At 37.7% G+C, this 54895-nt stretch overlaps 1 protein-coding gene and 1 pseudogene across 6 annotated transcripts; both read left to right on the forward strand.

Annotated features, from left to right (window-relative positions):
- Positions 1-4677: 4677 nt before the first annotated feature.
- Positions 4678-11357, forward strand: LOC117434537 (GDP-fucose transporter 1-like; annotated as a pseudogene).
- A 3598-nt stretch (positions 11358-14955) lies between these two features.
- Positions 14956-53200, forward strand: LOC117434568 (C-Jun-amino-terminal kinase-interacting protein 1-like). Of its 6 annotated transcripts, none has more exons than XM_059003173.1 (14): positions 15054-15166; positions 23257-23394; positions 32449-32563; positions 40822-41064; positions 45148-45229; positions 46008-46865; positions 48444-48519; positions 49207-49379; positions 49660-49769; positions 50154-50273; positions 50947-51000; positions 51237-51307; positions 51880-51978; positions 52402-53200. In XM_059003173.1, exons 3-14 carry the CDS (start codon positions 32528-32530, stop codon positions 52472-52474), a joined length of 1995 nt encoding a protein of 664 aa, XP_058859156.1. In that variant the 5' UTR covers positions 15054-15166; positions 23257-23394; positions 32449-32527; the 3' UTR covers positions 52475-53200. The 6 variants fall into 6 exon arrangements, with proteins under 6 accessions (XP_033913025.3, XP_033913028.3, XP_058859156.1 ...); XM_034057136.3 differs by lacking the exon at positions 15054-15166 and adding an exon at positions 21756-21919; XM_034057134.3 differs by lacking the exon at positions 23257-23394 and having other exon boundaries at positions 14956-15166.
- The last annotated feature ends 1695 nt before the right edge of the window (positions 53201-54895 follow it).

The raw sequence follows: 54895 nt of genomic DNA on the forward strand, positions 1-54895 counted from the left end.
TATTCTAAAATTTGTTAAAACAGAAATTCCTTTAAAGTGAAATGAGCCATACTGTTTATAGTCAGCCTTTTTCTGAGACAAGGTTCTGCTCCTGTTATATAGCTTCGTTGTGCGAAAATATAAAATTGGATTGTAAAACTCACTAAAGCGAGGACCGATAGCATAGGGTAATGCATTTTCCTTCACAGTTTGGAGCAATAGTATTTTCTTTTTTTTTTTGCTGGAGAGGTAAGCCTTATGCCTCATTAAACAGCAACCCAGCAAATGTAATCTCTGGGGAGAGGGTTTATAATTAGGCCCTAACCACCTAAAAAGTTAAGGTAAGCAGTGTTACATGTTATGTGTTGCTGAAATAATTCTTCATTTTTCATTTTTCCCCCGACACATGCATAGAAACCTTAGAAAAATGAGAAACTGTACTGTTTCATGTCCCAAATGGCAATTACTGTGCCGAATGAGAGCACAGGTGTGGCTGTCATAGCCTGGGTTTTGCTAAACTTTGGAAACTCTGTATTAATCCCAGTGTTTTTACTGCATTGCTGGTTCTCAGTTTGCTCCTGTTCTTTGGTTGGGGGAGTTGAGTGGTATTCACAGCTTATGTGACTTGAAGAATCACAAAACACAACAGAGGCACTGCCTTCATCGTCATGTGTGATGTTCAGTTATCAACACTTTTCTTAAACTGTATTATGCTTTAGGCTGAGCATGTAAGCAATTGACCCTTAAAACAAGGAAAACAGCAAATATCTTGTATTGTATTGTCACCAGGATCTAGATCAATTGAAGATAGAAGTTAGGGATCTGAATTGGTTTGTTCATAGCAACCATATATATATATATATATATATATATATATATATATATATATATATATATATATATATATATATATATATATATTTCATGCATCTGTCCTCAAATATTTAGTCATCACCTAAATCAGGGACAGGCAACTCCGGGAACCTGTTTTAACAGGTATAATTGAATAATTAACTGCTTTGGGACCTGGGTGTATCTTGTAAGAGGTTTAATTAAACAATTAAGAAAGTGGTTGGTACACATACCTTGTGTCCAGAAGGGTAAGAGTTGCTCACCCCTGATAAACAAACCAGTCTGCAAGTCTGCATCAGTATAGAGTGACATGCTAAGCCTTTATTGAAGGTCTTTTTGATAACCCATAGCCCTTAATTATCCAAGACCTCGTTTTCTGGGATAATACATATTTGTCTATGCAATCTGATCAGATTTATGTTGAACAAATTGCTTTGCTTTTGTGTTTATTTTGTACCTGGAAATCAAACTGTCCTTCTTTTGTGAGGCAACACTGCCGCCTATTGGACAATGAATGTGTGGCACTCAGATAAGCAGTGCAAGGTACAGTAACTGGAGATAGGTGTAGTTTACTGTACTGCACTGTAATAAATATACTGTTTTACACCATTCTAAATTCACTGTTTTCGTTACCACAATAATAATACTGCACTTAAATGTGACTTTCCTCATAATTTACAATTATAAAAAAGAAAACTCAATTAATAATAAAGTCCAGAGCTATTTTAAACGAACTTCAGAACACTGTAAAATAAAAGACATCATTACAATTCTCATTGTATACTCCGCTCACTTCAATTACTGATTTGATTGCAGGATGCCAAGGACTTCAACTTACAAGCATGACAATATGCAAAAAGGTTGTCTACCAAACTCAGGTGTACAAAAGGAACACGTCGCCTGCATTTCTAATACTTCTTTGTTTGGTTCCATTAGGAAATATTATTATTGTTATTATTATTTGTTTATTTAGCAGATGCCTTTATCCAAGGCGACTTACAGAGACTAGGTTGTGTGAACTATGCATCAGCTGCAGAGTCATTTACAATTACGTCTCACCCGAAAGACGGAGCACAAGGAGGTTAAGTGACTTGCTCAGGGTCACACAATGAGTCAGTGGCAGAGGTGGGATTTGAACCGGGGACCTCCTGGTTACAAGCCCTTTTCTTTAACCACTGGACCACACAGATATACAGTCTAATATCTGATTGACTGGATCTTCAGAAAAGATTTTCAAGGTAATGGAGTATACAGTATATGCTGGTAGTTTATAACCATATATATGTCCACGCATATTTTTAGTCCATTTCCAAGGTTGCCTCATTGGGTTAAACTCTACGTTGTTAGAAGACATGAAATGTAAGTCATTCTCTATGTGTCCTGTAACATTCTTCTTGCTATCCAGCTTGGGGAACCTGGGAATTGGAACACATTGGTACAAAATAGAATGGATTTTCTAAAGGCTTTTTAAATGGAAGTCTAAGTGACTGTCAGACACTGACAGCTAAGAGACAACCACCCTAACACTTTTATAAATAAGGTCAGTGGGCTCAGATACAGAAACAACAACACAATGCAAAACGTCTGTGCTCCTGAATGAGAAAAGGCTTTTATTTAGGGTTTTGTATGTCTGTTCGAAACTTCTACTGCATGTACTGCACATTTACATCTTTACCTTGTTCTGTGAAGCAGTTAATTATCTGACTGATTGTGCAGCTGTTCCAGTGGCTGCTCTGTACATTGCTGCCTGCTAGCCGTGTATCTCCTGACATTATCCACGTCTCTCGGGAAGACACTGGGTTACCACTCGACCGCCCTCAATCCGCCTCTGGACATGCGACTGAACGCGGTGCTAATGGGGTGAACTCAAATTCAAGGAATGTTTTTCTAGCTAGACAGAAATGTCGAGATGCAAAGAGCCTGGTGTCAGGAAAGAGGATTTAAAAAAATAAAGTACTATATGAAGGCCATTTAACCCTTCCATATCACATTGAAAAGAAAACATTGCAGCCCAAAATGATTGAGGCCTACTAAAACTGAACTAAAGTTAATAAAATAGAGTGCAATGGAACATTTTTCTTCAAGGCTAAAATATAAAAGTAGTTTTATAGATAGCTGGATAGCTGGGCTTTCACTTAAGTACGTTTATCTGTTTATTCATGGACTTAGATAACTTATTATGAGGGTAAAAACAATAAACTTACCATGGTAACCAAAACTGAATATATTGATAATAGTCTTGCAACCAAACTATTATATATTAAACCTTTATTCAATTTCTGAACACAATTATGTTCCACCAAAACTGCTACAAAAAGTATTTTAATAGACTACACATTATTAACTGCATATTCAGTATTTCCCAAGTACTGTACTTATATATACATGTATATAAAATCCCTGTAGATTGTCTTCACCGTTATTCTAATTTAGCTGGAGTCACTACCATGAATCTAGATCATATAAATAAGAATAGTGAAACTCTTTCTATGTATCTAACCACATGGCATATTCAGGTCTTGATTACCTGTGTACATGAAATCCCTGTGTGAGACTGGCTGTAGTGCAGTCCATAGAAGCTGGATCAGGGCAAACAGACTGCGGATCAGCAACTGTTCCATCTCCATCAGCCAAAAGCATGCATGAAATACATAGGAATGTCTGCGGTAGAAAACATCTGAAAGCAGTTTGCCAAGCACAACCCATTGGCCTTGTGTTTTACTTACAGTCTTATGAGGACATGTTCCAGTACAACCTATCACTGTGTTCAGTTGCTGTCAAACAAAGTATTTCAACAGCATCATTTCTTCTGTTAAGAGAGACATTTTCTGGACCTTCTCCTTAGATCCTGATACTGTATGAATCGTCTAGAGCCCACACCATCATAAGAAATCATAAGAAGTGGTGTTTTACAAAGCAGTAAACCCCAGCACAGTTATGACTTGGCACTTCAGCCAACTGTGTTAAGCAGCTATGTTCAGTCCAGAGGCTCTGATTGTATGATTGGTCGCCTGGAGACCAGTGGACGAGTTTATCTGATTAAGTGCTCTGTCTGCCTACATGATCCTGTCTCAGGTGGGTGCGTGGGTCACAGATTTTATTAACATTTAGTCGAAGTGTATGACTTCCTTGAGCTAGGCTAGTAGAGATATGGCGATGTAGTTGGAAACATTATTTCCATTGTTTACAAATAGTTATAATGCACATAGAGAAATAATCACGTCAAATGTATTACAGTATTTAATCGCAGTATATTACCTGGAAAACGATTAAACGTGTTTTAAATATGGTATATGATCGCGGATAGGTATTTTGTTTTATTTTTGCAAAATAACTTTATTATATCAGAAAAGTAATTATATTAACATTATCACAGCTTAGTAAATTGCACAAATGCAAACGTATAGCCATTATACAAACATCTCTGTACTGTACTTCAGTGCAATAACAAGAACATGTAATTATTATTATTATTATTATTATTATTATTATTATTATTATTATTATTATTATTATATTTAAGAATTAGGACTACAAATGAAATCAGTGACATATTTTCCTTTTATGTTTTGATACGGGTATTTCTGTAATAGTTGTGACCTTGAGCAGCATCCTGATCCTCATTTTGTGTTTGGCCCATTAATTACAAAAGGACACTGTCGCTTTAAGAAAACACGTCTTTCTCTCGCAGGAAGAGGATCCAGGGCATGCATCACTCATTTGTTTACGTACGATACGCAAGGACGTGTGATTGAAGGAACTCTTTCAAAACTGATAACCAGAAACCTTCTTATTTCAAGTCTATTCACATTTTTCTTTTCTTTCAAACGTTCCAGAATTTTGAAAATGGCCCTTACGCGTTCGGATTCCATGGACCAGGAGGGAACGTTTGAGTCTTTATATGTGTGGCAGTTTATGAAATGCAAGCGCTTTCTCTTAACCGGTATCAATGTAGTGGATGCGGCGATACTTATGGTAGTAGAGATAGCGACTACTAGGTGAAACCGCTGTTTAAAAAATAAAAATAAAAAATGCCAGCTGTGCTTTGAATCCGGTTTTAAGAGCTAAAGTTTGTGAGTTTTCAATCATTTAGTTGGAAAAAACATCAATTCTTTAAACTGGAATGCGTGGGGGCCACCTGATTCTTTTCCACAGATACATTTTGCATTGGCGCATACCTGTGGAAGTTAGACCCCCTACCATAGGCTCCCAGCGAGTGTACTGCGCAAGCAGCTGTACATTGTTTTACATACATCCAGAGAATCACTTCACCAACTTCAATGAAACTTGCTAACTACACTAATAAAAGTTCCCCCTTTTTTTAAAGTATCATTGTTTTGTTTTGTTTTTAGTTTGAGGAAAACATGAAGTAAATGTTACAGCAATAATAGTTTGTGAAGTTTTGTTTGGGTTACACAAACAAGCAATGGCTCCTGTTTCACTTTCATAAACTTTAATTTTTCCTGGAAGTAGTCGAACCCCTGTACCGCCCCCCTCAGCTAAAAAAAAACAAACAATACATGCCTGCAGTGGATTGGTGTTCCGGCACTTTATTGTTAATATTTATTTTGTTATTTTCCTGCAGGAGGCTTCTGGCTGGGAGTGGATCAAGAAGGGGCTGAGGGATCGCTGTCTTGGTCTGGGATACTATTTGGTGTTCTAGCTAGTCTGTGTGTGTCACTCAACGCTATCTTTACCAAGAAAGTAATACCTGTTGGATGGCAGTCTATGGAGGCTAACCTACTATAACAACATCAATGCTTGTATCCTCTTTATCCCTCTCATCGCCATCCTGGGGGAATTCCAAACACTCTTCTATTTCGACAAGCTGGACAGCTTGCACTTCTGGGGTATGATGACATTGGGAGGGGTCTTTGGGTTCGCTATAGGATATGTCACTGGTCTTCAGATCAAGTTCACAAGTCCTCTGACCCATAACGTTTCAGACACAGCCAAAGCCTGTGTTCAGACAGTCATTGCTGTGGCCTACTATGACAGTATCAAGAGCTTTTTGTGGTGGACCAGTAACTTGATGGTGTTGGGAGGCTGTTCCGCGTACACCTGGGTTAAAGGAATGGAAATGAAGAAGTCCCAGGAAGAACCACAGACCAAAACTGCTAAAAACAACTCTGGTGTATACAGGAACCCTAGTTAAATATTGGGGTCCACTGATCATGCCATGAGCCTGTCAGCCCCCTCCATTGTCTTTTCCGTGAGGGTTAGTAATGGCATAGTGTACTGCAAAGAGACATGACAGGATATGTCTGTCATTCTTATGAGTGGATGCTTTTTCTCTTTTCTGAAGTCAATCGTGGATAGAGAGGGTTTGGCTGTTTTTTCAAAAAGGACATTGTGCAATATGTGACACAGCCTTTTACTTAGCCACTGCAATCTATTTCGATTGAACACAGCCGGAGATATGAAGAAGGTTTCTAGTGTTTGTGTGTTATATATAGCATTTGTGTTTAAAGCCCATGTTTCACTAGTTAAACTGGAGAAGTACGCAAGGTAGTGATAATCTATTATAAAAAGAAAACAGATAGATAAAGTAGTGCACCTCAAGATTGTAATTTTCTTTTATTTGTACTGATAAAATAAGGAAGCCATTACTTGGATCATGGTAACATTATAGCTAGCTGCTTGCTCCTGTTTTTTTTTTTTTTTTTTTTTTTTTTAAGTAGTCAGAATTTTGATAAAGTAATAATTATCTACCTATTATGTGTTCATTTTTAGTGTGGGTGAAACCAGGGTTGACATTATAACAAAACCAGAGCCACCTCAGTCATCTACCAATCAGGAAGCTCTATTAGCAATGGTTTCCTGCTTTATGAATAATACTAATAATGTACATGTTTAAATAAACTAATAACTGTAATTATGTATGTGTTCACTCAGGGTCGGTCATATAAACTGCACCGTAAGGTATCAGGAAAATGCTACTGCATAAATAACTAGCAGCAAATTAAGAGTTTTGAGTAGCAAAATGCTACCAAACACACATTAACTTCAAGCCTTTTGTGTGTGTGTGTGTGTGTGTGTGTGTGTGTGTGTGTGTATATATATTATATTCATTTCAAAGTTCCCGCACAAATGAGAGAGATGTTCCAATGTTTTGAAGTCTGTAGTTGTATTATTATTTTTTATTTAGTTTGAAGGATTTATTTATTAATGGAAGATACATGTAGGATTGATGGTTTTGTTTATATTCTGGTTTTCAGTATGCTCCTGAAAAAACACGTAGTTGTGTTGAAATTTTACAATTAAATCCTAAGGCTTGGGGAAGGAATAAAGATTCCTGTTTGCTGTACTAACAGAGCTGGAGTAGCTGCTGTTGCACTGCAGTGATGCCCAGCTGCTCTCATTTTCAGGTCATTGTTTGCAGTATATCTTGCTGTGTGGTCCAGTGGTTAAAGAAATGGGCTTGTAACCAGGAGGTCCCTTATTCAAATCCCACCTCAGCCACTGACTCATTGTGTGACCCTGAGCAAGTCACTTAACCTCCTTGTGCTCCGTTTTTCGGGTGGGACGTAATTGTAAGTGACTCTGCAGCTGATGCATAGTTCACACACCCTAGTCTCTGTAAGCACCTAAACAAATAATAATAATAATAATAATAATAATAATAATAATAATAATAATAGGGCTTGGACTCCATTGAGACTGCAATACTTCTTTCTAATCAAAATGTGAATGAAGTAAACCCTGAAACAAAGCAAAGCAACTTTGCCTTTGAGTAAATACCATTATGCAAAAGCTAGCATATTCTTGGTTGTTCTTAATGTCTTAACTAAAATACATTCCAGGATTTTAATTTACTGATTCATTTATCTGTTTAAATTTACTTTACAGAAACGTGGCTAGGGTTTAATATACTTTTTGGTTTGAAGTATATTGTACTACCAGTAATAGGTTTCTGCCATCCAATGCTTGTCTTTAGTTACATTTTTCTGTATAGAATCCGGGTCTGGTCTATATGAATACAGTTATAATGGGAACTTTTCTGTGTACTGAAAATGCTTGGGTTACAAGATAGTCAAGTGTTAAGGGACATCTGTTGGTAACATTAATTAGACTGGGTCAGATTCCGTTTTTCTTCTTTGGATCAGCTATTCAGCTTTGATGGGTTACACCCTCCAGATTTTGTTTATTGCTATATTTCACAGATATACTTGCATGCGTGATCATCATAAAGTATTTTTAAAATCTGTTTAGGGTTGTGTTTGGAGGTGAAGGGGTGCATGCAGTAACCCAATTCAACACCTGCTTAGTTGGAGAGAATCGTGATGGCGTGTCATTTCCCTCATTGCTTCCGTCCAGCTAAAAATGTCATTCAGTTTGACCATTAAAAAGTCCACATAAATAGAGTGGTCCAAAGTTGACTACAGAATTGACTGATGTATATTCAAAAAAGAAAAAAATAAATAATTGAAACTGCTTTGAAGAAATAATATATTTACTTCTAAATAATAAAAACAAATACACATTATATTTTAGTAACTGTGAGTTCTGTAATTACTTAGTAAGTTTTAATAATTAAGTACTGGTCGTTTATGAGAATTAAGACATCAGGCTTGTTTAAGTAACCTATTATTCCTATTTGATTTTTTAAAGTCATTTGTAAATAACACTAGTATATGTAAAATACTATTAGTTAGCAGCACACAGTCACACTGCCAGTTCAGTTGGGAGACATTTCTTCACAATGCATACGCAATCCTGGTTTGTATTGCACACAGCTAATTGGTGCTGCCCAAGTGATACGTTGTTTTAATGTAGTATTGTAATTTTGTTGAAGTAAAAATGATATTCTATTAAATGTAAAAAAAAAGGGTAAAATAAAGGTAACATCTTTTATTTTAATATGAAGACATGTATTTCTTTACCAGTTAAAACAATGAATGTACTCTTGTATATTTTAAACGCGGTTGTTTGAAAACTGTAAAATAATTCAAACTGAATGAAATGATGTTTTGCTATGAAATGCTGTGATCAAGATTGGTGCAGTGCTGTACACTTTAATGTTTAAATGCAGAGGAGGGGGGTCTTAATTAAGCGACAGTAAAACAAGGAGAGCTGTCTGCAGAGCTTGCTTTAAAAGTGTGGGTGCATTGATTCACCAATCCTGACATCATTCCACATTCTCTCCCATTCTGGTTTTCCACCTTTCTTCGTATTCTAATTGCTTCCCATTCTATCTCCTTCTGTAAACTACACACATATAATGTCATACATTATAGCCATTTCAAATCATCTCAAACAACGTAATAACACACTGATCACAGAACTGCTTTTTCTGTCGATTCCATCCCCGTGCGAGTCTGAGACCACATTTAGCATGCCAGGGTCACGTGATGGGGCGTGGCCTACACGTGACAGCCATCCAATCATGGTGGAGGTTGAGCAGCTGCTCATTTTAATACTCCTTACACACAGTGCCCTGCAGCCAACAGTGTGGATGGTATAACTCGGCGGTAGTCTTGAGGTGTGTGCTGTACATCTGTGCAGCTGATGCACAGTTCACACACCCTAGTCTCAGTAAGTCGCTTTAGATAAAGGCGTTTGCTGAATAAACAAATAATAATAACTATACCGACTGATGGCTGTGCATGTTACCTACTCGTCATTTGTAAAATGAAATTGGTCGTGGATGGCTTTTGATAGTTTCTGGCTAGCCATAACCCCATAAGTAATACAAATGTTTTGTTGTTGAACTGCAATGAAGAGTGGGAAGGCTTGTGACAATGTCATGGCAACACTTTTCATGTTTCGAATGCATGTTCTGCTGACCCTGCCTGAAAATGCACGTTTCACATTGATTGCACTATGGCTCCCAGAACATTTCCCCAAACGCTGATATTTTACTCCAATCGCTGAACTTTATAGAGATGTGGTAACAATGTGACAGTGTACTATACTTCTCATTCATTTAATTTCCTAGAGCGACTACATGTCTTGTACATTAATATCTCGTTTCTAGGTTTCTACTGGAGTCATTACAAGATCTGGATACCAGTCTTAGAAAACTTAACTCGAGGCTCTTTGTGGTCCGTGGGCAACTGGCTAATGTCTTTCCAAGGCTCTTTAAGGTTAGTAAGATACCTTAATATATTTAGGTTCATTTCACTGTTAAATAACAGTATTTATATGATTAATTATAATGAAACCTTTGTGGTGGAGGTATGCTTGAAAGCCCACCTTAACCATAATGCAAGCACATTTGAATTTACAAACATGCCTACTGTATGTACTGCATGTGTCCAGTGAACCACTATACAACAGTGAGGAAATGTACGTAGCACATTCCTAAGCTAGCTACTGAGAGTTATCAGAATCTGTGTCACAATTACTTTTTTTTCTTATAAGTATAACCAAAGACATGCTTGGATGTAGGTCATTGTGTTCTACTATTATGGTACTGACATCCTTTTTTATATATATATATATATATAGTATACACAGCTTACAAATGATTCTGAAGAAGTACATTGGCTTCAATATTGAAAACACATGTTCCTAATGTAGAATGTAGTGGGACAGCAGAATAACTGACTTTGCTCTTCTGAGTTCATTTGTAACTTTATAGCCTCATCTTCTGTTTATTTAAATAAGCCAGAGCTGGCCGCCTAAATATTTGTATTTATTTGTTTTATGTATTTGTCTTGTAGGAGTGGAATGTGACACGCCTGACCTTTGAGTATGATTTGGAACCCTTTGGAAAAGAAAGGGATGCAGCCATCATTAAGATGGCACAAGAGTTAGGGGTGGAAGTCGCTGTAAAGAAGTTTGAAGATAGAAGTTGGGGATCTGAATTGGTTTGTTCATAGCAGCCACCAAAGGCTGTGCAATAAAATATAAATATATTTCATGCATCTGTCCTCAAATATTTTGTCATCACCTAAATCAGGGACAGGCAACTCCGGGAACCTGTTTTAACAGGTATAATTGAATAATTAACGGCTTTGGGACCTGGGTGTATTTTGTAAGAGGTTTAATTAAACAATGAAGAAAGTGGTTGGTACACATACCTTGTGTCTAGAAGGGCAAGAGTTGCTCACCCCTGATAAACAAACCAGTCTGCAAGTCTGCATCAGTATAGAGTGACATGCTAAGCCTTTATTGAAGGTCTTTTTGATAACCCATAGCCCTTAATTATCCAAGACCTCGTTTTCTGGGATAATACATATTTGTCTATGCAATCTGATCAGATTTATGTTGAACAAATTGCTTTGCTTTTGTGTTTATTTTGTACCTGGAAATCAAACTGTCCTTCTTTTGTGAGGCGACACTGCCGCCTAGTGGACAATGAATGTGTGGCACTCAGATAAGCAGTGCAAGGTACAGTAACTGGAGATAGGTGTATAGTTTACTGTACTGCACTGAAATAAATATACTGTTTTACACCATTCTAAATTCACTGTTTTCGTTACCACAATAATAATACTGCACTTAAATGTGACTTTCCTCATAATTTACAATTATAAAAAAGAAAACTCAATTAATAATAGTCCAGAGCTATTTTAAACAAACTTCAGAACACTGTAAAATAAAAGACATCATTACAATTCTCATTGTATACTCCGCTCACTTCAATTACTGATTTGATTGCAGGATGCCAAGGACTTCAACTTACAAGCATGACAATATGCAAAAAGGTTGTCTACCAAACTCAGGTGTACGAAAGGAACACGTCGCCTGCATTTCTAATACTTCTTTGTTTGGTTGCATTTGGAATTTTTTTAATTTAATATACTGATTCTACCTCAATCACTTGGTATTTTCAATGGTTTTGATAATTGTAATGTTCTGTGCCAGCATTCTAATTCGCAATCATCTCATGTTCTGTTTTGTTAATGTGAAAGGTGATGATCCAATCAGCCAGGTGCATAGAGCTATTCTTTCCATCTGTGCATTACAGTCTTGCTTATTTCTTTTTTTTTCCCCTTGTGCTTTTCAGGATCCAAAAATAAAAATAAAACGCAACAGAATGCATGAGGTGTCATGAAGGAGTGCTCTATAGAATTCAGATATGACTATATGCACACGTTAATCAGATTTCAAAATGACTCGTCATTCAGCGGAATGTTTCTAAACTTTCAGTTAAAAAGAATAGATTGTTATAAAAGTGTTCATCTGTGTTTACACATTTGAGTAAAATAGCCTTTGAAATAAAAATATGGCAAACCAGACCTTTTTTTTTTTTTTTTTTTAGCAAAATAGCCTTAGAAATAAAAATATGGCAAACAGCCCTTTACATTATTGGAAAATTGTAACATTCACTACTTTGATTATGGTCCATTTTGTACACTTTGTACCTTTGTATACTTTAAATAAGTAATATTATATGGGTGCCTTATCTGTGAGCAGCACTTTAAATACATTGTCATGTATTTTATTTTGTAGCATAATTTCTTCTTGTGATTTAAAATCTAAATGTTTTAAATATATACAACGTGTCCAGAACTATTTGTGAATTATTATTTCAGGGGTTTCCACTAATTCAGCGGATACTTTCTGGGTTACAGTATGTGTACAGAAAGTGTTCGTATTCATTTTGTTGCATCACAGTTTCGCTTGTCACATCGTGTCTGGTGGGTAGAAGCCTTTAATGTTAGGTTTGAACTAAAAAAAAAAAAAGTTGGTCAAGCTGTCGAGACTAAGTATCGAAAGTCTATGGAAAATAATTGAGAAGCTAGGCCTTCATACAAAACACATTATATTAGCCCAAGTGGAATACTTTCTTTTTGTGTCCTTTTTGCATTTACTAAGCCTTTGAGCACCATGTCCTGTATTGGAAAGGTATTTTCCTTTATTTCACTCTAGGCAGAATTCAGATACCAATTAAGAGAATGCAGACCAGTGTTTTACTGATTTTCTTTATTAATCTATTTTTTTCATACAGTAATAAGGTAAGCACAGAGAAATAACAACAGGCAGACGGAGGCACACAGCAAAGGCATCAAGATATTAGTCTTTGCATTTACTGAATAATTTAGTTGTAATTCACCAGCTATGTCACTAGAGGCCCTTGTCACCTTGAAATCAAATACTGCTGCATTTGCTGTTTTAATAATGTGTTCACCGACTTAGAAAGTCACATTTAAACATCCCAGCCGGAACACGTGATGCCTATAGAGTTGAAGTTAACATGTGTGTTTTGTGGGATTCAATATACCCCTTATAGGCCATTCATATTTCATTTTTGAATCCTTCAAGAGTTATTAATATGAATTTGCATATATTAAGTTGGCATCACATTTAGTATAATAAAGCTTTTGGAATAGGAATGCTGAATTCATGTTTATAGCTCAACCCCCCGGCCCCCACCAGATTTTGATGTGGTGGTTTGGAATGCCTGTAGTAAATTGAATGTTTTCTAATGAGTTTTTTTTTTTTTTTTTAAGAATCCATGCATTGTACATCCTATTGTGTAGACACCACTAGCAGTGCTGAGAGCTCATTCACTACTGAGTGGAATTAATATGCAGACTTCTGTTAATAATGGGTGATTTTTAGATGCATGAGGTCCTTATTAAACCCTCGGAAGGCAAGTGTATAATTGCTTTTGATAATGCTGACTGAGCATGCTCATGGAATACATTATGTAGCTTTATTGCATTCAGGGCTAAAAATAAATAAATAATAAATAAATCAATCCAGCATGGATATCAGAGGCCAGTGTCCCTACATTACTTCTCTTCAGTTTCATTGTCCCCATTTGCATCTGGTACCCTGTGCCCTGGAATGCTCCACTGTGTGTTCTGGGGACATCACTTGCATGTCTCATCAATGAGACAGTGGCTTAAGACCTGCCTGAGGCAAGCGATGTCAGTCAGCACAAGCTTCAGAATAGTCAACGGCTTCCCAGTCTTGACATCTGCTATAATAAATGGTTAATTGAATGCATGTCTAGCATTTTGTTTAATCGTCCTTATTATTGTCCCATATTCTTATTATCCAATTAGAGACTGCTAATAAGGGGCTAAATATCAATCATGTGTTGGCACTTGTAAATCCCTGAATACCATACAATCATCTTAGTGCAATTCATATATATATATATATATATATATATATATATATATATATATATATATATATATATATATATATATATATATATATATATTCATTCAAACTTAATTCATAGTTTAAAAATTACAAATGATAAGGCCAAAAAGAGGGATCATCCACCCCTGTATTTTTTCACATGTTTAATATTAAATAATAATAAAAATAATAATAATAATAATAATAATAATAATAATAATAATAATAATAATAATAATAATAATACATTTGGAAATATTTGGAAACTATAGGGAATTTTAAAAGGAAATAAGTGCTATCTATATATATATATATATATATATATATATATATATATATAGCCTAAAATAAGTGCTGATCATTTTTAAGGGAACTCTTAAAATAGTGAGCTGTTTAAAATATATATTTTTAACAAGGTATAGTAAAATGCTGTAGGTGTTATTATAAATGTAAATTCTATTATAAATCCAGTAATGGTATTCAGACGCTGTAATGTCATGTTGTGCCACTTGTTTTAAGGGTCGCCAGTCACACCGGGGGGGGGGGGGGTCTAAATATGCTTGTTCTTTCCGAGGCGGTTTCCTTGGTTACCAAACACAGTGGCGAGGTAAATAGCTCAATCAATGCAGGTAGCTGAGTGAATAACATTTTAAATTAGAACTAACTAACTGTACAATCGCTCTAAGATATACAGCATTTGACCAACTTTCAAATGAACTAACATTGAATTGCTTGACAAAACGCGTAACGTAATATACGTATCTACCATGTTTACATACAGTATTACAGTGTTTGTTTATTTTTCATTTTATTAATGTAGTTTCCCTTGCTGTTTGTTTTCATTTGGAGACATACTGATAATAATAATAATAATAATAATAATAATAATAATAATAATAATAATAAAGTTGAGGCACGTTTACATTTTTATTTATTTATTTTTACAATTAATAGCTTGTATTTTTAACATCCTGGCTTCTTTTGAATGCGTTGGTTGTCATATTTATTTATTTATTTATTTTTAGGTGAACCATGGCTTTGAAATCAGTTTCTAATCTACCAGGGATTCCGAGCTCAGCAACGTGCACTTCTCGGCTCTCACTGTCTCAGCCTCTCTGCCTCTCCTCCCTCCACCTAGCTGGGCTTCGCATCTCAGCATTACTAGTCTCTCCTGGAGGTAACGCATGGATGTCTAGGGAAAGAGAATGGCGGATAGAGAAAAAATAAACCCTTCTCCATCTGGATCCCCTTTCTTGGGACTGCAGGTTGCATCGCCTCTTAATTTCAGGTACCTGGTTCTGGAAATCCATACACAGATTTTATTGTGATAAAGAGCGTTATCTGGTTGTGAATTACAGATGACAGATTAAAATTGACACGCAACAGCAATCTGCTGCTGCAGAAAGAGGTGCTGATGGATACTAAGAGATGCTGATGGATACTGGTTGCAAGATACATATCATTTTTTCATTCATTCATTTATTCGGAATGTGTGAGCCATTCCAAGGCTGACATTACAGGAAAACCTTCATTATTTGTAATGCATTGTATACGTGTGTAAGTAGTGGTAGTATACAGGGCGTAGCCAGTTTTCTTCAGGTAAATAGCTGGAATGGCCCTTTGCCACATTGTTGTATTTATTTTTTTCTTCAGTGTGATAAAAAAAACGGTTTTTTCAGACATTTTGGTTGGCGAAATCAGCACATTGTTCTGATAACAAAAAGTGAATATACCGCAGGTCTGCATAATTGCGTCATTTGTTTTTGGTGAGGACACGTTTTACATCTTTGCTAAATACTATGGAGAATTAAATAAGGCCATGCTTTAAAAAAAAAAAAAGTAACCCATCACTTTCATTTTAATAAGGCATGTCAAATGTATCGTAGAAAAAAAAAAACTTTATAATGATACATTTTACGCAACTGTTTTTTTTTTTTTAATGAAATTAAACAAAACAATGCTCAGGTTATTTTAAAGCAAATGCGTTTTAAACAATATACTATTTAGAGTAAATGATATGAACATGATTGGTCCCTTTAGCAATATTGAATACTGTAAATGAATCATGTTTTTAAATCAACTCTATGTACAGTATATTTATGCAGAAATGCAGTCTAAGCTGTAAATATTATTTTCCCCACTACTACTGCGCTGTATCAGTAATCTGTTTCTTTCCAGGCAACCAATTACAGCTTAGATAAGAGATAATAAACAATTTTTCAGTGCAAGACTGGTGGTCAACCTCAGTCTCCCTTTTCAAATAAACAATGCTTTTATCTGGCTGTCACAGAAGTAGATTCCCTATTTTAAAAATATCAGTTTATTCTTTAATAACCATTGTGCAATTGATGGTTTGAGCATTGGAGACTATGTAGGAAGGGAGGTGTTTCATTGTACTGCATTGTGTGGTTTATTAAAAAAGAAAGAAAAAACCTGGAGGGATAACGTAATCCTTTCTGTTATCTCAGGCTTTCAATTTGAATTGCTATGGCAACAGGGATATACATTAGGTATACAATGTATGTCACGCTTTATAGTTTGGGTTATATCTAGAACTGCTTATATCATTCTGGTGAAACTCGGTTAGGACCACGTTTAGCACAAGTTATTCAGAGTACCAGAATCTGGGGCAACAGTATATGGAAGAGCCTGTCTGTACTTACAGCACATCACATTTTTATATACATACGCGGTGAACATATGACATGGTGATCTACCTTTCATTACACTGATACTGTAGTTCAACGTTAACCAGATTGATTCTGCATAAACAAGCCAGACTTAAGCAAAGCATGCTTGCATACACAGTAACTTTTTTCACCTCCAGCACCAAGCTGGCAGAATTCCAGCATCAGACATCTGTTGAGTTGTTTTTATTTACAGTCAAATTGACGCCCAGTTTTTCAAATGCATTGCTAACCGCTACAAAACATGAATCTAGTGCTGTTAATGGCAGTGTTCAGTGAACCTTACAAGCACACAAATGGCAGCTGCATGAAAGGGGTGGGTTTTCATTGACAGGTGTACATTTTAGTTATTGCTGTAATAAGGCTACAGCTGTCATTGCACACTAATTCTGTTCTACCTTCCATAAGGCATGCTTGCTTTCGTGTATTTAAAAGAGTTTACTTGCTTCTTGTGTTTAAATGTGAGTCCTGTTACCTCACAGCTGATTTCCCTGTTGAGGACTGAAGCCATCCCCACTTAGACTCAACCTGTAGTTAATTTACAAGAGTAAGATTGATTTAGAAGAGTAAGATAGATCAATAACACTACTGAACCAGTGTCTTGACTTTTGTAAGCTATTGAGTTTAGAATCCCAGGCATCTGCCTCTTTTGTAGTCATGCAATGCAGTCATGCATTGCAATACAATGCAGTGAGATAATGCAACTTACTGCTTAGTTGATGTAATAAAGTCAACAGAGCATGCATGTGTTATTTGCTGCTGGGCGAATGGTGCTAAACAAGTGAATTGAGCATACTCTACCGACATACCGATCTGTGAATACATCAAGAAATGAAACAATAAATCATTGAACAAATATTAGGGCCGCCAGCTAAATCGCTGTTCTTATATTGATGGAGTACTTACAGAAACTTGAGTGATAGAATTGCCTAGTGAGCCACACTGATGAATTTCCCGTGATTTCACTAAGTCTAGAAAATACCTTTAATTTTTATGAAAGATGTAATGCCTAAAAGCATTCAGCCCTGGGTATTAAATGCGGCAGCAGATTCTTACAGACAAGGATGATCCATTATCAGCTCAATATATCCTTTTCAAGTAACGTGGAGAGTTGAATCTGTGCATCCTCACCAGTTAACAGTTTTATGAAACAGAGATTATTTGGATAATTGATTATTAAATGGGAACATCAATCATTAGAAGATTCACATCTGTGCTTAGCGGCAAATCAAGTCTGACTCCTGTTGACAGATCTGTACACCTTATTAAAAATGCTGCTCCTAAAATCAAACCTTTGCAAAGAACCATATAAGAGATTATGATTCATTACTGCCCATGCCCAAAGTGTGGACTAGTGGTTAGGGCTCTGGACTTTTGACTGGAGGGTCGTGGGTTCAATCCCAGGTGGGGGGACACTGCTGCTGTACTACTGAGCAAGGTACTTTACCTAGATTGCTCCAGTAAAAACCCAACTGTATAAATGGGTAATTGTATGTAAAAATAATGTGTACAAAAATAATGTAATTGTATGTAAAAATAACGTGATATCTTGTAACAATTGTAAGTCGCCCTAGATAAGGGTGTCTGCTAAGAAATAAATAAATAATAAAATGCCTATTATAATAAACATAAATGGCAAAGAAGAAAAATCACTAAATCGAAAGAAAAATGTATGTTAAGATTTTCCATCCAAATTCCCTTCCAAAGCTGTATTGTTGGGGTAAGAGAAAACATTTACCAGTGTAAAACCACCTGCAAGCTTTTATCTCTGTCAATGTGTTATAATATTTGTAATACCAAAGTATGGGCTTAACTTTTAACCCCACTTCCAGTTTAATATATAAACTTCTTAAGACAATAAAAGCTTCCTAAGACAAAAAGATGTATTAGCGTGCACAACAAGCCATGAAAACCTAGCATGAGCCAGACTTCTGCCTAGACAGATGTTATTAGTTCATGGTCTTCTCTGAGAAACTGGGAATGCATTAAGCGGCAAGGCTTACATTGTAATAATAATGCATACATGTTACATTGGATGCAAGTACAGTGTTTTGGACACAATGTATTTAACATAGTGTCTATAAACCCTCAGAACATTATATGATGTATTGTAGATAAGGACTAATTCTTTCAGCAGCTCTGAACAGTCTAATCTCAGCCATAAAACCTCAGAAGAGGGAATATCATTTACATCTTTTTTACAGTCAAATGAAGTGAATTGGTTTAGCAATGTAGAACAGGCAACTATTTTTATTTTTATTTTTTATTTTAATATTAATGGGTCTGTATATTAAAATTCAGTTACTAATATATAAGATGCATATTTCATATTTTACAATGTGCAAATATCCGTTGTTCTACAGCAGTGAAGATACTGTGACGTGTTTCACGTTATCAATATGAAATGTTAAATTGTGTGAACTCCTATGTAAGTGGCATGGCTGTAAGGGCTGTGTTACTGAGAGTCTACATGCACTGTCAATACTGCATGCAACACATTTTAAATGGAATTAAAATACTTCACAACATATCTTGGAATTCCCTGCCTTCTGACTGGCTGCTGGCATTTTAAACTCATATGATTTAAATCATATTTCCTTCAGTAAAAGCAAATGACTATATCCATAATGAGACGTTATATCAGTGCAATAATACACTTGAAGGTGGGAGTGATACTGATATTATTGCTTGTGGAATGTGGAAATTGACAGGGTTGTTGTGGAATGGTTTTATTCCACCATAGACTGAATGAATATATTTAAAAAAATGTTTTTAAGAAACTAATGTATTCTGCAATTTTCAACTGGATGTTTTAGCAAGTCAGTAACACTTACTGTATTATGATTAGATGAAATGACTGTGAAAACCAGTGCTGAATGCATTAGTAGTGCCATTAGAGACAGACACTCAAGGTTTATTAAAATCTCAATCCCATTATAACGTTTAGAAATTGCAATTAGATTGAAGAACTGCATCACCCTGGACAGATCTTTGCTTTGCTGGCCTTTCCCGAAGAGAGATGTGTTTCACAGCAGCTCAGGCAGAAACAGAGAGGCGAGGCAATGGCCACTTATATATAACATACTTGTACAAAAACAAAATATGTAAGAAGCGGTTACTTAGAAATACTTGTAAACATGTTCCTGTAGTCTACAGCTAATCCTTTACCAACTGATTGAGGTAAAAATGTCTAGTATCCAGAGTGGGGTCATGAACTAAACTGCCCACATGTCATTTAGGTAATGGACAGAAAGCAGAGCCAGATTGTGGACTGTGTGGATAATTGTGCTCTACGCTTCTGGGAGCCATGCTTGTTAACAATGAATTGTCCTTCTGCTTCACTGTCTGGAACAAATGAGCCGAGCACTCATAAACAATCCTAAAAACAAATGAACCAGGAAAAAAAAAAAATGTTTTAGTACGTAGTCATACAGTAAGCAAATAGACACCGCATTGTATTAACTTACACCACTTGTCTGTTTACTAATGACTGTACCGTACTAATGTTGGTAAAGAAAAAATAACTTAATTGTTTGGCTATGTAGATGCAAGAATGAATCCCATGTGGGTTTGTGGGTGTTACCATCACATATGACCTGTTCTGGGTAAGTAATTTGTAAATAAAGAAAATGTTACGGGATCCAGCATCCTTGTTAGAAATGCCATTGGTAGAAACCCAGAGCCATTAATTATTAGGTACTTCAAATTGTAGGGGTATCTATAATCCCTAAGGGACATTCAATGATGTTATTAAAAAACATATATTAAAACTAATAGTACAATTGTAGCCATATTGAAATAGGCATTACAGTTTGTTTTTATACAAGAATTAAAGGAAATCTATTGAATGAGTTATCAAATAAGTTTCCTGTTGTCATAAAGCAAGGTGTTAGAACTCTGAAGTATATGCAGTTTTTACCAATTTACAAAGCTTTATCAGTGATGTATGTCAAGACTATTTTTTATAACTGTCAGTTATATAGTGATGTATAATCATGCCAGTAACCTATAGAAGCAGGAGGGTACATTACATACACAGCCCAGAGTCTCTTCAGGTTACACTGGCAAAGCAATGGTGAGTCAACAAGGGCATACGGAGCAGAGTAATCGACATTATAATGGTCAGATAACCAAAATTCATAGCCTCACTCCTAACAAAAACTACTGAGAAGAACTCGTTTTCTTCTGAAGTGACACTCACTGAAACATTGCTGGTTGGAGAACTTTTCAATCCAGCCAGTCTTTAGCTGTGCAGAATTAGACTTCCGTTGTGATTGCTTGCTAATGGCTGCCCAGAGCATCTCTCTTTTCCCTGAGCGTGGTATTGAATTTTCTTTCTGGTAGCAGCTGATACTGAGAGTTCTGTGAGGTGTGTAACCTTTTACTCTCCTGATTGCATCGATCTCACTCAGTGGTGGGCAGTAAAAAAGCAAAGACAAAAAGAAGAAGGAGAGAAGTGATGCAGTATTGGGACACAGTCATTGTGTTCAATTAAACGAAACGGTGGCAGATACTGCCTTTCGTGTACCAATTACTTACCAGTGACAGTATTTGGTATTTTATCCCATTTTCTGGGAGCGCAGTAACCTGAAACCTTCTTGGTATTTTACCCACCCATGTAGGAAGCAGCCTGCCGTCCCTCAAAAGATTTTACAAGGGGAGTGTATAGAGGCTGGTATTCCCCTGGTGGAATCAAAGGGTATACTCACTCCTGACAAGCCGACTGAAATCATCATGATCTTAACCCTCCATGGGTCATACATTGGGACAATCATACCAGCCATACGTTCATTCTGAGAGACCCAAGTGGCCTGCTGTTCATTAGGCAGAAAGGCAGCGCATAGCAGACCTGTGACAGGTGACAAATCTGACAAAGTCTGCCTGTTGGATAAACTATGTACAGCTTTGTTCCAAAAGGAATTTCAACTTGGTATTTTTAGAATCTTTATAGTGAAAGAGCAGCCCGATTGTGATGTAACCGGATGTTACTAATGACCTCTGCTGGTTTTCATTGTGAAAATAACAGCAGGCAATAAAAAAGGAAGACTTGGTTTCACACTGTGAATTCAGTGGCAGAGAGAAGAACACTATGGGGGGATTTCCGTGGGTCACAGAAAAGTCTGTGTGTTATATAGTATGAGTCATTTTTTTTCTTGTTGTCTTCCAGCTTGTTGTCTTCCAGCCTCTGCCATTTTTATTTTTGAATGTTAGAATATTGAAGATACAAAATGAAGGCATGCTCATAGAATGTCCTTCAGAATATTCTAGGATGCACTGGTCATGTCGTTTTTCAAATGTCCCTTGAGCACTCAAACTCAGCAGATTACGCAAACATAATCACTATTTCCAACAAGGTAAGTTCATTATTGAGATTTATGTGAGTTATGAATTCTTGAGCTTTGTATTGCCATCAATACTGTAATTGGCCAAAGAAACCTTTTATATTGTGAGATGTCATGGCTGGAAAGATTAGCTTTCACTTAAAATGAGGACATTGGTTGTGGAGATGCAAAATTCATTGATCTTGGGCTGCGTACAGTACTGTGCAAGATCATGTTTTATGTGAGGAAACTCTAAGCTTTTGTCCTCTGGTGTTTAAAACCAACTTTTAACTCTAGGTAAAGCAAGACAAGATACTGACACAAAAATTAGACATTAGGTCTAAAAGATAATTTGTCACATTCAGATAAAATTCTATTACATCTCCATTTGCGTCTATTAAAGAATCTCAAAGCCAATAAAGACAGTCTCATTAAATCCACCCATGTTTTTTTTGCAGGCTGAAATTGGTTGGTTGAATTGTCTGGACAATGTCTGGGGTTGAGGGGCGTACCCATTGTTGCAGAGCAACAGGCATATGTGCACATCATGAATGTTAATTTAGATTAGATGCTTTTGGCATGCCTGATGATCAATTGGTAGCATTTCCATTGTGCACCTTCATCTGAGCACTGCATGGAATGCATGCTGCACACTCTTCAGCTCCACATCATTTGTGGCAAACCAATGTTTTATAGCTGCGAATATTACTGACTATGGACGCTCTCGAATCTCTTTTGAATAACTTCTGTTTTTCTATTTTGTAATATCTTTAACCTCTTTACCTGTAATCTTCTATTTCTGGTACCACTGTGCCCTCTGCATTAAAATAGTCATGTTTTGAAACTGCTGTAGGCACACTGCAATTCATCTGTGCACCTTACTGATGTTTCTTTGTTTTGCACTGAAAACCTTGCCAAAGAAAACATGATCAGAGTAGTCATTTCCTCAGCTATACTGTGTGACCTTGGGATAGACTACTTTATCTCCCTGCTCCTCACCACAGCTGGAAAACAAGATGGGAGGAACCTTTTAGGAACGTGACTGCCCTGGGGAAATGACAAATACCAGAACCTGTATTCCCACTCAGCCACAGGGGATATGTCGTCTGTGTGCCCTCTTAATTAATTCTGATAAACCAGGCTAATCTATTTCTCTGGTTATGAGATTTAGATAGCTCATTAATTAACTCTGGTGGAAAAATATAAATGGAATCTTATTTTTTTTATTTATCAAATTGTTTTCAAGCGACACTGCTGTACAGTACAGTGGTATCCCGAGGAAAGAAAATATTATAACAGGCCAAGATTTTCAACATGGGGGGAAAAATATATATTTTCCGTGGCCTTAAAAAATATTGATTTTTTTCCAGCTTTTTCAAAAAACCCATTGCTGTATTGAACTGGAGTTTTCAAACCTGAATGCCAAGCCAATAGAAATTGACAGCTCGGGAATCTTTCCATTAAGATGAAGACAGGGAATCCTGATGTTTTTGCAAGCTGATAATAAGGTGAATGTATTGCTTTTTGTTATGTTTTGATATTTATGTGGCATGACAGCACTTTCAGCATTTACTGACTGTCCTGGAACCATGTTTCTCCTCAGCCTGCCTTTCTTCCTTATATAACTGTCTGACAATCTCATAGAAACCGTCTTTGGAAACAGTTTAATTGCTTGATGCGAAGCTCCATAGTTTTCTGTATACTGCAGCTGTCACAAAAGCAATGTGCCCTTCAAAACAAAAAGAACTTAGAGAGAGAGAGAGAGATTTAACAAAATAACAGGTAAAGAGTGGTATCTTACAAGAGTGCCAACCTATGCTCTGTTTTCTTACCTTATTAGTTTTAGCTTTGTTAACATGAGAATCGTTTGGCCCTTCACGTTTGTTTACGTTAAATCGGAGTATGCAAATATTTCAAATACAACGCAGCTGCATCCTGGAAGCATTGCAGTAGGTCACATGGTTTGATAGCAAGTATCAAACCATGTGACCTACTGCAAAGCAAGTATTTGATAGCACCACATATTCCAAATTGAAGTGTAAAATAAAAACAAGTAACCTTCAACAGAAGGTCCAGTTATAACATTGCTAGTGCTAATAAGTGCTAATACTTTTAAGATCTTGGTTGATTTTAGTCACATCACAGTACACAGTTGTTTTGCAAACCGATCTGATAAACTTACTGGGGGTGACATTTTCTTGGTGTACCTTCTTGAGTTACGGAATTCATGTCTCAAGCGCTGTCTGTTAAGAGACATGAATTCTGACATACAGGGATGGATTTCTCTGCTGACATATTTTGTATCAGCACTTGTTTTCATTAACGTCCGTATTCTACAGTATAAAAATGCAGCTAATATTTCACCAGCTAGATGAATAACTGTTATCTTTATTTTCACATTTAAATGTGTTTACTTTATTTCTTGTATAAATGTTTAATAGTGTCAGTTCTTGCTGTTAAATGTGCACATTAACTGAACCCAGGAAAGGGTTCGTTTTGAGCCTTGATTTAAATGTGAGATGGAGTGAAGGAAAGGTTGTGCCTTGATTGGTGTGCCAATCAATAAATGAATTGTTCAGTTTGGTTTCAGTGATGCAGGTGTATGTATAAGAGGCTGGTCGTCTGTCTGATCATTCTTGTAGAGGCTGGGGCTTAGGAAGGAGCTCTTGTGGCTTTTTGCCTAACCTTTACATTGCCTTTGGCAGCAAAAGTTTGTTCATGCAGCAAATGGTGTTCTTGTAATGTGAAGGTACTATACCAATGAGGTGTATACTCTGAAGCTAATTCATTGTTATTATGTTATCATTTTATCAGCTAGCTTATATTTTGCAATACTATACTGTATGACCATTTAAGAAAATACTACACAGCATACACATTTGATTTAAGGTGCCATCTGTGATTTATTGGCTGCATTTCAAAGAACATAATTGCATTTTGTGTATTATATATATATATATAGATATAGATAGATAGATAGATAGATAGATAGATAGATAGATATATAGATAGAGATTGCTTATATAGCTCAAAGCGGAGTTCAAAGTTACAGTTATATCTAATATCAGCATCATGTTTCAGTGGCTGGCAAGCAGAATTTTCCTTGCCCTCTAGATAAACAGTTTTTATCTAGTTCATGTTAATTGTCTTTCCCAGAGGCCTTATTTTAGACTTTTATCTTGGCTGAGTCAGCTGCTGCTGCTGATCAGAACCTTGGGCCGCTGATCCCAGAGCAGCCATGCTTACTGCAGCACTGTCCCCCCACCATTCTCTGTATGGTGGCACCACTGAAGCTGGTCCTCAATGGCAGTCTTTATCTGAGTCTTCTCCTAATGCACGATGTCACCCATGACGACTTCAAAATTCGGTGTCAAAGTCTTCTCAATTGGACTGCTTTGAAGCAATTGCACATGTGAGGGTCTATCGATCAGACAGTCAAACAGCAAGCCATCAACCTGCCACAGCCCGCTGCCTGATTGCTATTACTGCGATTGCAATGGAGTGTACACCTATTGGCATTATGATCAGGGAGTTGATGTTGTTTGGTGCGCGTGTAACACAATGATTATATATTTTAAAAGTGATTTTCATTTCATATAACCAGCATATTCACTTCTTCAGTTTTATCTATTTTTTTATTGATAGTATCGGCAGTGCAGGTCAGAACTGGAGGCCTTTAAACCGAAATAAGAAACATCTGGTTCCAGTGAGATTCTATTCTCTGAGGTTTTTGTTTTTTTTTTCAATTGAGAAAATGTCAGCCAAAAAAACTCTGAAGAGAACCCTGGCAGCGTAGTGAACATGATCAGTGTCGACATTGAGATAGCGCCCTCTTATCTCAGTAATACTGTATTGTTGAGATTGCATCTATTTTGTCTAGAGCGATCATCATTGGATGTTGAGTGAAACCAACTCCCTTCTCCTTAAAAAGTCACACTCAGTCATGATAGGCAACATATCCGGTATGAATTTTAAAGAGGGATGAAATAAAAAATAGTTGGCACTCAATTGACAAGTGCTTTGTATCCAGCGAAAAATGTATCTATGGACATTCTCTGGAGAACAGACACTGCAGTAGATTTTCCCTTTCACTTTACCATGTGGCATGCACTGAGGTTCATAGTGAACCAGTGCTGTCCTGCCTGCCCGTGGTGGCTCTGTTCCCTGATGACAGTATTACAGCAGTTATTTTCTATGTGATAAAATGAGGTGGTACAGAGGCTGCCCATGATTAGACTTTCAGATGCAGAATCCTCAGTATGATGCAGCTACAGATTGTGCACTTTCCCTGATGATCGTCCAGGTGCTTAATGAGCTGGGCTGCTGGGACAGCTTCTTGGCTTTCGTTAGCCTGTACACATTTTTTTTTTTTGTTCGACTGATTCAGCTGAATATTTTAGTGCTATGAGATGAAAGAGGTCATAGTTGGTTGTTAATAGCTTTATAATGAGGGCTGAGTTATAAAGGCAGGAAAAGTATATTCATAGCAGAAATTGCAGTCCATTAGGAAGTTCATTTACCATCTTTCACAGAAAACCTCTTTACAGCAGGCTTGTTGTAATTGTGAATGGTAATGACTGTGTAGCTGCATAGGGTTAGAGTCAGTACATACTGCACTATTATACTCTCAAAATAGCTATTAGGTGCTGTCTGAAATGTCTTGCACTAGAACAGTTACATTTCAGCAATCTTAACTAGAGACAAATATAATATAAATGCTTAATTTAATGCACATCGTTTCGGAGTTCACAGACAATCAAGAAAAAAAGTATACTACAGAATATATTGGTTGCCAGCTATTTTTAATTAGTTTAATCATCTGAAAATGCAAAACTATTTAATTGAATACCAGCCTTATTATACTGCAAGTGGCTAATGTAAATATAACAGCACACGTCTTAGACTGTCTTGTATTTTGCAAGTGTAAAATGGAGGTTAATGAACCAGGGAGGATAGAACAGGACCGATTTGTTGGATGTAGTCCAGCCAGTTTAAAGGCTAATCAACCAAGCACTGGATCGTTATTCACACAGCAGGGGGTAGACATTTCATGTGTGTGCCACTATAAATATTCCTATGCTTGAAGGACACATTTTTTTATTGAGTGGATGTGACAAAGATGCAAATTGTTGTGGCTTGTAAGGCAAGCATTTTCATAGTACACTGTACTGTAGGTTGCATTTCCGGCATCAGCCACTAGGGGGGATAAGCACACCTTTCTCATAATAGCAGTCAATTGAATATAATGACATTTCCACATTATTATTAGTAGTAGTAGTAGTAGTATTAATTATTAATTGATCATTTAGCAGATGCTTTGATCCAAAGCAACTTACACAGACTAGGGGGTGAACTGTGCATGAACAACTGCTGCTGCAGAGTCACTTACAATAGGACCTCGGTTTTACGTCTCATCCAACGGATCGAGCACAAGGAGGTTAAGTAACTTGCTCAGGGTCACACACAGTGAGTCAGTGGCCCGGATTGAACCGGGTTTGGTGATGTAGTCTGGTGTCTGCTTTCTGGGGACAATCCACCAAACCTATTTGGGATGTGACAGGGTCCACCCCGCCCCTGTGTCTATTTTGTTTATTTTGTATTATTATTATTATTTAAATTAAATTGTTTAGTGCGTAAAAACACAATGTTTTGTTGTTGTTGTTTTACAGCAATTGCTACCCATGCTGGTTTTACACCAGCACGATGCTTGTTTGTTCCATGTCTGTTTGGTTTGTTTATTTTGGCCATTGTGCCATTTTGTTTGTGCTGTGAAAGAGTTTTGTTTAAACGTTTTATTTATTATTAAACTCACGCACCAGCACATTCAACCCGAGTACTGTGCCGGGTCTCTTCCTGGTCTGACGTCACCCCCAAGCCATCTTGTTAACAGGGATGTATCCTGAATCTGAAAGATTAAGGATTAGTTCTCATGCCGGTACATCTCACAATATCATCTAGCGGCAGAACGAGCAGCAGAGAAACAGGCTCATAGACGAGTTCCTCCAGCAACAAAGTGCATCCTTGTGGAGTGCTTGCTGGCAGTGGTTTCAGCATCTGTACCTCCGACTTGAACTGGTGTGGCTTAATGCCAGAAGCGGCCTTGTTCTGTTACACATCTCTGCCATGGCACTGCAGGAACTGCAGATGACCCTTAATTTGCACCGCAAGCATTAACTGATCATTTGGAAACATCACTCCCATGGGATTCTCAACATGTTGAATAAGCCTGGAAATTAATCCTCAGAGCGGGAAACGCGACCAGGAATAAATAATAGGAACCAGACACATAAAAAGCCAGACAGCACAATACCTGAGCTGAACTTGAGAGCATTTTTCTTTTCCTTCAAGCATATCAATCAAATGCAGCTCTCTGGGACCTGTGTAATTCTTAAGACTACTGTAGTACCACAGGAGGGCTGTGCAAAGAATCTGAATACAATGGCTGATATATATTCCCATATGACGTTAATGCTATGGGACTTTTGCTTGGCATCCAGTGTCGCCAGTGTGATTTTAACAATGTACAGATTATGCAGATGGCAAAGCATTGCAATCAAGTCGGGCTAAAATTGGATTTTAAAAATGGTTTTGCTTTGCTTCCAGTTCTCTTTGCACTACCCAGTAAGCCTCAGTACCTCCAATCTTTTTTAAAAGGATAAAGTAAGTATACAGTTTGGCCAAATTAATTTAAGATATAATTAGTGGTTTTGTAATAAGTGCTGCTGTTGCTGAACCCTTTTCTTTTGAGAGCTTCTATACCCTGGAGCCTGACTACATTAAATCTATTAAAAATATATAAAAAAAAACCTTCAATAGAGTACACATCGTTACAAGATGCAAATTATTTGACTTTCAAGTTCAGTGCTATAGATCGTCTCATAGTCTCCTATGACTGGAACGCATCCCTGCATCAGTACAAAAAAAAAAAAAAAAAATCAAATGAAACTATCGGCTTTGGTTAATGCAGAGCCACAGCGCTGAAAAAGCCATATATTTTTTTTATTTTTTTTTAAATGCAATTGACCTTTGTTCAGCTTCCTTTAGGATGAAGAGGCAGATTTTAGGCAGCGCTTGTCCCATTGATCAGAGCAACACTATCCGCCTATCTACAGGAATCAAAAATGAAGGTGGCAACATGAGCTTTATTGATCGGATCCATTAATTATAGAGGAGCTGTGCTTTTTAGAGGAGCAGCACCAGCCAAGCCCAGTGCATGCTGTCATGTTTCTGTAGAGTACAGCAGATTTTCCTTTGCAAAAGCCGACTATGTTTTTTATGGACCTTGCAAAGAGTAAATAAAAACACAGCAGCAGCAGCAGCGAGAGATGCAGAGTAGCTCCTGACTACACAGGCAAAGAGCTGACCAGAGTGAGGAATCTGAATGGGACGTAGCACCAGGGACATTGCAATTGCTTTTTAAATTGATCCTGTAGAAATTATTCTACCAGGTAAATGGTACTCACCTTTGCAATGGAGTCTAATGAAGAAGAGAGCTGGATGGAGGATCAGTGGGAAAAATGGTAGGAAAGCTATTTCCTGTATTTTATTTAATATATGGGCGCTGCTTTTCTGTCTATCTGGTGTTGCATGAAATGTTCTTGCTGTTGTTTGTGGACGGTGTCCTTGAAAATGAGATGCTGGATCTCAAAGGGCTAAGCTCTTGGTGTAGAAGAAATAGAAATGAAAAAATAAGTTAAAAAAAAAAGGAAATGTTATATTAAAACATAATAATAAGTATTTTAAAGCCTGCACAGCTGTGCCTGTTAAAGTTGAATTAATATTGAAAACAGGTTATTTTTATACAGGTGTCAGCAAAATCTTACCTAAAGTTTACCTAATGTGAGTAGGAAATAGTGTGTTATAATTACATTTGTATTACCAATTACATATGTATTCTAACGTTGTTTCAGTGATATCTCTTCACTGGTTCAAGGTGTGGTGTGGACCATATGGTTTTAGAAATAGTTCTTACATATTTTAGAAGTTTGTTGCTTTTGAATTATTATTATTTTTTTACTGTATTATAACCTCATGCTGTTGTGGGGATAAGCAGCAGTGTGTCTGTTTGGCTTACAGGTTTCTTGACAGAGTTGCAGTAGCATGTTTCAAGGTGTCCCTGCAGCTGAAACCACCTTTGTGAAACATTAACAAATTAGATCACTTAACAAGTCAAGTGTACGGATAAGAAACTATGGATGTGCACGTTATACTTGCTACTTCACCTTTTAAGATACCAGTAATCAGATTGGTGCAAATTCATCCCCATACCTTTTAATATTTTAGTCTATTTACAACAGAGTTATGATCTTATGATGGTGTCATTGTAGAACAAATATTTGCTGTATCTGGAAATGGTATAAACCACAGAATAATTGGCTTGTAAGAATTTGCTGCTGCTGCTGCTAAAAAAAAAAAAAAAAAAGTAATATGTAATATGTAAAAAGGAACAGAAAAAAAATGAAAGCCTTTGCAGTAACATGGGAAGAGTAACTATTAACCTTTGGTGCTTGTCCTTAGAATCCCACTAAGAAGCTGATAACAAATATGCAGTCTCTTCTTCTCTGGGACAGATGAGAGTTCTGTAGGAAAGTCAAGCTAAATGAAGGAGAAACAATGCAACGTTAATAGTGCTTTGTTTTCATTTCTGTAATGCCACATTGCATACTTGGGACATAAAGGGCTTTTGCTGACAATAATTAAAACATTACCTATAAAGTTACAGAATGTGCTCCATTTTTTATCCTATGTAGCCCCTTTTTTGAAAATTAGCCCCATTTTTGGAACTGATAGAACTTTTTGGAAATCAGCCCTGTTTTGGAAAATTAGTCCTTAGCCCCTTTTGTGGAATCTCATAAAACCTTGAATGGGCATCTAATGATTGAGTCGACCAACATACAGCAGGAGAAAGGAAGTGTTCTTGAATCCAAGTCCCTAACCTCTCCACACTGTTGAATAATGGCAGTGCCATCCACCCACCTGCCCTTAAGGAAAGAAATGATGTATTGCATACAGAGCTGCACCTGGTACACTGCAACATAACACTGCAGTACATTAACTGCCAGCTCTGAGAATAGTGACCCCGATCTTCAGCGCTGTTACAAAAGACTAGCAGTAACAGCTGTAAATCTTAACCTGAGGGGTGCTCAAATTGACATACATATGTGTCTAATTAAAAACAAGTAAGTAATATAAGTAATATCCTTATAGTACCTTTACTTGAAATCCATAACTTCAAACAATAACGTATTAGGAAGTATCCATGCTGTGTCTGCCGGAATCCTGGGAGAATCATGTGACTTATTAGAGGTCACAGCAAGCAAAAATCATGATTGCTGTTAAAACAAGAGGTGACTCAAGAGACCACAGGAACTGCTTATTATTTGTCATCATGCAGGTGTAGATACTGTCCTTTTTGGACTGTAGTCAGTCTCAAAACCAGGGTGTGTGTAGGATACAGGGTTAATTCATCTTTGGTGTAAAGGAGAGTAACTGTTATGTGGAACCAAAAATAGACTTTTAATACAAATTGAGGTCATCCTAGTCTTGCAATCTGTTATGTTAGACTGTAGGCTTAACCAGGGTCAAACAAAGGACAGTCCTTGCAAGTACAGTGCTGCGTGTTGTACTGCCTCTGACATTTCACACACGCACAGCACTGAAGTCATGGGCTGCATGTACTGATGCAGCCGATTGATTTTAGCAGACTTATGAGGTTTAAGGTTGTGATTCAGCAGCATTTACAGGAGTTGTCTGTCTGGGTATTCACGTTATTAGGAACACAGCAGCTTCCTCAATCACTTGGTACAGTGTATAGAGTTTGGTGTGAAAGCAACCAGGATTTATTTAATTTCTTATCTAGCAGTACCAGGGAATAAGCTGGGCTGTTGTGTCCTCTGAAGCATTGTCAGAAAAGCCCTCTCAAGTTGTCAGAGAAGGTTAAGCAAGTAACTCTGAAACTTCCTGCGGGCAGCAGTGTTTGTTTCTTTTTCTTGAAGCATGTCACAATATCCTCGCCAGCGCTGTCTAGAACGTCTAGTACTGTGTATTAAAGTAACATTATTGGGTTCATCCTGAACCCAACAAACATCATACAATTATAGTACATGACTTTTCTTAAATAGTTTTTTTTTTTTTAAATAATTTAGTCATTTACAATGATTTTTTATTAAATTCTCCCCAATTTGAAATGGCAAATTATTTGTAGGCTCAGCTCACCGCTACCACCCCTGCGCTGACTCGGGAGGGCGAAGACGAACACATGTTGTCCTCACACTGCAGACTCACCCTGCAGCCACCCAAGAGCTACAGTGTCGCAGCTCTCGGGCAGCTTACAGGCAAGCTCACAAGCGCCCGGCCAGTCTACAGGGGTCGCTGGTGCGCAGTGAGCCGAAGACACCCTGGCCGACCTAGCCCTCCCTCCCCCCGGGCGGCGCGCGGCTAATTGAGCGCCGCCCCCTGGAAGCTCCCGTCGTATTTCATTCATGGATTTGATTGGCTTGAGAGGAGCATACAGTAGATTGGTGGGTATTGGAATTGAAATGCTTTGTGTTCGTTTTCCACAGGCTGACCCATGATATCAGTCTGGAGGAGTTTGAAGATGAGGATCTCTCAGAGATAACAGAGATCACAGATGAATGTGGAATGAGCCTGAATTGCAATGACAGCCTGGACATCATGGTAAGGGTCAACAGTAGTGATGTGCACAGGATGTGGATTAGACTCTTTAAAGCCTGGTAACTGAAAGCACACGAAAGGCTAAATTACTAGGCAAATTTCCAAGGTAAAAAGGGCAAGCCTTTCCGGCTGGATCACAGCTTCAATTTCAAGGTTTAATGTCTATGCAATATCAGGCAGGCACTGGGGATGTGCTTTGCCAGCAATGACCGATACGTCAGTGTGGAGATGGGATTGTGTGTGTGTAGGGTGGGAAGCACTTGAGACACCAGCTATTGCATTTCCATCCTCTTGTGTAAGTGAGCTGCATGGATTTTCATCAGGGAGAATGCTGTGGTTTATGATGGGACACAGATCCATTGCACTACAGCAATGGTACTTTTGTGTTAATACTGATGATTTTTTAAATAGACATGTCTCCCTCTGCGTCTGGAATCTGTTTCCAGTTCTGCATACAGGACCCTTTAAAACCTCCTGTTCACGACATGCTGAGAAAGATGATGGGTTCATGACATTTTTTTGTTGTTTGGTTTTTGTTATTTAGACATACCCTAAAGCATGGGTTACACTTTTATAGCTGCTGGTATCTGGAGGGATTTAAATTTCAGTTGAAATCGAATTACCTTGGTAACACAAGTGTATTAATAGGAATTGAATTATTTCAGGGTGCAGGGATATCAATTAATAGTATAATGAGTTTAAAACATGTTATTCAGTGTATCTTGGGAGCTAATTAGAAAAAGTTGCTATCAAAATTGATTTGAGTAGTACTAGGCCTTAAGTTATTAACATATTTCAAGATCGAAAATACAAAATAAATGTATTCAAATGAAGCTCAACGCTATTTCTGAAAAAAGACAGTGAAATGTAGTAGGATTTAATAGATTTTAATTGGAAAAAATGTAATCTGCATTCTCACTGTCATCACTGCTCAGGATTTGGACTATGACATGTTTTGAGGTACAGTGAGTATTTACAGAACTGTTTCTCAGAGGCACAATGTGAATCACACAGCTTTGAATCCAGACCCTGCCAGACCTCACATCATTTGAAAGCATTATCAGCTCTCACTTGCTGGCTGCTTTGTAACAGCATTGGCAGCAGAGGTGAGGAGAGAGCCAGCAGCAGTGGGGATTTCTAACATCATCTTTAAAAAGAATTATGGCTTCGAGGAGGTCGGAGCCCAAATATATCTGAACAAAAAAGTATTTTGCCTTTTTTCTATGCTTTCAGGTTCTTATTCCAGTGTGATTTCAAATCTGTGTTCGAGATCGTGGCAATCTGTTGATGCAGGGATTCAAAGGAGCTGCTTGTGCAGTAGCTGTCAGCAGCCATTTTGAAAGGTTTTGGAATGCCCTCAAATCAGCTAGCTGTGTCCCTGTACCAAAATAGTGTAATGGTACACCTGTATGCAATCTGATTGGTTCAAACTGATGTAATGGTACACCTGTAAGCAATCTGATTGGTTCAAACTGATGTAATAGTACACCTGTAATCAATCTGATTGGTTCAAAATGATGTAATGAGTTGTAATACAGAACCATTCAGAATGAGCCACAGTGTCACTGGAAGCATATTTAGAATAAAGGGGCATTTGTAAGTCTGGAAACAGTAACTTTAAAGTAGAATTACTCATTCATCTCCATACTTGTATATATAAATAGCGGAATAACATTGTTTACTCTCTTTGTGTAGTTGTGTTGCCAAGATTTGGTGTGTTTGTTCATATCTTTGACAGGTTCAATATTTAACATGGTGTTCCCATGAGAACATGCCTCATATTTCTGAATGCTAGGAATTGGGAGCCCAGTGTTGTTTAGAGTATAATACAGGGCTATTACCGGATGTTTGTCTGCTGTACTTGTACTGGTATCGTGGTGACTAGCAGAGTTTCTATGGGAATACCATTTGATGTCTTATGATAAAAAGATAATCTCTTATAAAATGTCTGTAGTCTATAATGAACATTTTACTACAATATGTACTGCAGCCTTTACTTCAGTATTTACTGCAGTGAATTACAGGTTGTATAAATTATGTTTTACTACTGTATCCCTCACAAAATCCATAGAATGCACATTAATAAGCTTTTATCATAGCCGTTTGGGCTCTGATGATTTTACACATGGGAACCTGTGGTCACCCCATAAAGGTCAGACTAATTGCTATATATACAACAGGAAGCATCCTGTGGTACCTTTTATTTTGAAACGTATCATTTTTTTTGTAGCCTACAGAGTAAGGGTGCATATAAAAAAAAAGTTGGATGAATGAATCCTGTTTTAAATAATTATACACAGCTATAACAATTACTATATTCACACAATTATTGTTTTGAGATTCAGCTTTTATTAGGGAGATCCCCTAAATCCCTTGTTTAGAAGGATACAGGGTATTAATGTTTGTGACAGGGTAGCCATCTGCCGTGTGGGTGTGTGCATTCGCTGCTGAGTGACAGGCAGGAGATCAAGACGGAGGTTGAAGTTGATACGCCCTCCGCAGGCAAACAGGATTTATTTACATATCAACACACTGAACAGCTCACGTGACACTACCAGCAATGGCAGAGCGTGGATGAAATACAACATAGTGTACGAAAACTGTGGTAGGATCTACAATATCTGAACTAATCTTCTCTGTTCATTGATAAACTAACGTTGCTAAAGAGGCTGATCATGGCGGATAAACGGTTAGGGTGAATATGTGACGGGCGGATACGCGACGGATTACTGTAGTTACCATTATTGTAGCGATTTCACTTATTGTTGAATAGTGTGTTTATAGAATATGCAAATTGGGTATGCAAATTCATGAAAATCATGAAAGTTTCCATCTTTATCATGAATGGATACCTGCAAAAATGACAAGCTGGAATAGAATTTAATAAATAGACAGCGATTTGTTTTTTAAATTCTGTCATAATTTGGAAATTAATGATTAATGTTGCACCCTGATAAAATGGTGTACAGTAACAGACTACCAGTAGATATATATTAAAATTAGAAATACAATTGGATGGGTATTTTTTTTCATCACAATAGCATTCTCCAAATCTCTCTACTGGTGGATGCAAGTACTGGAATGTCCTACAGTACTGTACAGCCTCCAGTAATTGATGAGGTCAGCCTTGCTCTCCAGAGACAGTGATGTCAGTGATGAGGTAACCCCCCATTGGATGAGGTAATGAGTATACATGAACCTATAGATTCCTCTCTCTCTCTCTCCCTGCTCAATGAAGGCTATGGGCTGACTATACTATACAGACTGTGACTCTTCTCATAATGTAATTTCATCAGCTGGCTGTTTCCTGTGGCTAATATAATTGGTTAATGGATTATAAGCACTGAAACATGGACTCTGGAAAGAAGGTAGGCCATGCCCTTTTAAACCTAATAGGTTTATTAATGTGTTTTCTTACAATGTACTGTAGACATAATGTTCAGTGATAAATGCACTGGTTGTAAAACATATTTACTTCCAATAATATGCTGTCTATTTATAGGATAGGCAATGAAATATATACTATTGCACCATCAGAGCCAGACTGACACATTTTATGAATATTAATGTGTCTGGTTCATCAGTATAGTAGCTCTGGGGATGCAATATACACTGTGTGTGTGTCTATATATATATATATATATATATATATATATATATATATATTGTCTATATATATATATATATATATATATATATATATATATATATATATATATATATATATATATATATATATATATATATATATATTTGCAAGCATTTATTAATGATACCTAATGTTTTACAGGCAAGTTTAATTTAACAATTTGACTATAAATACAGATGTTTACTTGCATGTAATCTGAGGTTAGCTGAAGCAAGTCTTTTAATATAATACATAAAATACTGTGCCATGCTTTACTGTAATTAGCAGCAATACTACAGCCAATACTGTGTTGGATATGTTGGGCCATTTTTGTATAAACTTTAAATTAACAAGTCATTTATTTAATTGAGTGCTATTTTATTTTATTTTAATTTAGTTTACTTTAGTTAAGACTTAGACTTAGGCTATAGCTGTAAATGTACTGCTATGGTACGGATTTAAACTAATGGGATACATTGTTAAAAAGAAAAATCAACTTACTTGCAACTCAGATGATAAGATAAACTCGTAGTATTGCCGTGAAAGGAAAGCCCCTTTAAATAAAAATATAATATATTTTTAAGATGGATACACCTTATTACAATCACTATTCGTAATTGTATTAACACCAGTACAAAAAACTAGTCACTTAAATGTTGCACTTTCATTTTCTCGTTCTTCATTCCTCTTCAGAAAGAAAGCCCTGTTTAATTGTTTCAAAGCAAAACCCTGTAAATGAAACCGATTTTACTATTATTATTATTACAGTGTTGTTATTACAATATACCTGTGACTAGCCTTTAAATAATGTTAATGCAATTCCGAATACTAATTGTAATGTTTGTGCAGCTTATTTTTTAATTTGAACTTTATTAAATAATTTATTAAAGATTTGTTTAATAAAATGTTGCACCCTCGTTTGCACGTTTTCTACATTCTGCACGCAGCAAATCATGTAAATTAAACTAAAAGCTAAACCCCCCCGCCCCCCCCCCCCATTTATAAACTGAAGCTGTATCTCAATCTCAATTTACACACACACACACACACACACACACACACAGTTTTTGGTGTGTCTTAATAAACAGAAGAAGAATTCTGAAGAAAGTCAGTGAAGCAGAACATGACAGGAAGACTTGCCTTGATTTCTAAACATTTCCCGGGGGGGTGAGGCTGTATTACCCTGTAACAGCTTCTGTACACTGTAAGCAGAAATTACGGAGCTGCAGGCGCCTGATGGAATAAGGCTGACCTTAACGCAGACCTTATGTTTTTTTTTTTTTTTTTTAAACATGCAAACCATTAAATCAGTCCTGTTCCCACATGCTGATTAGACCATCATGCACAGTCATGCTTGGCTGCTGTGTTGATTTATTTCTTGTCCAGCATTAGCATTGCTTTTCTGCTGTGCATTGCATGGTAAATGGTTTCGTTTTGCACAGCAGCTCCTGACTCCTGGAGCCCCTCCAGCTCCTGGCTTCCCTCCACTATATCACACCGTCGTGGTCTCTATCATAAGATGCTTTGAGCTCCATTTCCATTTAAAATGCACTTTCATTTCTAAATGTGCAGCCTGGCTTATTTCGTGACACATTTCATGACACTTCCACAATTCCAGACAAGATGTGTCCTTTTTTTTTAATGTCATAGCAGAGAAACCACGGGGGTACATTCTCAGCTCATCTGCAATCTAAGTCCCCTGTATGACTGGAGGCTTGTCCTTGGATCAAGGCTACAGCCCTCCTCTCCCCCTTGAAAATCTCAAATTGTCTTGATGTTTTCTCACTCATCCAACCCACTGGTGCCAAGCTGGGTCTGTCTTGCAGGGTATCAGTGTTTCCCATCACTCACCCAGCCTGGGTTGACCTCTGACTGCTTGTAGAAGTCTCACCTCAACTGAGGACAACTCCCTTCCGCCCTGACCCTAGCCACGTTATTGTAATGATTATATTAGTGTAATAAGGATTATATGACTTTAATATGATTATATGCCTTTAATAAGCCAATGCATCCCACTGAACTAAAATTGATACTAAATTTGAAATCGATGGGCTGCTACTATAGTTTAAAAAAAACTATAATATACTGTGGTATTCTAATTCTTTATGTGGGTTACAATGGAGATCGAGCAGTAGTTTACTGGAGCTGATGGAAACAGTATGAAGGAAATTCAAGAAACGACCTTCGTTGCTTTGTATTTTCCTTTCAGACGCGCTGGCGCTGTGTAAATAACACACTCAAGCCTGCAGTAAACACGTCACACTGGGGGTGCTTTATGAGACACAAATAGAAAGAATGTGCATCTAATCCGCAAGGAGTGTCTCAAAGCCCTGTCTCACAGACTGGTTGCCTAGCAACCGGGCAATGGCTCTTAAAGAGCGCAAGCATCATTTCAAACTAGATGAATAAATATATATAAACAGTTGATGGAAAACCTGCCAGTTCTTCAGTGAAGGGCTACTGAATTTTTTTTTTTTTTTCTCACATGAACAGTTGAAACTGTTTAATAAAAATCTTTACAAACATTCAGCTTGGTACAGTATAGAGCCGTTTCTCATGCAATGTGTCATTCTGTCCACCTGTGGAAGTGTGAAATTGGAACTGTAAAGCAGTTACAGAATATTTCTCAAAATTAAGTTACAGGTGTACAAAATGTATGTTTCTATACAGAACCATAATTGTTTTAGTTTGAATTAGGAATGGTTGAATATTGTACAGGTGTTCTTAATCTATAAAGTGGCCTTCTGTTACGCAAAATCTCAATCTTTGTATGAACATGAATATGCTATTATTACACTATTCCTCTGAATTATCTATTCTTTTAACAATACTTACAAGCTCATTTAAATGTGCATTTTTCATGTGGCATGTTACATATTAACTAGATAATGTTTTTTGTGGTCTAATCAAAATAAAATCCAGAAAGAAAATCACCTAATTATTATTTATTTTGTAACTAAGTCCATTTGTGCTGTAAACAAAAAGTGAGCTAATGATTGTTTTTATTCAAGTACCTCCACAAAAAATTACTTTTTTAAAATTGTAAACCAGCGGGGTGACTACACAAAAAACTATTTCTAAAAGAAAACGTACCCCAGCTGACAATATCAAACCCAGGCTAACCAACTGATTTTTACCTGGGAAATTAATTGGAGCTTCATGTGTACACAGCATTTGATACATTGCAAGATGTCCTTGTGCAGTTGTTAAAGGATTGTAATAACTTTAGTAATAACTGTGAATATTAACCCTACTAATATTATATGAATCTAGTCAAGTGCGCCTTGATATACAGTACCAATCTTTTTTCCAAGGGTAATTTGGTAAAATACTGCTGTAATACTGTGAATGGGTTAATCTCAAAATTGACAGTGAAGTGTGAAGTACAGGTAAAGGTATGCTGGAGTGTTTGCTTTCATTGTGTTACTTTACTCGTTTTTAAATGTCTTACCATTTTTTAGCAGTCGCATGTCAAGAGTCTACCGTAGCAACAACATTGTACTGTCTTCTACCGCGGAGAGTAAACAGTAGTGACAGTTAGATAAAGTGGTTTTAAAGGGACAAGTGTGGACTGGAAATAGATTCTTCCAGATGCAGGGGAGCACACTGGATATATTGTGGAAAATATAAAGAGATTAAAAGGGGAAAGGTGTCACCCGTTTGCTTTAGTAAAGCATCACCTTTCATCTCCTACACTCCGTGGTGATCCCTGTGCAGGGCAGGCCACACATGTGAGGCTGAGAATCCTGCAGAAGCAAGTGTTCTGTGATACCAGAAAACACCAGGTATACACTGCTAGACCATCCCTATTAAAATGAACATGAGTGTGGAGGTCCCCTACTTTTCCTTGTGGTACTTCTTGTATATCAGTATCAATGGAAATCCCCCCCGAGTGCCGTACATAACCCCAGCGAATAGTCAGTACAGTGCAGGCATATTTGACTAACTGAAGGCAGAAGGTACTGTAATTGACCCTCTTCAGGTTAAACTGACACAGATAACGAGTTCCATCAACGTAGGAAGTCACACCTAGAAGAGCTACATTAGTATATCAATATGTATTTTATTAATGTATCTAGTACTTTTTAATGCGCTCTTCTGTAATTGCTGATTTGTTGAGGCATTGAATGCCAGTTTTGGCTACCCCTCAGCCACCCACACAGACGTGATTCATCACTTTACATTAGCATTAGCAGAGCAACCAGGGTTGGGTCACATTGTGCAGTGTAGGTGGGTGACCAGTCAGTTACTATGTGTGTTACCAGTCAGTTACTATGTGTGTGACCAGTCAGTGGGCTTTTATTAGGTATTTAAATTTGGATTTTAAATAAAGTATCCTAATGAGAAAACTGCTCTATATGATGATGCATTTGATATGATTATATGATTTGAAATAATTGAGTTTAGTCAAATAAAATATACTGTATATAGATATATTAGCAATCAGTAGGGCTAAAACATCTAAAAATCTAAAAGGAAAAAGCCGTCTTGCAGGTACTCAACATGTGGAGCACTCAAAGGGTTACTATTCCCAGAGTGACATCATGAATGCGTTTAAATGGGCTGCCCCCCCACCCCCATTGACACAGCCACTGACTGATCTTTGTCATCCAATCCTGTTCTGCCTTCCCAGAGCCATGTGAGCCGGGAGACCAATAGCGTGGAGGGGAAAGCAAGTGGGAGTGAAGCCAGTAAGCTGCAGGCAGAGATGCTTCAGTTGGATTTGATTGATGCCGTGGGTGATATAGAGGATGAGGAAGCAGAACTGCCCATCAAGGAGCCTTTGGTGAAGGAACCTGCGCCAGTTACCATGGATACCTACAGGCCCAAGAGACCGACCACCCTTAACCTCTTCCCACAGGTGCCTCGGACTCAGGTAAGGGAGCATCCTCTCGATTCTTTCTCTCTCTCTCTTTTTTTTTTTTTTTTACAATACTACATGGTATGGGGGAGCAATATTTACTGCATAAAGGATTAGTGGGTTGGGCAGTCTGACAGTATTTGTCTGTTTGCCTGTCTATAATTTATCTGATTGCTGTTAATGTGTCTAATCCGTTTGATATGTGTCTGTATCTCTCTATCTATTTATGCATATATGTCTGTATGTATATATATATATATATATATATATATATATATATATATATATATATATATATATATATATGAATCTGTGGTTGGACATTCAGGCCTGTGATTGGTTAAAACCTCATCATAGGAGGAAAAATAGATTGAACTCGTACCCTAACATCCTTACACCACCAGTAGTCTCCGTCTGTCATGTGATTGGTTTACATCAGTCCAGCCCATTTTCAAAGATACGCCTTTCTCCCTTGCGCTCTACACAACAAGAGAAAATGGCTGAACACCAATTCTGTGAGTTAATAGAAAATTAATTACAAAACATACTACAAAAGAAGGATGCTCCAAAAACTAAAATGGTGATTAAAACGTCACTGTTTTCTGACTTTCTGAAATTCAACTCGACGAAAACAAATATGACGGGCGGGATATAAACTGGATTATGCAGCAGTCAGCAAACCAGACAGAGACAGAGAAAAACTTCGCTAACTACGCAGTATGAACTTCACAAACATTTTCTGTTATTTATTTCTGTTATGTATTTATTTACGTATGCTGTATCAGCTGTATTTAAACAAAATATATAAAGTCGTATTATCCAACCTTATTTTCTTGACTGATTCATATATTAAATATATACTGCAGACTCAGCCATAGTGGAAAATGAAATGCAGGAAGAGGGGCATTTACTCCAGGGTGCAGCTTCAGTCATTATATATTATAGCCCCCTGTCGGTAACAATAGACTTCCCTCGGGTCAATTATTTTCTACTGTAGCCCTCCTCTCCATATGACTGCTCCAATTATTATCTCCAGGGCAAAACATAACATATTCCACTTTACAAATTATAACATAATTACAATATGCAGTCACCAGGTGGAGCTATGTTCTATGTAAGAATTCATTTAAAGCCAAGAGAAAAGAATTGCAGATCTGGACTAAATGATTTTTAAGAAATGAGGGCAATCTCAATTGTATATTATTAGAAATGTGTTACATTTACAACATGCACCCCTAAAATAAGTGCAATTCTTCTATAAGTACATAGATTTCTAATAAAAAAATAAATAAAATAAAAATTACTGTGAGAAATTAATATTGGCAGGGTTACTGTGGTAACCAGTAACTGCTCATAAAAAGGTAAAATTTGCCGTGATGTTTACTGACCCTCTGTTCCATACAGGATTACCGCAGTGCTCCAGTTCCACAGACACTGTGACTAGGCTGTGTTTCTGATGGAGCGTAGCAAGTCTGGATTAGCACAATAAACCAGGGAAAGACCACAGGAGTGACTATGGGATTAGCATAACACATGGCATATTGTTACATCATAATATCCAGATCAGCAAGTTTGTTGTTGTTAATCTGAAAATAATCTTCTTTCTAATCCATAATCTTAACCCTGTCAAATGTACTTCTGTAATGTGTCAGTGGACCTATTATGTGCTGTGATATTTAAAAAAAAAAGAGGCTGAGATGGATGACAATGACACTCATTTTTTTTACAACACAGATAGATAGATGGATGTCAGCAATGTACAAAATAGAGGTTGAGCAAAAAGGAGAATTGCATGTCTGCTTCTTCTTGAGATAACATTTAAAGAGAAACATTTTTTAAGAGCAAATCCACAGTGATGGCACTACAGATCAGTGAATATCCAATACAACGGGAATATTACAAAAGCGAGAAATCTTAAAACCACAAGGTTGCAAATGTAACTGCAAGCACGTATCTTAACCCCAATGCAAAAGAGCCGGGCTCGTCTGCATTCATGGTTTTAGAGTTTATAACCTCATCTCATCTCACCGACAGGGGGACAGAATCCATAATGGCAGTGTTTTTTTGACAGTAATTATTTGCCAAGCCTGTCCATAATCTCTGGTGCTATTGCCTAATTAAATAAAATACTACATTTTTTATTGTAACACTCAAAACCCAAATCTCCCAATTTATGGTCCTTTAAACGGTAGCACACTTCTTGTTTAATGACATCTAGTAAATTACATTACTGACCTTGGGTTGGGTCCTGAACTGCATCAAGACTCTGGGGCACACCCATGTGTAACTGACACTTGTGGTGTAGAATTAATTACCGGTAAATCCATTTTTATGAATGGCACCCCTTTCCCGTCGTCTCTCTTCCAACATCATTGATGCAGTAGTGGTTGCCACAGCAACACACTGCATCTGACAGCTGCACCATCTTAGTGAGTCAGCGAATAGAACAATATGTTGCATTCACGAAGGAAACAGTGCCACGAGTACCTTTATGCATTCATTGAAGAACCAGTGTCTGCTTATGGAAGTCTAATATAATCCCCGAACACTTCTCTTATGTAGACCCTTTGACTTGTAGTGCTGGTATTTAAAGACAAGAGAAAGGGTCAGTCTATCAAAGAGATTATTCCTTAACAAGCCAAGTCGCAGATTTAAAAAAAGGCGTGTGAATGGATTGAGTGTGTAAAGGCATAAGAAGCACAGCAAGGTGAGAAAGCAGATTTACATTTGCATGGCATGTGGATTTTGTCCTTCAAGGTGTGTGTGTGTGTCAGCAATGTGTGTGGTAAAAACTTTAATCGAATCTAACACAACAAAGCACTGAAATATCTACTTAACAGATTTACTAAATTCCACTCGCTTCCTTATGAGGGAATAAAATCATACAACTGTCAAAATATTCTGAACAGCGAAGCCATAACATTGTGTTGCTTTGTCTGCTGTAAGAGGGATAGGAATAGAAAAGGGTAACATGCAGAGCTTAGTACCAGGCTGGCGTATGTCAAAGTGCATGGTGAGATTTTGCCAGGAGCCCAGGAAGACATCCTTCAGTTTCTGCAGATTGCCAGGGCGGGAACTCCTGTATTGACTAGATGATCCTGTGCATGTTCTGTGGGGTTCTTGTCCAGGCTCTGGAACTAGAGCAGGCGTTTTAGTCAGTTCCTTGTTACCTTGGAGCATGCAGTTTAAATAAATAGCAGTGTATTTATTCTTGAGGATGCATCTCCGGTATGATCTAATGAAAGTCCCCAAGCACTACTGATATATTTTACTATTCGTTCTTACATTCCCAGAGACTCTCATAATTGTTCAGACTATTGAAATCAGTGCTGGTTCAGTTCATTTTTACAGCAGAGTCTGTTGTAGAAGAACATAGCATACAGACACATGAACTTAGTTTAATCAGCTAAGAGAATCGCAGTCTGGCCACTGCTGAAGGGATTGCACAGCAAGTTTACCTGTGTGCACCTTCAGCCCTTGTCAGCTGTGGTATATTTTTTTAAAACATTTTTTGTGAAGCTGCATGCCAGCATCAAGGGGAGTTGTCTTGTTGTTAGTACCCCAGTTGGGCTGATTCTGTGTATAGAGTCTGATGTGCAGAGTCTGATCTGCTAAGAAATAAAAATAAAATAAAATAGAATACTAGAGGATCTAAACTGGTTGTAAACACTGCATTAGAAAAACAAAATAGCGATAAAAGGCGTAGGGAATTAAAATGCTAATTTAAGATACAGTTGGAAAAAACCTGGACTAGAATGGCCCTCTTTGAGTACAGTATAAGGTAATAACCAATATTTAAACAAAAACAAAAAAAAACTGCATTAAACGCATGCATCTAGTCACTGCTTGGTTATGTTTAGTTAATAAATTGTAAAAAAAAATATATATATATATATATATATATATATATATCTTATTGGCTTTTCATGCAGAAGCACAAGTAAACATTCCTGTTTTTTTTATTTATTTTTTAGCTGTAAAAGGGACTCCCGTCCCTTTAAATTAATCCTGAGGCTGGGAACAAAGAGGCTGAATTGTTCGGCGCTCTCTTTTATATTCAGCAGAATAAAAGCTGTGTTTTTTTTTATTGGATCACAGGACACGCTAAACAACAACTCGTTTGGTAAGAAGTACAGCTGGCAGGAAAAGGTCTCTCGTTCATCTTCCCCCTTAAAAACAGGTGAGTCAAAGTTTCCTGGTTTCAAAACTTTATCAGATTACACCACCTGCTGTGTTTTTGTAGAGCTTCTGTGCAGCTTTGCATTAGTGATGCCAAGTCCTCAATAGCCACAGGGGCCCCCGCTGCTGCATGTTCACTGGGCGGAACTGAAATGCATTGGAACCGTCTCCCATGGATTGTGCTGCAACAGACATTCACTCCTGGCAGTGTCTGCTGCTGTTAACAGGTGCCCAGCATAACAACACCATCATCTCAGGACTGCTGCATTGAGGCCGCTTGATTTTGATTCAGAGGATATTGTTCTTGTGTAATCTATTTAATAAAAGGACGCATAAACAACAAGAAGCTGTCAGCCATGTTAGGCAGCCATATTGGACAGCTGTTTAAAGATGGAACAATGTGAAATGTTTTTTTTTTCTTTTCAAAAATGACCAGTTCCCAAGTTTTAAACATTATGAAAATATAGGAGGTTTTAAACATTATGAAAATATAGACTTCAACTGTGAATTTCAAGGAACCCATTTATCTGGTTTCTGAATGACTGATTATGGCAATTAAAAATATCAAATCTGTACAATCTCCTGTGATTTAAAAAAAATATATATATTTTTTAATGTAAACTGTGTGTAATGGGTTTATGACTTTTAAAACATTAAGCAGAATCTGTACAAAATGACTGGTGTTTCTAATTTCAATAGGCCACATTTTGTTTTTGTCATCCTTTGCTTTTGATGTCACCGTTTATATTCAGTAGTAATGCTTTGTTTGTTTGTGGCAGGAGAGCTGACGCCGACCCATGACCACATCTGCCTAAGTGACGAGGATAAAGTCCAACACAGCACAACCCAGACCAAAGACAGAGGCACCTCTACAGACGCCCCATGCCGCCACACCTCCTCCACCCAAGGCAGCGGGGGAACGCGGTCCAAACTGCACGACAAACCCACAGCCACGGGAGGACTGCAACAACAACAACAACAACACAGCAAGGGCCAGCCCGAGGGCCACAAGGACCGCATCCGCTACCACACTGATGTGCAGTTCGAAGCCACAGAGGAAATCTATTTGACCCCGGTGCAGAAAAACTCTGACTCTTTAGAGCACGACAAGCCTTTCCTGTCCCAGTCCAGTGAAAACCGCATGTCCATAAGCTCTGATATAGACACGACACATTACCAGTCCTTACCCAACCGGACAAACCCTTCCATTAGTGAGGAGGATGAGGTTTACACCACCACCTCAGCCTTAGACAAGATGAGTGTAGCTCGAAACACAGACCACGGGGGCAGCGCTTTTCAAGCAGCCTCCGGCGTCCCGCGGACTTCTGTCAGCTCTGAGGCTAGTGGCCTCTCATACGATTCCGTCAAATACACCTTGGTGGTGGATGAGAACATGCAGCTGGAGCTGGTCAGTTTGAAGCAGTGCTATTCCAGATACAGCGACGACAGCGACTCAGCCACGGTCTATGACAACTGTGTCTCCTCGCCTTACGAGTCAGCCATCGGCGAAGACTACGAGGAGGACGCGCTGAAGCGAGACTCTGCGTGCGTCTCTCAGGACTCCACCCCAGAAACTGACCTCCCCTTCTCACGAAAGTTCCTCAACGTGTTCATGCATGGCAGGTCCAGCTCCTCAAGTAAGTGCGTTTCCAGCATTCATTAGAAGATACGAAGGTTTGTGAAAATAACCAAAGAAAAAGTTAAGTGGTACAGACAACAGCAAAGTGAAAATCTGGGCATTGAATGTATCAGTCTAGAAAATATATTCTTCAGATGCCAATGTTTTGCTGTTTTCCAACTAGGACATGCCGTTCCCAGAGGTTAAAGTTAATTAGTTCTCACAGCAAGCTTTAAAAATCCCAGGGGCTAACATGTTCGGAGAAGTTATGTGATATGTGTTTAGAAAGGAGGACTGCTATCTTGGGGGTTATTGGACTAACATCTAATGTTCATGAATGACATGTGTAACCATTGCTACACATTCCTGTATTCCTATGTCTGCATTTTAAAGACTGGTCTTCGTACAGAACTGCTAAATGTGGTCCTTATGCAGAGCTGTACACCACTTGTTTGAATCCCTGTCTTTGCATAATCCTGGTAATATTGTTCTATGTAAAAAACGTGAAAACGATTGAAATCATTTCAAAGGGAAACGTATTTGTTGAAGATCTAAATGGATGGCTATTTGAGCAGGGTGGCATTTCCTAAGCAGCACTGACCCAAGGCTAGAGAGGAGTGTCATGTCAGAGGGAGATTTGTCCTGGGTGCCGGGGTTAACTCTACTGCAGTTTGTGACAAGTACCATGGGATTCTTATCTGACTTGTCTAACAGCACATTGTGTTGTGGTTATGATCTGTGTATCTGGTGTGTTTGATAAATGTGTCTTCGTGTGTGTAGTACTGTATAACCCCTAATATTTACTGTGCTCTGTCCTGCATCTTTCAAGATGTGAATGAGTGGCTTGATCCTTAATTGTTTGGCCATGGTCTTCTTGGTTTGGATTTGGTCTAATTCTTAATGGATGCATGCTGAATCTTTCTTGACAACACACACTTAAGTAACTTGTCCCAGCCTCTTCCAACACAACCGTGCACCTTACAAACCTGGAGCAGGACTGTTTCCATGTCTTTCCCGGACATGCTAATGCACTGGTTTGAACTCTATCCTCTCCAGGATGTGTTGGAGTGCCAGTAGATCACCATACCTATTACCACAGAATCCCTAAGAAGTGTGTGTTCTGAAAGATCTTCTTATTTGATAAGTACAATGTTCAAAGCCACCAGAAATGTGCTCAGTAAACCAGGCAATGTATTTTTGTGAACAGGTGACAGTCAGCAGTGTTCAGACAGTTAGCTGCCAGCAGGACTGGCATACAGCACTAGTGATTTATTATAGTGTAAAAGCTGTTCTTTGGCAAGGAAATACTGTATGACATCTGTCACTGAGCCCATATAAAGTGTTGCAGAAATATACATGTACATCAAGTAACCTCATTTGAAGATGGATCTTTAAAAATATAAATGTAATCAATGCATAGGAAATGTACCTGACAATACCAGAGGAATTCACTAGCTATAACATGGATATATATATATATATATATATATATATATATATATATATATATATATATATATATATATATATATATATTTAACCTCTTGGAACTGCCAATGTTATTTATATTTTGAAAAAAGGGCTTCTATGTGTTTAGGTGCTGAATCATTTGGATTGTTCTCCTGTGTAATTAATGGAGAGGAGAGGGAGCAGACTCATCGGGCAGTGTTCAGGTAGGTCAAAGGAAATGCTCTTGCCTGGAGAAAGGCTATTCATTGTTTCTAAATAACATACAGATGGGTATGTTTTGTGCTGTGTAATGGACGTGAAGGTGTGTGGTGCCTGTAAATGATATCATTTAACACCTGATGTCATTTGGGTTTTTTCATACCAATTGCCCTATGAACATAGAAAAAGTTTACCATTTGGATAAAGGGCAGTCTAAGTCTCCCAGTTTGTGGCCTGTCGCCAGGTTTGAAATTGCTGTCTGTGAGCACCCAAGACGGCGAGTCCAGCATCCAATATGCTGATTGCACGAAGGCGCTGCTCTCTTGACAGACATGGCATATTGGTTTTTTTTCTGTGATTTTCTTTTTCTTTTATTCAAGCTTGCAATTCAACAGCAGAAATCACTCCATATTCAGTGTCCAATCAACTGTCTCACTAATTAGGTGATTAAGCGTGTCATGGTCAAGGATGAATGATCGAATGATTAAAAATAAACCAACAGCATTTCGTCAAAGTCCATCATTTATATACCTTATTTTTTTCGAAAAGAAATATGTTATAATAGTATTAAGTTTCTTTTGATGCACAGTATCTCTCTCTCCCCCCTCCCCTCCCCTCTCTCTCTCTCTCTCTCTCTCTCTCTCTCTCTCTCTATATATATATATGTCACTCATAATGTGCTCGCTGGTCAGGTTCGTCCCGCGGCACGTTGATGAGTTGGAGCTGGAGGTGGACGATCCTCTCCTGGTGGAGGTGCAGGCTGATGATTACTGGTACGAGGCCTACAACATGAGGACAGGGCTGAGGGGCGTCTTCCCTGCTTACTACGCCATCGAGGTCACCAAGGAGCCAGAGCGCTTTAAAGGTACCCCAGGCAGAGAATAGGGGTGGCGGGGTCTGTCTTTCTGTTTGCTTATTTTCAAAACTAGCACAGTGGATAAGGAGCCTTTCACAGTGTAAGGCTTTGAAACTGAACTAACAACTCCAATTTTATAACCAATGAAGTATTTCCAGCTTTTCACAAGTAGGCTGTGAGGGAGTCTTTATCTGTTAGATATTATCTGTGCTTCCTGCTTATGTTTTTTTGGATGGCTTAAGGAATTCAATGTAGCAGCTTCTTACTCAGTTTCTCTTTCTTTTACCAGAAACAGAGAAGAATAGCGAATGGGTGGACAAATTCCGGGTAAAATTCCTTGGTTCCGTGCAAGTTCCGTATCACAAAGGGAACGACGTGCTCTGCCTGGCTATGCAAAAGGTAATCCCATTCCCAGGAGTGCAAGAAACAGGGAGTGAACCAGAAAGGCAGGTTCTTCATGTATCATTTATACCACCATTATATGTTGTTTGTGACACAGTCATCACATAGAGATAGATACACCTCTGGAAAAAATAAAACTATTCAAAGGTGTTTGAGTCTTGGTTGCAAATACAACCCAGACCAAGATGAGCAGAAACATTACTATAATGAGGATCTGATTTGGATTAAGGTGCTTCAGCTCTGCATTAGTTTAAGCAGCATGGTGTTCAGTCACACAATGGTACTGTGCCTTATCTTTATGCAGTATATTCTGTGTTGTGCATTTCATGTGCTTGCAGCTAAACAAAGACATGTCCTTTTCTGCACTGTGCTTCATTTCAGATTGCTACCAACAGGAGGGCGACTGTGCAATTCAACCCCACGTCCAGCTGTATTTTAGAGATTAATATGAAGGGAATTAAAATAGTGGTACAACCAGATGATTACAGTGAATATCAAAGGGTAAGTTACACTTAAACTATTTATCTATCAATCGATCAATCTTTTATAATGCACTTTACCTTCTCTATATTTATACAGTGTAACAAACAAATATCCCAAAAGGAACAGTCTTTGAAAATCAGTAACATGTGTGCAATGTAACAGACAATCAGACTGCATGGAGGAGCATCATTATATTTAAAATAAATCATTTTTGAGTTTGAGAATGCTGCCACCTATTGGACAGTGCTTGGCTCTGCTGCTTGAGATGTAATAAGTTGTTGCAGAGCGCACAGCAGCGTCTTTCAGAGACCGGTGTTTATACAGTGCCTGGACTGCTAGGTGCTGAGATATTTAATCTTCGGTCAACGATGACATCAACCACAGAATCTTCAGGGAATGCCCTATGACCTTTAAAGTAGACAGTTGTACTCCCTATATGCCATTTCTTTATTAAAACAACAAAACCCATTTAGTTGCATATAATGAAATTGTGTACTGTAAAAAAAAAAGAAAAAAAAATTGGGATTTTTTTTTTTTTTAATTTGCAGCTATTAGATCATATCCATAAATACTAGTCAGTGTGCTGCATTGCTTGTAGTATTTTCTCAAATCCTTACCTTATGTTTTTTTTTACTAGTTTAGTATATGCTACATTTGTTATTTGCTATTTAATATTTCTGTCTTACCCTAGGAGTTTACTTGTTCTGGGAGAAAGCTGGGGAGAATGTTTGCCTTGAAGTCTGGGGTGAGTTAAATGCCATTTCATATTTTTGAAAGTTTGGATACAGGTGAAATGAGTGTAGTGGTCTCAACCCCGAGTGGACAATCTAATCTCCTAAAATCAACATATAATTCAGAAGTGTGTTCAGGCTTACAGAATTACTTTATGAAGGTTAAGCTCTCCTCCAGTGCCTTACTTGAGCAATGTATAAACTAATTTTTTTTTTAAATGGTATCTTTTTGTTTGTTTGTTTTCAATAGGGTAACCAGTGTAGTCACTTCTTTCAGCTGAAGAATATCTCCTTCTGTGGATACCATCCAAAGAACCACAAGTGAGTGATGTGAACCTACCTCGGCTGTGTACTGTGCTTCTGGGCTCCTAACCCAGACACCCCAGAGTTCCACCATGTTTCCCCTGAGAGGAAGCGTAGAAACAACCTTCCCCAAACCAACCCAGTCCTTGCTGCTCTGTGCCAGGCTATCGATAGAAGTTAAGACCAGCATGTCGTTTCCTGACAACATCAAAGTGAAAAACAGCAAGCAAAAATCTTGGGAATGTTTACTTTGAATTTGAAGTCACTTTGCTTGGACATTTGTTAAAAGGAATTGTTTCACGTACCGTTTTTAGGTCACATCTACTTGCTTCTACTTTTTTTCTCACTTGGCTCAGATATTGAGAACCGCTTATGCAAATTGTATTAAACTTTCTGTGCAAGTGTACCGATATACATAAATACGGTGCTAATTTTTAGTGTCTACACATTTCTAGTTATGTTAAAACTGTAATCTTTTTGGAGTCCCTGAGTGGCTGACCTGGTAGAAGTGTAGCTGGCTGTGCAAAGGGGACTCCGAAGGAAGCGTCTCTCCCCTGTGTATAAAAACTGTAATCTTTTTTTTCTTCTAGATACTTTGGCTTTATAACCAAACATCCAGCAGATCACAGATTTGCCTGTCATGTTTTTGTCTCTGAAGACTCGACTAAACCGATTGCAGAGTCAGTAGGGTATGTATTGGTGAAGGAGCGACAGCGTTCTGATTTATCCGGTGATTCTGACCCACTTGGTATTTGCATATATTTGCTATATATGGTTTCAGAAAGCAAGGCAGGACATATTCCTGACTTACTTCATTTCACACATTACTGTACAGCTGTGGCCAAAAAGCTTAGCATCACCCTACAGAATTGTATCTAATTTTGCTTCATAAAGTGGAATGAAACCTGCTGAATAACGTTACGTTAACATGTTGAATTACATACCGCTTTATAGTTTTCCATATACTTAACGAAAAACTGCCAAATATTTGACATTTCAGGAGGCTAACATGATGTCTCAATCCTAAAATTCTAGGGTAATGCTAAACTTTTCGCCAGAGCTGTAGGTTCCATTTAATCTTATTAAAGATTCCTTCATTTTATTTTCCACAGGAGAGCATTCCAGCAGTTCTACAAGGAATATGTGGAGTACACGTGTCCAACAGAAGACATTTACTTGGAATAGAGACAGTCCTGCCTGGAAACTGCTCCTTGTACAATATTTGTGTATCATAACATGTTGCATGAAGGAGATATATATAACAAAAACAAAAAAAGACATCTGTTTTTTTTCTTGAAGAAATTTTTGTTAATAAAAAAACAACAATAAATGCAGTAATTAATAACTGATTATTCCCATACTAGATATGTAACTGTTCCTTTTAAAGGGTATAGAATGCTAAAGCAGAACATTTGATACAAGGCAGACTGACCTACTGTAATCTTTTACGTAGATTTATAATAATAGGACATAGATTTGAAGGCAGTACAGACTATTTTTATTTGTTTAAATTACCTTGATAAATGGGATATCACCGATTTTTACGGAAACATTAAGGCTGTAACCTGTTCTATTTGTGAAATCTAAAATATGCACTACATAGATTACAGGAACATTTTCAAAAAAATGACAGATGTCTACCCGTGATGTAACAGCCCTTTTTTATTGAACGCTTTGGTAAAAGAAAACGACAGTGTCATTCTATCACACAGTCTGCACACAGTGAAGGGACTGGAGTGAGCATCAGGCTGCACTGCCATAGCAGCCATTTCAGTTTTTAAAATAAATAGAAAGAGGATTCAAAGAAAGAAAGTCTGTTCATTTATTTGCCTTTGAAGTATATAGATCTGGATTGACATTTATTTGCCTATTTATTTCAGTTGGTGGCAATCAGTCAGTTTCCGGGGGGGGTGGGGGTGGGGGGGGGGGGGGGGGTTATATATTTGAATTCTATTAAGGGCTTGCTGTATGTTTACATTACAGTTTTGCATATTCAGGGGCTGTTTGGAGTTTTAATTGAATCCACCCCTCAGGCATGTTCACATAAGGACATGGAAGGAACGGGAAGCCAGTCCTTACTCTGTCCATCCGGCTCAGCTGTTTAATCAAGATGACTGAGCTCTTCATAGACATTTGGAGGATTACAAATAAAGGCTATACTTGGCATTTGTATATATTATCATGCAAGTGGTTTCTGTGGACATTTAAATACGCTCATAACAAGCCTGAGTATGGAACAGTTAACAGAATCAGGAATTGTTTGAAATGTACCTTAAAACTCTGCAGGACTCTGGATCTGTACCATGTTTTGTGTTATAGCCAGGTATTAAAGCCCTGTTACGGCTTTGCCATAACTTTGACACATGAAATAAGCACCGGGTGATTTCAACACAATGACCCGTGTCAATGCTCATTGCCTTTGACGAGACAGGTTGAGGTTCTGCAGATGTTGAAATCCTTTGTGTGTGCTGTGCTTCCAGTGTGTCTGCGGCTCCTCACTAAATCTGTTCTGCGATTATTACAGGGGTCAACATGTGACACAGTGAGACAAAGCATGCATGTGCCAATAAAAGCAGGTCAATTTAATGAATGTACTGATGTGCTAATGCTTTGTGATTACTCAACTCAACTAGACTTTCAAACCAATCGAAGAAATTATAACTGTACCAACTGTTAGCATGTTAGCAGTATATTTTGCTGTTTTATAACACAGCCTTGATTAGTGGAGTTAATTGTCCTATTCTGGGGGATTTTTAAGATGACCTTGTACAAAAATGAAGGAGTCTAAAGTAATTTTTTAAAATGCAATGTTTGCTTTTAAAACTACAGACCCTGAGTGAACATACCATATACAAATAACAAGTTGTGTGTGAAATTATTTTTTTGGTTTATGAAGCGTGCAATTTTGCTTTCTTTAAACATTTCAAAGCAGCAATTATTTTGTACTGTCTTCATTTCAGTGAAACATTGTTTTTGTGAGCTGAGCTCTTTGAAGCAAGCCCAGTATATTGTGAGTGTGTGGAAAAGGCATGTGTACTTCTTTGTGCTTATGTGCTGTCAAACTGATCAGTAACAGGTGAGCCGATGGTCAGGTAGGTTGAAAGGAATCACGCGCCCAAACAGGGGTGTTAAGGGGCATCAAATGCAGATAGCCACATGGAACTTTATCAATCCGCATGTACAGTTTGTGAATCTGCAGCATGTCCTTGTCTGCATGAGTTTATGACATGTCCAATAAACAGGTATCTTTTTTGCCCTCTGGTGGTCAAACTGCACATGACACCCACGGAAGTTTAGCCTTTTCTACTTTGACATGAAAATACTGTATTGCATGTTTTGCTGGGAATACAGCACATTTCTGATGATGAACTGAACAAGATTTAAAACATTACATTCACTTTTTAATCCCAGTAAGAGCAACCTCGTAATAATAACAGAAATGTGTATTACTGTTATTTAAAGAAATAAATATACCCCTACAGATGAGTGTGACTGTGTAATAGTATTGACTCTTCATCTAAAGATGTCGTTGCAATAGTCATCAAAGTCTGCTTCGTCCCTTTTGCTCAGGCCAGCATTTTGGAGATTCCGATTTTTATTGTGTGT

This window comes from Acipenser ruthenus, chromosome 28, assembly GCF_902713425.1.
Source record: "Acipenser ruthenus chromosome 28, fAciRut3.2 maternal haplotype, whole genome shotgun sequence".
NCBI lineage: Eukaryota > Metazoa > Chordata > Actinopteri > Acipenseriformes > Acipenseridae > Acipenser > Acipenser ruthenus.

What these genes read in the sequence shown, in the direction of transcription:
- LOC117434568 (XM_034057134.3), top strand. Translation starts at nt 15,084, where the DNA reads ATGGCGGATAGAGAAAAAATAAACCCTTCTCCATCTGGATCCCCTTTC. An exon ending in CACAGGTGCCTCGGACTCAG is followed by an intron (nt 41,065 to 45,147) that starts GTAAGGGAGCAT and finishes ATTGGATCACAG; the next exon opens with GACACGCTAAACAACAACTC. An exon ending in TCTGCCTGGCTATGCAAAAG is followed by an intron (nt 49,770 to 50,153) that starts GTAATCCCATTC and finishes GCTTCATTTCAG; the next exon opens with ATTGCTACCAACAGGAGGGC.